At 34.7% G+C, this 61,087-nt stretch overlaps 1 protein-coding gene across 1 annotated transcript; it reads right to left on the minus strand.

Moving 5' to 3' along the window:
* Positions 1 to 4,888: 4,888 nt before the first annotated feature.
* LOC138337931 (uncharacterized) lies at positions 4,889 to 6,755 on the minus strand. Its single transcript, XM_069288375.1, has 4 exons — positions 6,549 to 6,755; positions 5,504 to 5,746; positions 5,324 to 5,422; positions 4,889 to 5,215 (listed from the first exon to the last, which is right to left on the minus strand). The coding sequence occupies exons 1-4, from the start codon at positions 6,753 to 6,755 to the stop codon at positions 4,889 to 4,891; spliced, it is 876 nt and encodes a 291-aa protein (XP_069144476.1).
* Positions 6,756 to 61,087: the final 54,332 nt, after the last annotated feature.

Below are 61,087 nucleotides of genomic sequence, written 5' to 3' on the forward strand. Positions count from 1 at the left end.
ATGTTAACTCACATGATCTAGGTTCACTTTGATCGGTGAACCACCCCTTTTCGGTGTGGGGTAGACACTAGATTTCATGTTAGCTCACATGATATTAATGCTATAGATTTATTTAAGAAAGTAAGAAAGAAATAAGAAGAAATATAAGTTCAAAGTGAACTAAGAAAGAAAGAGCTTAAGAATATCAATCATCAGTGTTTGATAAGAATGAAGCTTTTAACAAGTAATGGGCATAGCCAATAATCTTTATATTATGCAAATGATCAAATAATTGGCATAATTAATCAATATATGCAAATAAAGAGAGCAAAACATAATGACTCAATCATTTGGAGTGTGAATATACGCCCCAACATATTTATATTATGCAAATGAACAAATAATGGGATTAGCCAATAATGATTGGCTTACAAATTGATGCCCAATTTAACAAAAATGGGAAGAATAACATGTGGTAAGGTTAATCAAATCATTTCCTTAGTCTTTTGGATTACTTACTTAATTCATTGTAGGTATGGGACTACAATGAATCATTGCACTTGTAAGTAAAACATAGGATCAAAGTAGATCATTGAACTACATAACAAGAAGAAGAAAAAGACTGAAAATAAATTAAGAATGGAGAGGGGAGCTCTCAGCCTAAGGGAGCAAATATATTAACTTTTGCTCGAGTTGTTCTGAATTCTGTTTATGATTCCAAGGTCTTATGGTCATATTGAAAACGAGTTGTGTTATTTAAATGCATGAAAACATGTCATAGTCATAGCATGAATCACAAATAATGATTTAGTAAATTATAGTGACTTCACTTTCCAGAAACGACATGTTGCTATAGGAAGATCTTTTCTTGATAATGCATAGTCCTTATGTGTTTATATGAATACACCCATACTTAGTACAAGTGTGTACTAACCCATATACTATTAGTATTTTTATAGGCATTGGTCCGAGAGAATATTGAAGATTCGTTGAAGTGGTTTGGATTTGCGATCTCCAGACTTTGGTAGGTCCTCTTGAGTTCGAGGATGACTAAGTTTATTATTAGAGCTTTAGTACATTAGACATAGATAGTGGAAGTTGTACCTAGCGTTTCATTTCAAATATTTGTTCAAGCGTTTGTAATAAGGCCGTTTGGCAAACTATTATTATATTATGATTCTTTCATTTCAGTTGTTTAATCTAATATAGATGGTTGTTTAGTTTGAGCCGTAGCATATCACTCTTATGCAGTAATTATATGAAGTCTAAGTATACTTCATTAAGTTTTAAAAAGTTTTAAATTTCCGCAAATTTAACTGTATGATTGTGATGAAAGCTAAGAAGAGTCTTGTCTGCGACCTTTGAGAGGATAACGATGCCGGTCTCATCTGGGGTCTAGATTTTGGGTGTGACAATAGTCACCCCCTATATTACCCGAAATACCCCTCACTTAATTGGGTCTTCTTGTGAAGTCAAATTGACATAAAAAAGATGTGAATAAATTTGGGAAGTGACTGCCTGTTGTGGGGGTAGTTCTGGTTCTTTTTCTGAAATTCGATTTGAGACAGTGAGCCTCGTGACGTCCCCACATCGTGAGGCACTTTTTTCCTGCCAAGTATAGGCTTCGCAAAGCGTGGAGACCCTCATATATTTGTTGTTCGGAGCCTGCTTGCCAATGTTCGAGTCCTCCTCAAGGACACTTCGGGTGATCTTGGAGAGTCGTGACTGGACGTTTTGACCCTATAAACATTATTTTACCTATTTAATGTATTCTTTTACAATTTTTAGAATTCATATGACACTCCCAAACCTTCTCCAAACATGAGGATGTCTACTAGTTCAATTTCACTAGTTTCCGTACAATAAAAATCTTTTGTAGGAAGAGGATGACTCAAGACTAGAAGCCCAACCAACAACAACATAAACAACATAGAATCATCATGAGTCACAACTCATAGGTGTGATTCACAACTCCATTTCAACACATTACCATGACATTACACATAGCAACTGAAAACACAATTTACCACATATAAGAGCTAAACTTCAAAACAAGAGGAACTACCTTTTTAACATCAACATGAGTTCATTAACATGATCAATACCATTTCATAAAAGCAACTACACAAAAAATCATAAATAGTTTCAAGTTAAGTAAAAGAGCATATTTACAAGAAAACTTATTTTAGCATGAACCTCTACTACAATTTTGCACATTTTAGCAATTAAGCCAAATTCAACATTATTAATTAGTTCATTTTATAAAGAGGATTCCTATCCTCAACTTTGGCTAGAAATTTGAGGAAAGAGGTAAGGATAACAAGACTTCATGTCGGCCTCGGCCAACCATGATGATCCTCAATTAGGTGATTTCTCCATAGGACTTTTACGGTGACCACCTCCTTGTTTCGCAACTTCTTGACTTGGCTATCTAGGATTTCCATCTGAAGCCCTTTATCAAAAACTTTCTCATCTACACATAACCTTTCAATAGGGAGAATGGATACGGTATCACCAATAAACTTCTTTAACATGGAGACGTGGAATACCGGATGAACTGAAGCTAGTTCACTAGGTAGTCTTAACTCATATGCAACTTTTCCAACCCGTTGCGATATTTCTAGGGACCCACATACCGGGGACTTAACTTCCCTTTCTTACCAAATCTCATCACCCCTTTCATGGGTAAAATTTTCAAGTGCGCCTTATCTCCTTCTTCAAACTCAAGATCTTTTCTTCAATTGTCGGCATATGACTTTTGCCGACTATAGGTTGTTTTCAACATATCTCTTATCACCCAAACCTTCTCTAAGGCGTCATAGATTATCCCGGGACCAAGAAGGGAAGACTTAACAAACTCAAACCACCCAACTGTAGAACTATATCTTCTACCATAGGGTGCTTCAAATGGATCCATTGAAATACTCGAATGGTAACCATTATTATATGAGAACTCAATCAACGGTAGGTGATTGTCCCAATTTCCTTTGAAATCTATCACAAATGCCCTTAACATATCCTCTAGGTTTGAATGGTACGCTCCACTGACTATTTATTAAAGAATGAAAAGCGATGCTAAGCTTGAGTTGAGTACTCAACCCTTTTTGGAAAGACCTCCAAAAATGATATGTGAATTGAGCACCTCTATCCGATATGATGGACAAAGGTATCCCATGAAGGATCACAATCTCATCAATGTATATGCTTGCATAATCCTCCGCTGAATAAGTAGACATGAGGGGATAAAGTGCGCGAATTTTGTCAATCTATCCACAATAACCCAAATTGAGTCATTTTTCCTCCGGGTTCAAGGCAAACCAACAACAAAGTCCATATTAATTTCTTTCCACTTCTAAGTAGGAACTCCCATTTCTTTGATTAGACCACTAGGCTTTAGATGCTCGACTTTAACTTGTTGGTAATTTGGACACTTGGATACGAACTCCGCTATGTCCCTTTTCAAATTATCCCACCAATATACCTCTCTAAAATCACAATACATTTTTGTGGCACCTGGGTGAATAAAATGTTGGGAACTATGAGCCTCTTCCAAAATTTGTTCCCTCAAATTGTCAACATTTGGTACACATAATCCACATTGGTCTCTTACCACACCATCCCCTACTTAGGAGAATGACTCATTAGATTTCTTCAACTCCATCAATAGCGGATCAAGATGTTACTTAGACTTCACCTCAACCACGAAGGATGACTTGAGTTTTTATAAACCATAAAACCACTATTTGGAGAATCTTCCAACCGAACACCCAAGTGGGCCAATCTATAGACATCCTTCAGTAGGTCTTTCTTACCTTCTTCCACATGAGACACACTACCCATGGTCATATAACTTAGAGCATTCGCAACCACATTGGATTTATTGGGGTGGTGGAGAACACTTATGGCCTAGTCTTTCAATAATTCCAACTATCTTCTTTGTCGGAGTTAACTCCTTTTGAGTGAACACATATTGAAGACTCTTATGGTCGGTATACACATCCACATGAACACCATACAAGTAATGCCTCCATATTTTCAAAGCAAATACTATGACCGCTAATTCAAGATCATGAGTTGGGTAATTCTTCTTATGCACTTTACGTTGTCTAGAGGCATAGGCTACTACCTTCCCATGTTGCATAAGGACACAACCTAATTCCAATCGGGAAGCGTCAAAATATCACAAAGCCTTTCGTAGCCTCTGGTAAAGTCAACATCGAAGCGTAGGTAAGCCTATCTTTCAAAATTTAGAAGCTTCTTTTGCATGTCTCCGAATACTCAAATTTAAAATTCTTTTGGGCCAAGGTAGTCAAAGAAGAAGCAATAGATGCAAACCCATCGACAAACCTCCTATAATACCTGGCTAAACCCAAGAAACTTCTAATTTCAGTTGGAATAAATAGTCTAGGCCAATTCTTAACCGCCTCAGTTCTCTTTGGATCGACCTCTATACTATCACTTGAGGTAATATGACTAAGAAAACGATCTCAACAAAAAATCACAGTTACTATACTTGGCAAATAGTTTGTGTTCCTTAAGGAATTGCTATACCACTCTCAAATGGTCCAAGTGCTTATCCTCACTCTTCGAATATACCAATATATCATCAATAAAGACAATTGCAAATGCATCAAGGTAATTACATAACATTCTTTTCATAAGGTCCATAAAAGCCGTCAGGGCATTAGTGAGTCTATAAGACATCATTAGGAACTCATAATGACCATACCTAGTTCGGAATGTCATTTTAGGTATATCTTCCCCTCTCACTCTAAGTTGGTGATACCCCGACCTCAAATCAATCTTATAAGAGTATATTTTCCCTTTGGAGTTGATCAAACAAGTCGTCAATACGAGGGAGAGGATGCTTGTTCTTAATGGTGACCTTATTGAGTTGACGATAATCAATTCACATCCTAAGGAACCCATCCTTATTCTTAAAAAACAACACCGCAACTCCCCATGACAAAATACTAGGTTGAATAAAATCCTTGTCTAATAAGTCTTTGAGTTCAAGCTTTATCTCTTTCAACTCCGCCGGAGCCATCCGGTAAGGAAGGATAGAAATGGAATTTGTATCCTGTATCAAGGCAATACCAAAATCTATTTCCCGCTCAGGAGGAATTCTGGGCAAGTCATCGCGAATGACTTCCAAAAAATCCTTCATTACGGGGACCACCTCTATAGGAGTCGCCAGACTCAAGATCTTTAATCTTACAATATTGTAAAGATAACCCTCAGAGATCATTTTACAAGCTTTTAAACAAGAAATAATACGACCTCTAGGAATTGAGTTACCCCTCTTCTACTCTATGACGGGTTCATTAGGAAAATTAAACTTAACCACTCTTATACTACAATCAATGGAAGCAAAACAAGCATGCAACCAATCCATTCCCAAAATGACATCAAAATCAACCATATCAAGTTCCACCGAATCCACCTGAGTAAATATATTACGAAAAGATATAGGACAACTCCTAAAGACTCTTCTAGCCACAAATTCACCCACTGGGGTGGTAACCGAAAATGGTTCAATCAAAACACCGGGTAGAACATCAAGATTTTTAGCTATTAGAGGAGTTAAAAATGATAAAGCAGCACTAGGGTCAAGTAAAGCATAAACATCAATCGAGAAGACTTGTACCTTACCGATAACCACATCAGGAGATTCCTCTTGCACGCCCCTAGATAGGATAACATAGAAGTGGTTCCTCTTTGGAGCATCAGAACCAGGACTTCTTGCTTGAGCTTGACCACTCCCTTTCTCTTAAATCCTCACATTTGGACAATCTGTAGCCTTATGTCTCTTTTTTCTACAACCAAAGAAATTTCTCATCCCCACCATGCATTTACCTCTATTCTTCATACCACACTTGGCACAAGTAGGTTTCTCACTAGGTGAATTTCAACTTCTTCCCTTTTGGGACTTAGGGTTAGACACCCTATCCTTGTTAGATTTAGGGAAATTGGAAAAAACTTGGTTGTAGACCCTCTTCTTGAACCTAGGCTTGTCTTGAATCTCAAGCCTAACCTTGGAAGTACCTCCTTCATAAGACTTGACCCTCTTAAACTCCTTATTCTTCCTCTACAGTCTAGTCTCTTCAACTTGTTGAGAATGCACCATCAAATGAGATATATCTATATTGTCATGTAGCATCGCCGAGTGACACTCATAAACTAGATTATTGGACACACCTATCACAAAATGACTCATTTTATCCCTATGATTGGATACCAAGGAAGGAGCATATTTGGAAAATTTAATAAACTTCAAGTAGTACTTTCACACTTATACCTCCTTGACGAGGGTTAATGAGAACTCTACCACTTTCGACTCTCTTTTTTCTCCCTGGGAAAGAATCCATCAATGAAAGCCCTTTTAAACACCTCCTAAGTGATAGGAGCCTCTCTCAAGGCCCTATTATATCTCCATTGGGTATACCATGTTTGAGCAATGTGCTTGAGTTTGTAGGAATCTAACTCGTTCTTCTCATTAGCAGTCACTCCCATAGCATATATTATCTTATAGACTTCATCTAGAAAGTCTTGGGGGTATTTTTTTTTACCTTTGACCCATAAAACATCAGAGGTTTCATCCTCGTAAAGTCCCTCAAGCAGGAAGCCGTGGTACTAGCATTTGGTTGAACACAAGGTCCAACCTCCTTATTTGCTTGAGACATCATGGCTTGAGATTGAGTGACTACTGCTTGAGCTTGGGTAGTCATAGCTTGATCCAAATTCGCAAATATAGATCTTATATCTCCATCTGTCATAGGTGGAGGAATTACCGGAGCTTGGTTTTGTGGAGGCACTTGATTGCCTTATGGAAGGGCTTGGTTCTCTTAGGGAGAAAGTTCTACATTATCCAAATCGTCCTCCACTCTCCTTGTGGTTGCCTTTCGCGTAGTCATCTCCTATATCCAAAAGAAAATAACTAGAAGAATAAGGGACACATAGAGTTACCACTGAAAGGCACGACTTAAGAGATAACTAATAATTGAGAATTCCTAAGCATCACATAGCCTCTCACTCATAAGTGTGGTGCACTTCACACCAATGAAGAAGAATCTACTTAGACATGGATTAGTGAGACATCAATCCTAATGTTACTTTAACCTCATGCTCTGATACAAAGTTTTTCCTGACTGGGGAGCACCCCCAAGATGTAATTTGCGGCGGCGTCCTCGGAGAGGACTTAGACAAACCCTTAGCATTTGTCATAATATTTCATAGGTTGAAAATGCAAGAAAATTAAAACTTATACATATTGATGTATACTTAGACCTCTCACTTAATTTATACGGAGTTTACTTAGACTCCTTGCATATGAAGCGTACATAGGCTTATCGTTTAGACAACATAACCAACATATAAGAATTTATTCTAATTATACTGTCTCATATTAAACAATCTAAGACAAAGTAGAATATTCGGGCATAGCTCTTATACAAATTCATAATTGCCACATAGGGCTTACAATAATATCTTCAACAATAAGAGAAAAATGAATGTCTTTTGACTATAGCAATACTACTAAGGTGGAGTATGTGGAATCATCCTCAAACTAGAGGACCTACCAAAACTTGGGGAAAGTCCAAGTCTTCTTGAAAAGCAACCTTAAAATCTCAACACACCGAACCTACATATTTATAGAAACATAAAGAATATGGGTTAGTACAACCACTTGTCCTAAGTATGGATATATGCACATAAACCATTTGAAATCATATTTAAAAGGACATTTAGTTCAAAACCATGCTAAGTCATTTTCAAAAACCTTTATGCACAATTAAGAACATATACACGCCAATAATCACATATTTATTAAGACAAGTCCATATTCAACACAAGACCAACGTCATCAATAAAGTTAAGTCAACATGGTTTATTATCAACATAAGGTCATGCTAACATGACTAGTAGCATATTAAGATCGCATAACCAAAGCCAATCCAATATAATGTCATAGCAACAAAGCATGTACAAGAGTTCATACAATCATAACTTATAAGACCCTTACAAACAATCCCATTTCAAGCATACAAGTGCAATGCTCATGTGAAGTCCCATAACTCCACATAATCAAGTAAACAAGGAAAGAGATCATAAGTAATGCCTTACTTCATATAACGTGGTCTCACGAGTACTGATCATCATATATAGCAATATAGACCAATAACATGTTCATAAGTGAAATTAACATCATATGGGATTATCAACATATAAAGTCAACATATACATATCATTTACTTTATAAGATAATATGAACAACCTCCTAGGTCTTCCCTCAAGGACAACTAGTGTAACGCATAGGTAGAGTCTCATATCCCTATCTACACTAAGAAGAACCCCTTAAGTCACCCTAGTTATAGTTCACTTTAATACTTTCATTTGACTTTCAGGAACAATCTCTTTAACCGACAATAGACAATGTGATATAAACATGAAATTCGGTGTCATGAAACCCTACATCAAAAGAAGGTGGTCAACTTGCCAAGGTAGGTTCAAAACATGAACATAACATTCTAGGTGGATCCACTACCTAGTATTTCTATGGGGGTAACATAGTTCTAGAACTAGGCGACATATGTAGGACTCTCTTTATGCACAATTGCATTATAGTCACCATCTCATGAGAACCCTTGGTGAATCTCCCATCTATGGGAAGTCAACATCTCTCGTTGTTAAGTTAACACAGTGCTAAGCTGAAGTACCTTTTTGACATGCCATTAAGTCATTATTTAATAATCATAGATTAATTCAGGTCATAGGAAACTACCCCTTATATAACATGTCATTTAGCTCACGACGGATAGGATGAGAACTTCCTTTCACCAAACAACCATCATTAAGTGAGATTATATATCATAGTCATTATCACATAAGGAACACAAGAGGATCATCATTAACCTTTCACCCTCACAACCTTACCATGATCTCAAATTCAATACATTCATACCATGCCATCATATTCATCGCATTATATCTTCCTAAATCTAATCACGTGTAATACTTACATTGCACATCCCCGTCATCAATTATAATTCATCATTATTGAAGTAAAGAGTTCAAGATCACAATGTCTTACCAATTAGCCTCCATGGCCTTCATCAAGAATCACACCCTCAATTCATCACAATTATCCAATAAGCCACTTATCATCATCATAATATAGTGAATTAAACAATAACATGATCAATTCAAACAACCTTCATAATCTACAAGTCCAATTCATAGCTAGGCAGTTCATGAATGATGTAGAACAATTAACACAAATCTAACAATCAATATATTCATCAATTCCCATCAATTAATAAGCAAGATCCAAGATTTGGGGAATCGTGGAAAGGTCTTGGATAAAAAAAATACCCATTAATCAACATCAATTAGCCAACAATGTAGACTTAATTATCCATAAGTAATCTCAATTCGTCATACTTAATCATCAATTTCAAGTTTAGAAGAAAACCCATTTGTAGAGAAAAAATCCTTTGAATTAGGTGATTTAGAAATCAACTTTGAATGGACCTATTGGGGATTAGAGAAATTACCCCTCACTTAATTGGGTCTTTTTGTGAAGTAAAATTGACTTAAAAACAACGTAAACGAATGTGGAAAGTGGTTGCGCGTCGCGGGGCAGTTACAATTCTTTTTTCTGTAATTCGGTTTGAGGCAGTGAGCCTCGTGAAGGCCCGCAGCGCGAGGCCCTTTTTTTCTACAAAGTGTAGGTTGCGCGACGCGTAGTGACCTTCAAATATTGGCTGGTTGCAGGCTACTTTTGGCAGCCTACATGCCAATGTTCGAGTCCTCCTCAAGGATCCTTGGGATGGTCCTTGGAGAGTCGTGACTGGATGTTTTGATCCTATAAATATTATTTTACCTATTTAAAGTCTTTTTACAAGATTTAAACTTCATATGACACTACCAAACCTTCCCCAAACATAAGGATGTTTACAAATTCAATTTCACTAGTTTACGGACGTCAAGGTCTTTCTTCGACATTAAGACTCTAATAATTCTAAATCAACTTTATTATGTTAGTCTAGGTCTAGAACATCATTTTAATAATCATTAGATAAGTGAGGCTCTAGTCTAGGTTAAGGATTTTCGGAGTGTTACACATATAAAAGGTTAATCATAACATGACATTAACATGAATATAATGGAGGAGGTTACGGAAGTAAAAGGTTACAGGAGTAATGGTTATAAAGTTGGAGGTAATATTTATTTTCATAATGAAGGAGGCTATGTAGTAACTTCTTGGTGTAGTGGTCATCCCCATTATATTATTTTATAACAAAGACCACAAAGTTACATACTAATAGTCAATCTTTATATGAATTACACTGTATTTTGAAATTAATTATCTTAAAAATTGTCATGTTCTATTATTATAATTAATAAAATGTTGATCCACATAACTATTAAATTACATCTATATGTTTTCTTGAGTAGCATATATGTATATGTTAACTCCCTTTCTACTTTTATTATTCAAAATACCCATACAGGAAACACACTAAGGTTTACTTGATTAGTTAATATGATTTTTGGTCATTGAATAGTGTCACATCATATATATATATATATATATATATATATATATATATATATATATAAGAATTAAATAATTAAGGATTAAATAGTATGAAGTATCTAGTGGAGAGATTAACACCATCTTTGGGCAAACTGTCTACTTTATGGGCCTATTTGAAAAGTGACCCTGATAATTAGATTTGGTATAATTGGTTGTAATTACATTGTATTTTGTTGATCATGTAATTACATGATCAGCAAGTAATTAGGTGTAATTGGGAGGGGGTAATTACATTTTTCAGTTCTCAAGGAGGGACTGTGAATTACAAGCTGATTAATCTTAAAGTTCTATTTATTTAATTAATATCTATTTTTATTATTCTAAAAGTTTATTTTTTATATTCCAGTCCCTTCTCATTCTCAGTCTTTACTTCATGTGATTCCATGCATTTTTTTGTAATAGCTATCTTTTTTTCATTAGCATTATTTTGTTAGTATTCTAACTTTTAAATTAAAGTAGAATTTATTATTGAGCAAGGTTATGAACTTACATTTTCCTTTTCTTATTGAAACATATTTATGTATGTTATGTTGAAATTACACATACGAGTATTAAATTAATTTTTTTGTTTATAATTTAGAATTTATATTAAATTTTCAGTTTCATTTGTTTTAGTAGTATTGACATGAGCTTGAAATTACAAATCATTTAATTTTTAGTTAGACTTGATATATTATATTTTTGTCAAATATTTTAATAATTTATGATATTTTATTTATAGTATTGATCTTTTTATCAAACATTGTTAATTTTTAAAGGGAAAATAGACAAATATATCAAGAAAAATGTAAATGGTATGCAGATACCCTCTGTCATACCTTTGGAGTGCCTCCACAATTCCATGAAATAGTACAAGAAGGTTGGAATGTGAACATAGAGGGTTGTATGATTTACAAGGTTGTAAGAAGATTGAATTTTCTCAAGAAGAACCTGAGAGTATTACACTTACAAGCTTTCAAGAATATGGAGACTGAGGCAAATGATGATAGGGTCAAATAGGTACAACAACAAATAAATCCAAGCAATAAAGAATATCAAAAAATTGAGAGCCAACTATATCAGAAATTCAGAATAACTTCATATATTGCTGAAATATTCTTACAACAAAGAAGTTAGGCTACATGGATAAGACTGGGAGATGATAATACTAGGTACTTCTATTCTGTCATTAAACATAGGAAGTTGAAGCTTGCCACAACACAATTGAACACAACTGAAAGACAGAGTAGGAAACTAGCAAGTTAATCTTACTGTCATTGCAACACTATTTGTGGAGTACTACGAGGAAATTATAGGCAATGAGACGGTGAATAAAAGTCCAACGGTTGGTGAACTAATAATGTCACGACCCAAATCCGGGCTGCGACTGGCACCCACACTTACCCTCCTATGTGAGCGAACCAACCAATCTAAATCTTAACATTTCAAGGTAATATCAACATAAAGTAATGCGGAAGACTTAAACTCATTAATAAAATCAATAACTATTATTATTCCCAAAATCTGGAAGTCATCATCACAAGAACATCTATAATCAAATTACTAAACTAAGAGTATTCTAAGAAGCTACAAATACATAAGAAGCTAGTCCATGCCGGATGTTCAAGGCATCAAGACTTGAAGAAGAAGATCCAGTCCAAGCTAGAAGCATTAGCTCACCCTGAATTTCCGATGTAGTAAGACTGGCTTGAGTTACTGTTGAGTCGAAGATGACGGCACGTTTGCTGCACTCCACAAATAAACAAGAAGACAACAATAAAAGTAGGGGTCGGTACAAAACACGGATACTGAGTAGATATCATCGGCCAACTCAAAATAGAAAACAGTATGTATTAAGCAATATCATAAAATCAACTAATATCCTTAGCATGCAGCATTTACAGTTACCATAACCCTTGGTTACAACACCAAGCACATCAATGAGGACTCACACCTCCTCATCATACTCATTTGGGAATTTAGTTCATTAGATTGGATATATTAACATATTTCAAGATTCATTATCTTTATTCCCCTCGTGTCGGTACGTGACACTCCGCTCCTCAATATACTATCCTAGTGTCGGAACGTGACACTCCGATCCTCGTTCTATCCTGGTACCGGAACGTGGCACCCGATCCATATTCTATCCTGGTGTCGGAACGTGACACTCCGATCCTCATATACTATCCTGGTACCGGAACGTGGCACCCGATCCCCTAATCTCACCACTTTCGTTCATCAAGCCTTCTTTTATACCAAGGAATAATCATTAACAAAGTAGATTAGGGTTTCTTTTCAAGATTTGGGATTCAATAGCTTCATCATGCTTATTTATTCACAATTACATAATCACAGCATTCATGCAAGCATACAATTAAGCATATAGAAGGTTTACAATACTACTAACACATATCATTCGCTATTAAGAGTTTACTACGAATAGCATGAAAACCATAACCTACCTCCACCGAAGAATTGAAATCAAGCAAGTTAATCCTCAAAGCTTGGTGCTTTTCTCTTCTCTCGATCGTTTCTCTCTCTCCCTTCTTGTTCTTTCTGTTTTCTTATTCAAACCCTCTTTCTTTTACCCAAATTAGTATATAATTAAGAATAAAAGATGGCAATAATACCCCACTAATTAACTTAAGGTTACCTCTTTTAACCCCCAAGAATTTGAGTTATTAATATAAACCCACGAAATATATAATTATAGCAGGAATAATCCAAAATGCCCCTTTAAAACTTAACCAGAAATCTGACTCCAACTGGGATTACGCAAGCTGTGACGGGCCGTCGCTCCTGCGATGGTCCGTCCTGCTGTCCGTCGCATAGTTCAGAAAATTGATTTTGGGTGAAGGGCCTGTGACGGTCCGTCACACCTGTGACGGTCCGTCCTGCCACTCCGTTACGAAGTTCAGAGAGTCGATTTTCAGTACCCAATTTCAGATTTTCTAAGTGTTTTGAAACGAGACCCTGCGACGGACCGTCGTGCCCCTGACGGTCCATCGTTGGGTCCATCGCCTCAGCCTGTTTTTCCAGAATAAAATCTGCTGCTCAAAACGACTAAACAGGTCATTACAATAGATACCAATTTACCCATCGTTCGTCCCCGAACGATCAAAAGAAGGAAAACAAGGGCGAAAAGGAGTACCTGAATCTGTAAACAGATGTGGGTATTTTTCTCGCATATCCGCCTCCTTCTCCCAAGTGGCTTCTTCAACGGGTCGATTCTTCCATTGCACCTTGATGGATGCAATCTCTCTTGACCTCAACTTGTGAACTTCTCTATCTAAAATAGCAGCAGGCTCCTCCTCATAAGACAAGTTCTCATCAAGCAAAACTGAATCCCAACGGATAATGTAGTTTCCATCCCTATGGTATCTTTTCAACATCGACACATGGAATACCGGATGTACTCCGGACAGCCCTGGAGGCAAGGCTAACTCATATCACACATACACGAAGCATATCTTCCAACACTTGAATCGTTCTCTCAGACTGACCATCGGTCTGAGGATGGAACACATACTAAGGTCCAACCTAGTACCCAATTCCGCATGCAATGTTTTCCAAAACTTAGAAGTAAACTGCATACCTCTATCTGATATGATGGATAGTGGAACCCCATGCAATCGCACCACTTCCGAGATGTAAAGTTTGGCTAACTTCTCTGCATTGTAAGTCACCTTAACCGGAATAAAATGAGCAGACTTAGTTAACCTATCAACAATCACCCAAATGGAGTCATACTTACCCATCGTTTTTGGAAGACCAACCACGAAGTCCATTGCGATCCTCTCCCATTTCCATTCCGGAATGGGCATTCTCTGAAGTGTTCCTCCGGGCCTTTGGTGTTCATACTTTACTTGTTGACAGTTTGGACACTTGGCAATAAAGTCAACAACATCACGCTTCATTCTACTCCACCAAAAGTGTTGCTTTAGGTCACGATACATCTTGGTTGCACCCGGATGTATAGAATACCTTGAACTATGAGCCTCTGTCAGAATAGTGTTGATCAAATCATCGACGCGGGGTACACATACCCTTCCCTTGATCCTCAAAACACCTTCCTCATCAATTTGTGCTTCCTTAGCCTCTCCTCGCAATACCTTATCTTGAATTCTGCGCAGTTTCTCATCATCAGACTGTCTTCTCTTAATCTTTTCAAGAAAGGAAGATCTTGCCTCCACAGAAGCCAACAACCCTCCCTTCTCATTTACTTCTAATCTCATCAAGTCATTAGCTAGAGTTTCAACCTCTCTAGCCAGTGGGCGTCTAGAAGCTTGCAAGTGAGCTAGACTTCCCATGCTTCCCGCCTTTCTACTTAAAGCATCTGCTACAACATTCACCTTCCCCGGATGATACAAAATAGTGATGTCGTAGTCTTTCAGTAGTTCCATCCATCTCCTCTGTCTCAATTTCAAATCCTTCTGAGTAAAGACATACTGAAGGCTACGATGATCCGTGTAGACCTCACACTTAACCCCATATAAATAGTGTCTCCATTGTTTTAATGCAAACACTACCGCAGCCAATTCCAAATCATGAGTTGGATAGTTACGTTCATGCACCTTTAATTGCCTTGAAGAATAAGCAATCACACTCTTCTCTTGCATTAGTACTGCGCCCAAACCAGAATAGGATGCATCACAATAAACAATGAAGTTCTTACCCTCTACTGGCAAGGTAAGGATAGGTGCGGTAGTCAACAAAGTCTTGAGCTTCTGAAAGCTTTCCTCACATTCGTTCGACCATACAAATGGAACATTCTGCTTAGTCAAGTACGTCAATTGGGAAGCAATAGAAGAGAATCCCTTGACAAATCGACGGTAGTAGCTAGCTAACCCAACAAAGCTCCTTATTTCTGACACATTAGTAGGTCTTACCCAATTCTTCACTGTCTCAATATTAGAAGGATCCACCATCACTCCATCCTTAGAAACCACGTGCCCCAAGAAGGACACTGCATCTAGCCAAAACTCACACTTAGAGAACTTCGCATAAAGCTTTTTCTCCCTCAACATTTCCAATACCATTCTCAAATGCTCTTCATGTTCCTTCTTGCTCTTTGAGTATACCAATATATCATCAATAAATATGATCACGAAGAGGTCCAAATATGGCTTAAAAATCCCGTTCATCAAGATCATGAACGCAGCAGGGGCATTCGTAAGACCAAAAGACATCACTACAAATTTGTAATGCACATACCTCGTTCGAAAAGCAGTCTTCGGCACATCCGTTGCCCGTATTTTCAATTGATGATAACCAGATCTCAAGTCAATCTTAGAGAAGACACAAGCACCTTGTAAATGATCGAACAAGTCATCAATGCGGGGAAGAGGATACTTGTTCTTTATGGTTACCTTGTTTAGTTGTCTGTGGTCTATACACATTCGAAAACTCCAATCCTTCTTCTTTACAAACAAAACCGGAGCACCCCAAGGAGATGCACTTGGTCTAATAAAGCCTTTGATCAATAACTCTTGAAGTTGTGCCTTTAAGTCTCTTAACTCTGCGGGAGCCATTCTATAAGGGGGTATAGAAATGGGGCGTGTGCCCAGTTCGAGATCGATACAGAAGTCAATATCCCTATCTGGTGGCATACCAGGAAGATCTGCAGGGAACACATCCAGAAACTCACGGACTACTGAAACCGACTCAATCGAAGGCACTTGGGTAGTGTAATCCTTGAGATGTGCCAAGAAAGTTAAACACCCTTTACTAACCATTTTCTTAGCACGAAGAAAGGAGATGATACGCACCGGATTGGAAGTGTAGTCACCCTCCCACACTAACGGATCTGTCCTAGGCTTGGCTAACGTCACCGTTTTAGCATTACAATCCAAGATCGCAAATTGCGGAGAAAGCCAAGTCATACCCAGAATTACATCAAAATCATCCATTTCTAAGATAACCAAATCTACATAAGTGTTGCTCCCCACAAAGTTCACCAAACAAGACCTATACACCTTTTCAACTACCACAGACTCACCCACCGGAGTAGAAACACGAATAGGCATATCAAGTAATTCACAATGTAAAGTTAGACCATTAGCAAATGAGGAAGATACATAAGAAAATGTGGATCCAGGATCAAACAATACAGAACCCATGCAATCACAAACCAAAAGATTACATGTGATGACAGCATCAGATGCCTTTGCTTCAGACCGCCCAGGGAAAGCGTAACAATGGGCCCTATCGTTCGTCTGTCCGTTGCCCCTACCTTGTTGTGATGTAGTGGCTCCAGTTTGCCCATCACCTCAGCCGTTTTGGTGACCACCATTTCCTCGACCACCACGTCCTCCAGAATAACGGCCTCTGCCATGACCACCTCTACCTCTAACATTTGGAGGTCTGTAACTCTATTTTGGACAATATCTCTTAATATGTCCAATCTCCCCACATCCATAGCACTCTCTGGGTTCATGCATAGGTCTCTCAGAGAAGTGTTGACCGGTCGGAGGTGGACCCCCAACTACAGTCTGTAGTGAAGACTGAATTGGTCGGACTGAGTAACTTCCGGAACCTTGTCCTCTAGAGTAAGAACCATTAAACTCACCTCCCTTTTGAAACCTTTTTGATGTCGATGTCGGGGTGAAGTCATCGGGCTTCACTCCTTCCACCTCTATCACGAAGTCTACCACTTCTTGGAAGGATTTTGCTGTAGCCGCTACCTGTAAGGCCGAAATCCACAACTCTGATCTCAACCGCTTCACAAACCGGCGAATCCTCTCTTGTGGACTGAAACAAAGTTGCGTGGCATATCTGGATAGTGCACGAAACTTAGCCTCATATCCATTGACCGACATCCTGCCTTGATCAAGGCTCAAGAACTCATCCCTTTTCCTATCCCTCAAAGTTCGGGGGATATACTTCTCCATAAACAAGCTAGAGAATGAGGCCCAAGTCATAGGTGGTGCCTCTGTTGGTTGACACTCAATATGTGACCGCCACCACATTTTGGCGTTCCCTTGAAACTGATAACTCACGAACTCAACACCAAACCGTTCTACTATACCCATCTTGTGTAGTAGCTCATGACAGTCAACCAGAAAATCGTAAGCATCCTCAGATTCCGCACCCTTGAAGACTGGAGGTTTCAATTTCAAGAACTTACTGAAAAGTTCGTGCTGATCATTTGTCATTATAGGCCCAGTAGTCATACGTGGAAACGTGCCTATTTCCAATGGAACATCCATGCGGGGAGCCATAGTAGCCGCATGTTGTACCTCCGGAGCCTGGGGTGCTGGTGCAGAAAACACTGGGGGTGTCTGGCCCTTATCAGATAACCCGCTAAGATAAGCCAGAACCTGATTGATCATCTCTGGGGTAGGTTGGGGTGGCAATCCCTCATTCTGCACTTGTTCAATTTCCCCATCCTCCCCTTCTCTTATTACTTCCCCAGTCGGTGGAGGAGTCACTGTCCTAGTATCAGATGGGCTAGGTGCTCGTCCTCTTCCCCTAGAGGACGTCCTCCCACGACCTCTACCACGGCCCCTTGCCGCTGTTCTTCCTTGAGCCACAGCCCTAGTGGCTGGCTCAGTTGTTTCTTGTCTGGCCGGTGTTGGTGTTGGCGTAGTCGTTGCTCTAGTTCTAACCATCTACGAAAGAGAGTGAAGATGGTCAGATACCAATTCGTATCGCCTAGATACCAATTGGACTCAAGTAGTAGCACGAAAGAAAGAATGAAAGAGTGAAATTTTCCTAAAGTCTTATAGCCTCTCAAGGAAAAGTAAAGGCGTCCCCCTACCGTTCCTTAAGACTCTACTAGACTTGTTCTTGTGTGATGAGACCAACGAACCTAATGCTCTGATACCAAGTTTGTCACGACCCAAATCCGGGCCGCGACTGGCACCCACACTTACCCTCCTATGTGAGCGAACCAACCAGTCTAAACCTTAACATTTCAAGGTAATATCAACATAAAGTAATGCGGAAGAATTAAACTCATTAATAAAATCAATAACTATTATTATTCCCAAAATCTGGAAGTCATCATCACAAGAACATCTATAATCAAATTACTAAACTAAGAGTATTCTAAGAAGCTACAAATACATAAGAAGCTAGTCCATGCCGGAAGTTCAAGGCATCGAGACTTGAAGAAGAAGATCCAGTCCAAGCTAGAAGCATTAGCTCACCCTGAATTTCCGATGTAGTAAGACTGGCTTGAGTTACTGTTGAGTCGAAGATGACGGCACGTTTTCTGCACTCCACAAATAAATAAGAAGACAACAATAAAAGTAGGAGTCAGTACAAAACACGGGTACTGAGTAGATATCATCGACCAACTCAAAATAGAAAACAGTATGTATTAAGCAATATCATAAAATCAACTAATATCCTTAGCATGCAGCATTTACAGTTATCATAACCCTTGGTTACAACACCAAGCACATCAATGAGGACTCACACCTCCTCATCATACTCATTGGGAATTTAGTTCATTAGATTGGATATATTAACATATTTCAAGATTCATTATCTTTATTCCCCTCGTGTCGGTACGTGACACTCCGCTCCTCAATATACTATCCTGGTGTCGGAACGTGACACTCCGATCCTCATTCTATCTTGGTACCGGAACGTGGCACCCGATCCATAATCTATCCTAGTGTCGGAACGTGACACTCCGATCCTCATATACTATCCTGGTACCGGAACGTGGCACCCGATCCCCTAATCTCACCACTTTTGTTCATCAAGCCTTCTTTTATACCAAGGCATCATCATTAACAAAGTAGATTAGGGTTTCTTTTCAAGATTTGGGATTCAATAGCTTCATCATGCTTATTTATTCACAATTACATAATCACAGCATTCATGCAAGCATACAATTAAGCATATAGAAGGTTTACAATACTACTACACATATCATTCGCTATTAAGAGTTTACTACGAATAGCATGAAAACCATAACCTACCTCCACCGAAGAATTGAAATCAAGCAAGTTAATCCTCAAAGCTTGGTGCTTTTCTCTTCTCTCGATCGTTTCTCTCTCTCCCTTCTTGTTCTTTCTGTTTTCTTATTCAAACCCTCTTTCTTTTACCCAAATTAGTATATAATTAAGAATAAAAGATGGCAATAATACCCCACTAATTAACTTAAGGTTACCTTTTTTAACCCCCAAGAATTTGAGTTATTAATATAAACCCACGAAATATATAATTATAGCAGGAATAGTCCAAAACGCCCCTTTAAAACATAACCAGAAATCCGACTCCAACTGGGATTACGCAAGCTGTGACGGGCCGTCGCGCCTGCGACGGTCCGTCCTGCTGTCCGTCGCATAGTTCAGAAACTTGATTTTGGGTGAAGGGCCTGTGACGACCGTCACACCTGTGACGGTCCGTCCTGCCACTCCGTTACGAAGTTCATAGAGTCGATTTTCAGTACCCAATTTCAAATTTTCTAAGTGTTTTGAAACGAGACCCTGCGACGGTCCGTCGTGCCCCTGACGGTCCGTCGCCTTAGCCTGTTTTTCCAGAATAAAATCAGCTGCTCAAAACGACTAAACAGGTCGTTACAAATAAGGAACGAAATGGTGCTTACAAATAAATAACAATGTGAATTAGTTAAAAGGTTTCAGCTAGCAGCCGTGAAGAAGGCAATATTTCAGATGAATAGCTATGAATTCCCTAGAATAGATGGATTTAAAAGTCGATTTTATAAATATGCTTGGCCCATTATAAGAGAAGATGTTACCAATGCAGTGCTAGAATTTTTCAAGAACAGTAAGATTCTGAGGAAGATTAACTCAACTAGTGCTGCACTTATTCCCAAGATTGATAGGCCTAAATTTGCTAGTCAATTCAGACCTATATCTTGTTGTAATGTCATTTACAAGTGTATATATAAGTTAGTTTTAGCAGGCTGAAATAAGTTATTAGTCTTATAGTTGCGAAGAACTAGTCAACTTTTGTCCTAGGAAGATCGATGATGCATAATGTACTCATATGCCATGATAACTTCAGACATTACAATCGAAAGAATGCATCTCCTAGATGTCTTATGAAGATAGACTTGAAGAAATCATATGATACGGTCAGCTGGGAATTCCTAGAGGAAGTACTAATTCATTTTGAATTTCCTGGAATGTTTGTGAAGTGGATTATGTTGGGAGTAACAACCACCATGTTCTCAGTCAAAGTGAATGGGAGAGGTCATGGTTTTTTTTGCAGGTAGACGAGGGTTGAGGCAATGTGATCCAATATCTTCTTTGTTGTTTGTACTTGTGATGGAGTACTTGTCTAGAGCACTACAGATAATGAGTCAATTTCCATACTTTAAATACCATCCAATGTGCAAGAAATTAAAACTTAGACACCTTATATTTGCTAACGATCTGATGATTTTTCAAAGGAAATGTGGAGTCAGTGAATCGAGTGATAGGAAACATTATTTCACTTCAGTAATGCTACTGGATTGGAGGCTAACTTGGATAAATCCAATGTCTACCTAGCTGGGGTTGATGTGAGTGTAAGAATCCAAATCCTCGCCAAAAATGGATATTCAGAATGTGTGTTTCTAATTAAATACCTAGGGCTCCCCTTCTCACCTAAGTAATGGAAAAAGATTGAATGTTGGTCCCTAATAGACAAAATTATCACAAAATAAAAGTAACATACTCTAAACAACTTTCATATGCAGGAAGATTGCAAGTGATTAATGCAGTACTTTTCTCAATTCATAATTTTTAGGGAGAAATTTTCATCCTTCCTCAGAGTATTCTCAGAGAAAGTGGAGAAGATATGCAGAGATTTCCTATGGGGAAGCAGTGCTAAATATAACAAGGTATCTTTGGTTGCATGGGATAAAATGTGTTTTCCAAATAGACAAGGTGGTTTGAATATTAAAGGTTGTAGAAAGTAGAACAAGGCATATGTAGGTCAATTATTGCAGTAGATTATAGTTAACAAAGATTCATTGTGGGTTAACTAGGTTCACGACATATGTATGAAGAATGACACTTCAATATGGACTCATAAAACTCCTATCGACTGTAGCTAGTATTGGGGGAAAATTAATGCTCTCAAAGAGTATATGCTGGGCTGGTACAATCAACAAAGATATATGCTGACTCAAACTAGTAAGTACTCTACTACCAAAAGCTATCAAGCACCCATGGGTCCCAAGCCTATATGGAATATTGCTGAACTAATCTAGACGTCAATGGCTATACCAAAGCATAGCTTAATGACATGGCTAGTAGTCCAAGGGAGATCACTCACACAAGAAAGAAAGTTGAAACTGCAAATTCAAGTGGAGGATACTGCATATTATTTATGTGAGGAAAAAGTAATGGAGACTAATAATCATCTTTTTGAAGATTTCAACTGGACATCAGCTGAAATGAAAGCTATACACCGGTGGATAAGCGTTCCAGTGCAGAATATTGGTATTGTACAGGTCCTGCAAAGTATATAAAGGAATTGTTGCAAGCGATTCAAAAAAGAGATCATGGCAGCTATCTGCAAAGCAATTATACACCACACTGGGTGTGCTAGGAATTGGAGGAGGTTTAAAGACATAAGTGTACATATGGATGAGGAACTAACTCAGATAAAGAAGGAAATCAGTGAAAGATTAGACTGACTTAGTAGTTCAGAGAAAGCAAATAACTTTAGCCACTTTATTGAGCATTTTCCATGTCACTAGTTGGTTTCGTTTTTAGTTTCCAATTATTTGTTTCAGGAATAGGTGCTCTTTTATTTGTATTTTTTTCTTTGGAGGTTATGGTAACTTTTTATAGTTGTTACCAAAAAAAGATATTAAATATGCTGATATGCTGATATATATATGCATGTGATTATAATGTTGTTTGATTTATTTATGTTGTACTAGTGGGATAGTCGTCTGATTCTACCACTACAATGTGGTTGTGTACTGATTCTGCACTTGCTCTTATTTTTTTAATTTCAGGGCATCGTTAAGTGGCTATTGACAGACCTCTCTTAGGAGACTAGAAATTATCTCATCGACTTCAAGGATGATCCGCATTTTCCGCGCTACCATGGAGTTCTTTTTCTTCTAAGTCCACCATTTTAAGACTTAGACATCCATTTTAGTTAGATGATTAGTCTATTAGTAAATCTTGTTTGGACTTGGATCAATCTTTAGATGTTTTGGTACATTGACTTTCAGATTCTGGGTTTTCTTTTTACAATATTAGTTGTTATATCATTGTTTGGATGTGTAAAAACTTAGTACTTAGTCATTTAACTTGCTTCTGTAACTTAAATATCTAAGTTTAGATTATTGCTTTAGTTTGGATGGTAGTAGTGGTTCTACCGTTGGATTGTGAGTCTGCGTGTCAATCACATCGAATTTGGTCGTGACAACATCCTATAGATTTTTTAATCTTGAAGATAATATATAACAGGCTCAGATCATGTTATTTTTTATGAGAATAAATTTCCTTTTGATTCTAATAATAGTAGGGGTCAAAGGATTTAAAAAAGTATTTCTCACTACCTAGTCCTTTAAAGAAATATATGTTTTTGAGTAAAGAAAAATTAAAAGAGTTAAGAGTGTAAAAAGGTTTTTGTCCTTATTTTTATATGTTTAATGTTGAAGATGACCCTCTCACCTTGAAGGAAGTTTTATTTCACATGACTCTATTTTTTGGAAAGAGGTTTTAAATGATGAAATGGAATAACTGATTTCTAATAAAACTTGAAAGTTAGTTAATTTACCATCGAGTTGTAAATTAATTGGTTGTAAATGGGTCTTCTGACAAAAGTTGAAACCGAATGGATCTATTGATCAATATAAGGTTACGCTAGTTGCGAAAGGATTTAAACAACTAAAAGGTCTAGAATTTCTTAATATTTTTTATCTGGTAACAAGAATCGCATTCATATGACTTTTAATTATTATGACTGCAATTTTTTATTTGAAAATTCATATGGATGCAAAAAGTATTTTTTTAAAATGGAGACCTAGATGAGGAAATTTATATGGATCAATCCGGGTATTTGTTGAAGCATGCCAAGAAAGAAAAGTATGTAAACTTACTAAATCCCTATATCGATTGAAAAAGTCACCAAAATAATGGCGTGAAAAGTTTGATTCCTTCATGATTGAAACTGGTTTTAGAACAAATGAATGTGACAAGTGCATATATCGTAAGTCTTGGAATAATTCACATGTGATTATTTGCCTATATGTTGATGATTCATTGATTTTTGGCTCTAACTTGAATTTTATTGATGAAACCAAAAATATTCTTCGAAATCATTTTTATATGAAAGATCTTTGTGAGAAAATTTTATTATTGGAATAAAAATTACAAGGGAATGTGCTGGAACTTTCCTTGACTAGTCACAGTTTGTTGAGAAAAATTTGAAAAATTATAACTTTCATGATTGCAAGAATGTTGTAACTTTTTTTAGTCAAGTGTTCACTTAGTTCCTGTTGAAATTAAAATGATGTAATAAAAGGAATATGCTAGCGAAATTAGAAGATTGACATATATGACTGATTGCAATAGGTATGATATTGCATATGCAGTAGAATTGCTTGGCAGGTGTACAAGTTGGACATTGACATACTATATCAAGAGTTATGGATATTTAATTTTAAAAAAATTATGGTTTTTTGTTTAAAAATATTTTACTGTACTTGAAGGTTTTTCTGATGCAGATTGGAATACTTTATCAGGTGATTCAAGTTCTACCACAGATTATGCCTTTACTTTAGGTGGTGGTTCTACTTGTTGGAGATAATAAAAAAAACTATAATTACTAATTATACATATAGGTTGATCTAATTGTTTTAGCTTCAACTAGTGAGCAAATGATTTGGTTAAGAGATTTATTATTTCAGTACCTTATTTTGAAAAATCAATTCCTCTTATTTTAATTCATTGTGAAAACAATGTTGCGATTGGTAGAGTTCAAAATTGTTATTACAATGGTAAATCCAGACCTATAAGAAGGAAATACAGTAATGTAAGATGTCATTTGACAAATGGTACCATTAATGTTGATTAGATCAAATATTATGATAAATATGCAGATCCTCTTACTAAGGACTTAACAAGAGAAAGGTCTGGGGCATATCGATGGGATGGGATTGAAGCCTATAAATCCTTGAGTCATATATGAGGATACCCAACTTGGGGGAAAGAGATCCTATAACCATGTTCAAAGGGAAAACTAATCATATATTATTTATTGTGAAAAATGCACCATTTTACCTATGATGTGAGTGCATTATTTCATGTAGTAATTTGTGAAGTTTGAGTTTACAAAACTCTTGATGAAAATTTGTAGCTCCTACGGTCGCAGTTGTTAAACTTATACTAGCATTCTCGACAGATATCACTTATGTGAGTGTGGAAGTAGGTCACTTCCTTTGAGAATTGGGCTTATTCTCAAAAGCATTCATAAAATCGAGATAGCACAAGGTCGTAACGTGCTGGATTCTAAAGCTCATGTCAACACCATAATTATTGTGTATGAGCAGTCATAGTTCAAGTCTGAGACCACGAGGACTCTAGAATAAAGTTTTTGTTTTACTTAGTAGAAATTCAATGTAGAACACACCTTCATTATGCATAATAGTCTTCATTCAGCTGATAGACTCTCTTTGTTAATATTAAAATGAGTAGGGGATTGTTGGTTATTGATCATTTTAATATATTAAAGTAGCTCATTTTTATTTTTGTCTTAGTAATGCCTAAAATGTGATGCAATGATCATTTAATCAATATTATAGTAATGCCAATTACTTTGGCGTTATTAGCTGATTTCATAGGTGATAAATGTGACAGGAAAATGTTGTAATGAAGGGTCTTGAGTAGTTTCATTTGTCTGTTGAATTACATTTGCACGTTGGTGTATTTGTTGTTCTCACCATTATTTCACTCTTTATTCCTCCATTATACCTTGTAACCTATGTAACTCCTAAGCCATTTATATGTTCTTATTTACTATCTTATTATCTTCCAATCATTGCTAGGAAGACTTCCTCAACTATAAAGAGTGGTAGTTTTCATTTGGTTTGAAATTAAAAAAATATAGTGTGGAAAAGTTAGTCAAAAAGAGAGTTCTTATTATTTAAAGGGAGATGTTCTTTTTGTGGAGCTTTAGACTCAAATCTTGTCCATAGTTTTTGAGTTATATTTTGTGATTAGGTTTTGTATCCTGGAGCGGAAAGGTCAAGAAGGACACGGTGGTGTCATGCCCCGAGTCTACACCCTGGGCGAGGCCGGAATTTGAAGACCATTCCTAGCCCCGAGCAGACCCATTGCTTGACTTACTTAACTCATCGTAAGATAATAATCAATAAACATAACTGGAAGAATGTTATAACTGATAATATTTTTCAAACTGATACATTCAAACTTGGCCAAACTGGAAACGCAAGTCTTAACAATAAGAGATAATGTTGAAAAGACTCAAAGAAATAACATCTCATTGTCTATCTATGAAACCTCTAAAACTGATATGGATATTGGGACAAACCACATAACATCCTAATGACTAAAATAGAAAGTAAGTAAAAGATTCCTCCTAAATGCAAGGAGGTTAACCTCTAACCCTAGAATGCTCAACTGGATTAACGGTGAGCTAGATGACGATCCTCGTTACCTGCATCTTCATCATGATACGAAGCAGGCCAATCGACATCATTACACTGAATGTACAAGTATGCAAGTTGGACTGTTAAACAACATAGAATTTAAAGAGATTCTGAAAGAAACACTTACCTTGGCTCTTCTCAACTCATGAATATTTAATTAAATTCATTTTAATATAAAGAAGTATAAAGAAGTGCAATATAAATAAAGTTGTTTAAAACATGATGAAAACTCTATATGTACGCAAAGACACAATATAACTCTGAGATGTATGTAAAAATGCAAATAACTATGTATATAAATTACATTTAACTGTTGTGAGAGATTCTCTAACCGACAACCATCACTTAAGAGTTATAGTGATAATACAGTTTTGCCTCATGCTGCCATGATTGTCCTATACCTTGCCATTGGTATAGAACCTGAACTACTATGTGGATCCACTAGTCTATTCTAAAAGCGTTAAAGGAATCATCTAAAAAGTATGACCTTTTCCTACCCATGGTGGCTACATGATTTATGGGGGGGAAAGGAGTTATTTGAACTCTCCCTTATATTTGTTCTCAATAATACTCCAAAAAATATCATCATATTAGATATTATTTTTAAAAAAACATATTGATATACCGTGGTGTCACGGTATTATTAATACTTTGTCCTTAAGTTTAGTGTGTCCAAAAGTCTTTTTGTGCTAATTTTTATATAAGTTTCTCCTTATTTGTAGGAAATCTGTTCAAAGATGAATGTGGAGGTCTTTGAGTAAAGAAATGCAGAAGAGACCACCTACAGAGTTTGTGACGGTTCGTCATGCTCGTGACGGTTCGTAGGTGGCAGCGTAGTGCAGTTGCTGAAGGAAGATGTGGAAGTCTGACCAAGTGTGGGTTTACGGAAAGTGTGATGGACCGTCGTGTCCATGACGGTCCGTCCTGCAGGTTCGTCATGAAGTTCAGAGAAGTAGTTCCAGTACCCATATTCCAAGAGTTCAAGTGTTTTGGAACGGATACCCTCGACGGACCGTTGTGCCTATGAAGATCCATCATACCTGCCGTCGAGGGTAATGAAGAGAGAAGCAGAAGAAACTGCATCAAGTATGGGACGACGGAGTCCATGATGGTCCGTCATGACCACGATGATCCGTTGAGATGTCCGTCGATCTAGCCGCGTTTTGATAGATTTCTAGCAAATAGAGTCCTCGTTTAATTAGGTTTTTATTTTCTATAAATAGTTCGAAAACCTTATTTTTGAGGTTAGACTCTGCATTATTTTGTTAGGCCCTTGATTATTGTTAGATTCTTGATTATTTTGAGATTCTTTGAATTGATTGTTTGTGATTTTTGTTGATTCATCAAGCGAACTTTCAAATTTTACTCTTTCTCACTGAAGTAAGTACATGAATTCTTATACCATATATTTGAATATTGTGATTGTGACTATGGGTAACTAAACTCCATAACTAGGGTTGTGGTAACCATAGGCAAATAATGAGGTAAAACCTAACTAAAATAAAAATTCTAGAATAGTGTCTTGCATGTATTGATATTGCTTTCACATAGAAGTCTTTTTAATGGATGGCCAACGTTAGAACTCGCCTTAATGCTACTTGCTGGACCAAGGAGGTAGATAATAGGAAAAGAATTATCAACATAGATTTAGTGTATACTATCTAATAGGCTAGTATTAATTGGTACGAGGTAGTAACTTAGTCAAATATCGAATACAATGCTTAATATGAGGTAGAGATAAGGGTTAGGATAGCAACACACTTTGCCAGACCAAGGTGCGGAATGAAACTTTCTAGATGCCGGACCAAGGATTTAGGAATACATAACTTATCACTTTGCATGCAAGATACTAGGAAAGAATTGTTATAGTTAGACTTATCAATTTATGAACCTATAGGGAACACGTAAACCCTAGTTACTTTAATTAATTGATTAAACTCCAACATTCGAAGCTGTTAGTTGTCTCCTTTTATTTTGCTAGTTATTTTCATTTATTTAGGAATCGAAACCCCCCTTTTTATCATTTTTGATTTCCAAGGAAGTAATTGACTGAACAATAGTAATAATAGATTAAAGTTAAGTCTAAACTATTTTCCTCGTGGGAACGATCCCAACCTCACTAGTTGGGTTATTTACTTAACACGACCGCTTTACTTATTATTTGAGAAGTAAGTTTGAGTGTATCACATACTTACTTCTGTGGTTTGAGATTAGTGCTCAAAACTTAGACCAAAGGCTATTTTTGAAATCTCAGTTTCCTTGTTTGCTTCATTTAGAAAGCTATTACCTTTTTTATGAAACTTAGCTTGATGGTTCTTTAGAAATCTAAGTTTTCATCCCTACTTAAATGTGAAATCACTTATACTTCTTTGGAAATACTTAGTCCCCATATGCTTCTTTGAAGAAAAGACTTCACTTTACTTTATACTGAACCCAAATATAAGTCTTGAAACGAAGTTAAGCTATTTGTAAAAGACTTATGAAACTTGAAATGAACTTCTTATAATTAACTTTAATCTTTACTCAACTTGATCTTTAAGTCTTAAAACATAGTTAAAGCATTTTTAAAACACTTCTTGAAAAGACTTAAAGAACTTTCTAGACTGGGCTCCTAACTTTTCTTGAATATGATGCTATGGATTCAAGGTTGAAATTCAATGTTTTAGGATGATTTATATATGTTTAGAAGTCATTTCGAGTAGTTAGAATCATTAGGAAGTGATAAAAAAAACTTTAAGAAGGATTAATGATTGATGTAAAAACAAATTGGGTGAAAACGCTAATTTGGGCGCGTCTAGAGCGCGCCACATCATCCTTATTTGATTGAGACTGCTTCTGGCACACTGCTGGCGTGCTGCCTCAGTCTGCCTAGCACGATGGGGGTGCGCCACGCCATCCTTTTACCAAGTCAATTTTGATGAACTTGTCCTCTTGTTTTCTGACCTTAAATTATTTTATTCGATTCCTCTTCTCAAATGCACTCTAGAATTATGTACCCAAGTCATATACACAAGGATAAAACCCAATGAACTCAAGTAACAACACTTTATACCTCAAAAAATTCGTAAACTTCAAGTCATGTTCTAGAAAGAAAGCAATTCAAGAACAACATTCAAGAACATTCAAAATCCAATCTATTTAGAATGAAATTGATATTTAAGAGGGGCAGGGTGAATTAAATAAAAACTCTTAGTCAACTACCTATTAATGTTAGTTGACTATCCTACAAATTAGTATATAAGAAGATAATAAAGATAAATTCCAGTAAGTAACGAACACCAGAAATTTTATACTGCTTTGGATCACCAAAGTGGTGCCTAGTCCAATCCCCTTGGGTTTCAAGGGCTTTCCTTAATAGCTTTTCGGAGTATTGAGTTACAGAAATTCAGAGCTTGATCTGTTTGATATGCAAATCAGATTTCTATATGACACTGCCTCATCTTGTAAACCTACACTCGGATTTTTTTCTTTTTCTTTTATTTTCATTTGTATCACTCACGTGTTTACAAAGCTTTCTTAAAAATAAAAGAAGGTTGTATGCAAATCTCAATTGAAGTTGCGTAATTGTCTCTGTCTTCAAAGTTCTTCATTTATAGGCTGAGAGTTTAGGCGTATTTTCGCTCTTTTTGGAAAACTCGAAGGGAATCTCCTTCAATCAAGGTTTTGTAATGATACCTTAATTGAGCAAGATTTTGTCTCTAATTTTATTTGTCATGCAAAGTTAATTTCTTCCTTGAACCAGAGGTTGGCTAGTTGTCATATGCTGATCTTCTTTTGATCATGTAATGATCTCTTTCCTTTGTTGATGCGATATTCCTTTTGGTGCTAAGGTTGAATTTTCTTGATTGATTTTGTCAATCATTGTTGATATCCCTTTCTATTGATACTCTGCTTTTTCCTTTTCAGTTTTTGGAGACCGAATTTGTGATTGATTCAGCATCTAGATTGATTGCATAATCCTGGATATATTGCGATGTAATTTGTCCTTAATTTACTTGATTTGTTTGCCTTTGAGATATTACTTCGTGTTCCTATCATTATTCAAAATATGGAAAGTTAATAGAAATCACGCTGAATCAAACATGCTTGGCACATGGGTGAACCTACCCAACATTGATATTGACTCACATACCTTTTTAGGGATCACACCTGATGACATCCACAAGTTGTTTCGACGATCTTGGCGAATATTGAACGACCTTATCCTTTCTCATCTTTTCTCCTCTTCTCTAAAAACCCTGACTTTTTTGGTAAAAGTGTAAATTGATCTAGTTCAACTTAGAACCCTAACTTAATAACAAAAAAAGAAATACATTAATAAGGTAAGGAAAAGAGAAAACTACCCTTTATGAATCTGGATTCGGACATTTCCTTAACTCCAACATCCCAACTTCCAAAGAGCGTAACTCACTCAACCAAACTCAGAATTGCGCAAACTCGGCAGCATTGGAAAGATATTTCAAGTAAAAAGCTGGGTGAAAATGTTGATTTGGGCTTACATGAAGGTGTAATATGAAGATGATTATGTAAAATAATGTAATCATGTATAAGGTGTTATGACTTGTATGAATATGTGAGGTAATTTTATGATATGATATATGTGTAATCTTGTATAATGTGAGCTATGAAGTGAAGTACTTATGTGATGACTATATGATCTTATATGAGTTTAAATGATTGTGATTTTTCTTTAAGTGATGGTATGTGGTAATAAAGGACTAAGATCCTTATATGACAATGTGGTATCTTGTGTTATAGACTTAGTGTCCCTACTTCGTACTAAAATGATATTGAATATGTAATATGGTGAATGTCGTGTCTTGATTTGGAAAACCTAAGTCCCTCTTCTTGATGCATGAAAGATATGTGAATATGTGATTCCTTGAGTTGGTAGGCTTATACACCTTGTCAACGTGAACTAATGATGAATGAAAGTCTAGGATCGGTAGACCTAAGATGGTGCCCTTCTAAGTATGACTAATACTTGGAACCTTCAAGAAGAAAGAAGCTTATGATATCTTTGAAGTTGAAATTCGTAATGGTGTCCATCGTGTGTGAATGGTGGACTTAAGGATAGATTGGCTAGAACAGCATGAAACTATTCTAAGAAAGTCATTGAGCTATCTTTCTATAGAGCTTGAGTGGAAACCCTAGTGGACCCATTCTTAATAGGGGTATAACAGGTTGGTAGGACTAAGAAATTGTAACCTCTCATGCAGTGTTTTAAAAAATGCAATCGGGGCGAGTCCTAGGGCGAAATACAACTAAAATGCACAGGGGCGCAATGTTGAGGCGTAGTTCTCAGGGGCGTACGTTTTTTTCGATAAGGCGTACGCTTAGGCGTAATACGCATGTTTTTGGAAAAACCTATGTTAATGGATCCTATTAAAATTAGTTATATTTTAGAGTATACCTATTGTATTTTACTTCCTTTATATACTTAATTGTTTACTTATATTCTACAAAGTACATATATTTTGCTTTTCATTGACTGTTCATATTTTCATGGAGAAATTTAAATTAAAAAACCCTAACACCACTCTTACTCTTAGCCTTATACTATTCAATTCTCGACGACGAATTTATTTGATAGTTCAGATATTGTTATTCATGATATTGATCTGATTCAAGATCATCGAGAGGTAATATTCATTCATTGAATTTACAGGCCAAAGATTTATCATCTCTATGGGATTAAATCCCGAGTTATTGCGAAGTAAAAAACCGATGAGATTATGGAAGTAAATATTCTTGCATTTATTGCTACTGCACTATTTATTCTAGTTCCTACCGCTTTTCTACTTATCATTTATGTAAAAACAGTCAGTCAAAACGGCACCCAGAGACGAGGAAGGGCGTAGTAATCGACGAAATGCTTCGGGGAGTTGAAAATAAGCATAGATCCGGAGATTCCCGAATAGGGCAACCTTTCGAACTGCTGCTGAATCCATGGGCAGGCAAGAGACAACCTGGCGCTTAGCAGAAGATCCTACTCTCTTCTTCCACCATCAAGGTATGACTTCTTCTTTTGCTTTAACTTCTGCAGTTGTATTACTTATTATGTAGTGATAAGTTAATTTGCAATTTGTGAAGTGTAAATCAAGAATGTTGTAACTTTTAAGTTATAAAACAACCCAACAGTGTTATGAAATTTGGAGTTCAAGAGGAAACATAATGAAATGTTATCAAGTTTAAAGTTCAAGAATGTCCACCTTTTTTTTGTAGATTTTGATTTTTTTCGCTCTTATGGTTTATACTTTGTACTGTACTATAAAAGTCTTTGTCTCACTTCGATCGTAGGTATCCAAAATACTAAACTCTAAAGAATCACAATGGATGAAGACGTCTCTAGTAATGCGAGCAAAAAAGATTTTGCATGGAAATATACAATATTGACTCTTGATGAGAAGTACTTTAAATGTAGATTTTGTGAACATACTTGTAGCGGCACGATTAATAGGCTTAAGCATCATTTAGAAGGCACTCATAAAGGAATAAATCCTTGTCTTAAGGTTTCAAATGATATAGCAGAAGAATGCAAGAAAGCATTATTGAAGGTTCAAAATGTGAAAACTATGCAAAGTGCTACTTTAGAAGAAATGAGAAGTGTTGAAATTGGAAGTGGTAACATAGGCAGCAAAGCAGGTTCCTGTCAAATTAGTGAAAATCTACTTCCAAAGGCTAGAGGTCCGATAGATAATTTTGTGAATACTCAAACAAGACAAGTTACTTTGAACTCAAAAATGGAAAAAAGAAGAAACAAAAGAAGGTTTGTCAGCGAATTGGTAGGTTTTTCTTCTCAAGTAGTATTCCATTTAATATTGCAAATGATCCATATTATTTTCCTATGTTTGAAGGAGTTGTTAATTATCCCTTGTTTTGTGTCTCCTTCAATGCATGAGTTGAGAACTTGGATACTACAAGATGAGGTTACAAATATTAACAAGATGTTAGATGAACATAAGATATCTTGGAAGCAATATGGTTGTTCTATTATGTCTGAGAGATGGACAGATGGTAAAAGTAGATGTTTTATAAACTTTCTGATAAAAAGTATGGAGGTACTTTCTTTTTAAGATCGGTTGATACTTCTGATTTTATAAAAAAAATTGTGAATTGCTTTCATTGCATTTGAATAAAGTCATAGATGAATTGGGAGAAGAGAATGTCATGCAGATAATAAGCTTGGTCCTAATTTTGTGTATTCTGGAAAAAGAATAATGGAAACTAGATCGCATGTTTACTAGACACCATGTGCTTTACATTGTATTGATCTCTTGTTAGAAGACATTGGAAAGTTGAAAATTCATCAAGACACACTTACGAAAGCAAAAGCAGTAGTGAGATTTATTTATGGACATATTTGTGTGTTGGATTTAATGAGATCATTTACAAATAATCATGAACTTCTTCGTCCTGCTGTTACTCGCTTTGCTACGGCTTATCTCACACTTCAAAGCATCCAAAATCAAAAGCAAGGTCTTAGATCTATGTTTTCTTCCGAAGCATGGAATAAATCCGCTTAGGCTAAGAAACATGAAGGGTTAAAACAAGAGCTACAGTTTTGTTATGATCAAAATTTTTGTCCTTATATTGCTTATTGAATGAAATGTGTTGCTCCTTTAGTTAGTGTTTTGAGGGAAGTAGATTCAGAGGAGAAACCATGCATAAGGCATTTGTATGATTTGATTAATAAGGCTAAGGAGAAGATATCTATGAATTGTAGATATAATGAAAAAAAGTATGGTCCCATTTGGAAAAGAATTGATGAAAAACGGACTCGCCAACTCAATCGCCCACTTCATGTTGCTGGATATTATTTGAATCCCCAATTATGATTTGAGGAAAGATTTCTATTGATTTCGAAGTGAAAAGAAATTTGTACATGTGCATGGAAAGAATGTTGGATTATGAAGAAAGATTCAAAGTGGATACACAATTAGATTCACATGACCAGTTGAAAGGAGAATTTGGATTTCAAATAGCTACGGGTTCTAGAAAATTGAGATCTCCGACAGATTAGTGGATGCGCTTTGGAGGCCAGACTCCGGAGTTAACTAAATTTTCGATTAGTATATTGAGTCTCACGTGAAGCTCCTCGGATTGTGAAAGGAATTGGAGTACCTTTGGGTTGGTAAGAGTTAATTTTTTTAATTAAACTTTTATTATTATTGTTTTTCTTGTGATAACTTATTCTATTTATTTTCAAAATATGCTAGATCCATACCAAAAAGGAAATATACTTGATCATCATAGGATAAATGCTCTTGTTTATGTAAGATACAACACTAGACTAAGAGAAAGGACATCAAAAAAAAATTGCAAAAAATTGATCCAGCTCTTGTTGATGAAGTTGATTCTGATGATGAATGGATTACTGAGAAAGAAGATCATCTGCTTCCTGAAGACCCTTTTTGTCTTGACGAAGAGAATTATTTGATGTTGATGTTGTTAGTACTGTGCCGCTTACACCATATGAGAATGATCTTTCACATGAACCGAACATTGGCAATTTAAGAGATACAAGTGAAGTAGGTCCCTCTGCAAAAAAAAAACAAAACACATCAGGTAAGTTACAATGTTCAATTGTTTTATTAATGTTTTTGTATGTTATTATTTGTTATGTCAACTAGTGAAATAATCTTTACTTGTTCTTCTCTGTTGATCTACAACAAGAAACATCAATGCAATTTGAGGCTGATGACACTAATGAAGGATTAGTAGATGTGGAGATTGATGAAGACGACCTCATGTTTGATAATGATGGATAGATGTGGTACTTTTGAGGCTTTTTGGAAAACTTCCCCAATCAGATGTAATTAGGATTTTAATTACTGCAAAGTTAATATGTGAATAATAACTTTTTTGAAACAAAAGTACATTATTTAAGATATTTGGCGTTTGAGTTGTATTTTTTGTTCATGTGCTAAATTTTTATTTTTTATCTTGTTTATTAACATGAATATATTGTTGCAGGCAAGGGACATCAAGAAAAGCAAGTTATATGGCTTCAAAGAGAAACTGGCAATGCAGTCCAACTAGGCCTTATGGAGGCTCTTGACATTGTAAATAAAATTAATTTTTTTTGAGTTAAACTGTTGATAAAACTATTGTGTTTTTCTGCAAGATGAGTGTCAGTTAGCTTTTAATGATGTAGTTGTGAGTTCATGACTATATATTTTTTTGCACAAAATTATCTTATGTTGTTTAATAGCAAATGGAGTTTTTAACCTCTCATTTTTTGAAGTATTTCAAAGGCATTGTTTAAATGGTTTAAAGTTTTCTTTCAAATGATGTTGCTACTCAATTAGACATAATTTCATATTTACATCATTGTTATTATGGTGCATCTCACGTATTATGTCATATTTTGTGCTATTAGTTAACTTATGTAATAATTATAATAATTTTTTCATATTTTTATTTTTGTGATTTTTCTACTTTTAACCTTATTTTATTAATAATTAAAATAGAGATTCGTAGGATTTACTCCCCGTGAGATCTGTGGGACTTAGTCCCACGTGTCGAGACTTACGCCTTACCCCGTAACAAATAAAGCAACTCGCCCAACGCCTTCGCCTTTCAAAACAATGCTCTCATGTACCTTAATGTGATCGAACTTACTCTATGAGAAACAAGTCTAAGAACCGAGTGAATACTTCTATAGGTAGTAGCTCTACTTGAGAAGGAGTCTAGAGTACAAAGAAGCCCTTGATATTCATTAACCATGTGCCTACATGGGATGTGTCATAATTCTACCCTTAGCAAGTAGAACACCCTCCATCTTTACAGGGTTGACTCCGGATTCCATGCCTATCTTGTATGGTCTATGTCGGTTAAAGCATATTCTCATCATGTGGGATACATTCTAGTATTTGAGAAGATCTACAAAGTGTAAGTAGTAGAATTAGACACTTTCTATACACTACACGAGTAGGCTTAGAAGGTGCTAGTATGTGGTTTCCCTAGGTCTTCTAAGACCATTATATGAAGTCCTCTAAATGTATGGTTTTATCTCAAAATGGTTTTAATGAAAATATGGTTTCTTGATGAAGTATGTTTTTTTATGAAAAGGTTACTTATCCACGGTAGCTTTAAGGATTGCTTAGGCATGATGAAGAGGGTGTATGGGTGGTCTCTTCATTTTTTACTTAGGTAAGTCTTAGAGTAGCCTTAGGTAGAGATTCTAAATGATGTGAAGTTTTATCTTATTGAATATGGACTTATGTGATATGTGATGTATTGGAATAACTTACTTTGGGTAGTCTTGAATATCATTTAGGTGTGTCTGAAGGGGTTGTATGGGCTGCCGCTTCATATCTTACTTAGGTGGATCTTAGGATAACCTTTAGTAGGGGGTCTACATGAATATTCTTATGTGGTTGATGTTACTTGAAAGTGTTCTATATGTGATTATTGACTTGGATATGTCTTTTGAACTCTTTTATGAAGGTTTTATCAAAAATGTCATGAAAGCATGTTTCTATACTAAATGTCTCTTTTTCATAGTTTTTGCATGGCTTCAATACTTAGTACATTCAATGTGCTAGCCCCTTCTTTTCCCTCTTTGACTAAAGTATAGGGAATAAGAAGTCTTGATATGCCATAGAGGATGGGTAGGTTTCTAAGGGTTGAAAAAGAAGTATTGGTGAGTCCTCATTGATTTGAGGAAAAGACCCACATGTTTGTTTTCTGTATTAGTCTTTATTTTAAGTCGTGTATGGGCTTAGTCCCAATGTTGTACATTCAAAGTATTAGATGTTTTAAAGACATGTTGTAAAGACAAATGTTTTTAAAGTAAGTCTTCCATTTGTGTATTAATGAAAGTATTTCTTCATGCGTGAAGAAAGTTTTAAATTCTTACTCATTTTCGAGAGTATATTATGCAATAATTGATGCAAGAGGATTGTGTGAGACTTCCTGAAGTTTCATACGTCGGTTACATCTAGGTGGTGCTCCCCCGTCGTGACACAAGACCAGATCACCCCAAGATGACACACTTGGTCGAATAAAGTCTTTCTTGAAAAGGTCTTTCAACTGCTCTTTTAAGTATTTCAAGTCTGCTGGTGCCATTATATATGGCGAAATAGAGATCAGACGAGTATTTAGGATAAGATCTATACCGAAATCTATCTTATCTCTCAAAAGGGACTCAGGGAAGATCATCTAGAAAGACTTGTAAAAACTCTTTTACTACTGGAACTTACTGAATAGAAGGTACCTATACACTTGAGTCATTAAATTTGACTAAGTAATAGACACACCCATTGGAAACTAACTCCCTTGCCTTAAGCTATGAAATGGAACGATCCATTAGCACTGTTAAATTGCTTTTCCACTCAATAACTAGTTCACTGGAAAATTGGAACTTGGCTACTCAAGTGCTAAAATCTGTTGATGCATATAGGCATGAACCACTTCATACCAAGAATGACATCAAACTCTACCATGTCTAACTAAACTAAGTGATCTATAGTAATCTTCTGATTGACGATAAATAGTACAATGATGAAATACGCTATCTGCTAGAACAAAATTCTCAATATGTGTAAAAACACTAAAAGCAAGTAATTGAGATGGATGTTGGGATAAAACCTACAACATCATAATTACTAAACCGGAAAGAAAGTTAAACAGTCCTCTGGAATGCGATGAGGCTCATCATTGACTTTGGAGTGCTCAACTGGATCAACGGCGTGCTGGAAGCGGATCCTTGTTACTTGTGTCTGCATCATAATACGATGCAGGCCAAGTGGCATCAGTACATTGAATGTACAAGTATGCAATTTGAAATACCAAACTACATCGGCATGAAAGAGATTCTGAAAGAAACACTTACATTGTCTCTTCTCATACTTAATTGAACTCATTTCAATATAAAGCAGTACAAAAACAAGTGCAATATAAAGAAACTTTGTTTAAAACATGATGACAACTCTGTATGTATGCAAATATACAATAAAACTCTGAGATATATGTAAAAATACAAATAATTGCTTATATAAAATACATTTAACTGTTGTGGAAGTTTCTTTAACCGACAACCATCACTTTAGAGCTATAGTGATGATACAATGTTTTGTTTCATGCTGTCAGGGTTGTCATATACCTTGTTATTGGTATAGAACTTGAACTACTAAGTGGATCCACTAGTCTATGCTAAAATCAATAAAGGAATCATCTAAAATGTATGACCCTTTTCTACCAATGGTGGCTACATAATTTATGGAGGCTGGAGTTATCTGAACTCCCCATATATATGCTCAATGCTACTCCCAAAAATATTATTATATTAGCTCTTATGTTTTTAAAACATACTTTTCTTGTTTGAGATTAGTGCTCAACACTTAGCTCAGAGGCTATCTTAGAAATCTCGCTTCGCTGTTTGCTTTATTTATAAATCTATTACTTTTTTTTCTATAACCTACCCCGAAGGATCTTTGGAAATCTTTGTTTATATATTTACTTAAATGTGACAACATTTATACTTCTTTGGGAATACTTAGTCCTCATATGCATATTTGAAGACAAGACTTCACTTCACTATAGATTTAACTATAACTTAAGTCTTGAAAACAAACTTAAAACGTTTGTAAAAGATTTATGAAACTTGAAAGTAACTTTGTTATACCCTGAGCTACCCCCGAGACGCGGACATCGAACCTAGGACCATAAGTGATCCCAAGCTAACCCAGCTGGCATGATCATAAGCATACTAAAGATAATAAACTGATACAGAAGCTAAATCATAATTTATAATGAAAAGATGGGGAATAACCATACGATAAAACTGATATAATATGAAGACGGATGAGTTTAATACAATGAAGTTACCAACTCAACACTAAGCTGATGCTAACTGTGTCTGAAATAAGCCTCTAAACTGGACTAGAAATATAAGGACAAGCCCCAGCTAAATCTAGCAAAATCTAAAAACTATATGACTAAAGACTGAAATGAAAATCATGACTGTTGTCCTCGGAGAATGAGGACTCACCACTGAATTTGCTGAACTGGAGATTGGAAAATTGATCTATGCGTGATCTGGATGCTGAGAACCTGAACCTATATCATGAGAAGATGTAGTGCACGTACGCGTCAGCACTTGAAGGTATTGAGCATGTAAGATAGACTAAAGATGAAACAAAACATAATTGAACAAGCACCAAAGCAAGTATAATAATCTGAACATGATATACTGAATTTCTGAGCTAATTGAATGCATTAACCAATTTATACCATGCTGAAAATGAATACTGAATATACTGATAAATGGTCAATGCAAGAGAGTCTGATTGAAATGTAGGAGCTACTAATAAGCGATAATAAAACCACATGAGCTAAATGTGGAGTCCGATTTATATTCACTATCGAGAGGACCCAATATACCCTGCCAAAGGTATAAAGGCATGCTTGCGTGATCACTAAACTGATTGCCCACAGAGGGGACTTACAACCTACTTGGCTAGTAGTTTTGGGACTAATTGGGTACGCTGAACCCTAGTTCAGCTCGGTATTATGCTACTCCCATGAATTATGTAATTAACTGATTATGACTGAGTTTTTGTAAATACTGGATAGCTCAAAACTGAACATCCAAACTGGGAATGAAACATTTAATTTGATAAAGATGAATTAAAAACTGAAGCATGTATAACTGCATAACTGAAATATCTGACTTAGCATGTGTAATTCAAGAACTAAAGAATACAAAGCTAGGGTTCTGAAATTCATGTGATAATCTGAGTAATAACATGATAATCTGATTTGGAATATATATTTTATCTAAATCATGATGTTCTGCTAAAATTCTAGGAACCCTAGGTTTAATCATGATAAGAAAATCATGAAATGACTAAAACTAGGCACCCAATGGATGAAAGAAACTCACTAGAAAAATTCCACATACCTGGTGATGAATCTCACGGAAAAATATTCAGATTTTGAGACTAGAACGAAGGGATTCTTGTTGTATTCTTGAATTAGGGTTCTTGATTTTTTTTCTCCTTTCTTGCTTCTATTTTTCTAACTTTTGATTATGATTTTGACTTAGGTAAGTTCTTGTTATGTTTCTAGTCTAAAAGTGGCTAAAATCTGATTATTTAGGGTCAAAATGACGTATCATAAGATTTAAATGAAGTGGAAAAAGACCAAAAGACCCCTGTGTAAGTTGCTGTCGGACCAAACAACGAACAGGACTAACGGTCCGTCATTCCAACGACGGTCCATCATTTGGTCCGTAGGTTGGACCTGTTCAACAAGCCTTTACTAAAACGGGCATAAATTTTTAATCGGAGGTCAGATTTTTGCAAGGTTGATGACTATTGTAAGCTAATTGAATTATCTATTTGTGGGTAGGTCATGGGATACCTAATTCATTTTGTACTAAGAGTTATGACCATTTGAAGTTGACCCAATTGCACTCCCCTCTTAACTGTCTGCTAAATCCAACCTACGGAAAGACCTACGGATCGTGGGTCCACCTACGGACCGTGTTGATCATTTGTGGCTCTTGTTAGAGAGTGTGTGAAGGGGTTCTCGATTGACGGTTACAGACTACGGACCGTCGTCTGACCTACGGATCGTAGGTCTGTCCATCGATCAAGACTTAGCCAATTTTCCCCGACTGAATTTTTGGGAGTCTCTGATCCAATCGACGACTGTGCAGGAAAGACCGTGGGTCAGGCTAAGGTCCGTCGATGGTAACGTCGGTTGCACCTGTAAATTTTCTATAAAGTTGGTTTTTGGTCTGTTTCGGATAGGGGGTGTTACAAACTTCTTCTTATTATATTTACTATTTACTAAACTTGATCTAAGTCTTAAAACAAAGTTAAAGCATTTGTAAAAGACTTCTTGAAAAGACTCTAAGAACTTTCTAGACATGGCTCATAACTTTCCTTAAATTTGATGTTATGGATTCAAGGTTGAAAGTCATGTTTCAGGAAAAAATCTATATGTTTAGAAGTCATCTAGAGTAGTTACAATCATTAGGAAGTGTTAAAATGCTTTGGTAAGGCTTAATTAGATTGAAGTACGAAAACTGGTTGAAAAACACCGATTTGAGTGCATCCGGGGTGCTCCCCGCTAGCCTAATTGGAATGAGGCTTCTTTATGGCGTGCTGCCTCATCCTGCCTAGCACTATGGGGGTGCATCACCCCATCCTTTCCCAAGGTCAATTTTGATGAACTTTTCCTCTCGTTTTCTAACTTAAATCGTTTTTATTTGATTCTTCTTCTCAAATTCACCCTAGAATTATGTACCCACATCATATACACATCCAACCAAATGAACTCAAGAAACAACACTTTATACCTCAAAAAAATCATAAACTTCAACTCATGTTCAAGAAAGAAAGCAATTCAAGAACATTAAAAATCCAATCTTTTTAGGATGAAATCACAATGAATCAAACATTCTTGGAACTTGGGTGAATGAACCAAACGTTGAGAGTAGACTCACATACCTTTTTAGGGATCACCCCCCAATTAAATCCACAAGTTACTTTGACGATCTTGGTGAATCTTGAACACCCTTCTCTTTTCTCCTCTTTTCTCCTCTTCTCTCAAAACCCTAACTCTTTTAGCAAAAGTGTAAATTGATCTAATTCAACTTAGACCCCTACCTTAATAACCAAAAAATAAATACATTAATAGTGTAAGAAAATACCAAGCTACCCCTTAAAAATCCAGATTTGGACATTTCCTTAACTCTTAAAGCCTAACTTTCAAAAGGCAACTCACTCATCCAAACTCGGAATCGAGCAAACTTGGCGGACTTGAAATGATCATTCCAAGGGGTATCCAACCATATCTTTAACTACACCTAATTCCTCCAGATTTAGGATTTATCGTCGTTTCAAGTTGACCTAAAATTCACTTTTAAGCTACTTAGAATTTTCCAGATTTCTTTATATTTTTCTAGTTCTTTCTAATTGTGAGATATTACATGTTGGATTGGTAAAAAGTATTTGTTGCAGTGTGCTTGAATCTATTTAAAGAGAGTGAGATATCCGCGCCTCAACCTGAAGAGATTTTTTTCCATTTTATTTTCAATTGTAATCTTGAATTTTTGTTATTTTATAATTTTTCACTAAGATATAACAATCAATGTTCAACCCCACCTAATACATCCAAGATTATATGTAAAGAATTAAGAGATTGAAAATATATGTGCATGCATATTTTATCTATTTGGCGAGACTGTTAAGAAAGGAAAAAAGATGATGAATGGAACTGACAAAGAAATAAATGGGTGTGTTATTTGATAGTACTTTCTCCTGCATCCACTTTTATTTGTTAGGTATATCAAAAAATAATATCCAAAATTAATTATCAATTTAAATAATTAAGAAATAAATAGTAACCTAAATGCTTATGCTACGAAGTGAATGTATTTCCTTCTCCCCTGTTTTTTATTCTTAGTCTGTGTGCGTGTCTATAAAGAGATTATTCTTTTCCTTATTCTTTTCTTTCTTGTTCATACAAACCTATTCCTTATAGATCTGTCTATTTCCCGTCTTTTCTATGTTGATGTCCTCACTACTATCTTCATCGGTTTTACCCTAGAAGTTTTATATTCCTCTTGATTCTAATTTGTGTATGGAATTAGAAATTTTTGAAAATCAACTCTTTATCGGTATTAATGGAGTTGGTAATCATCCTTATACATGGTTAATGAACAAGGTTAATTTTGTTGTAAATTCTTATTTTGGTTCATTGAAGATCCATTGTAATTTTAATCTAAACCAACAAAGAATTTTGAATTTCAGATGAAACCTAGATTTGATTTTGAGAATAAAAATGTTCTTGGCTATGACAATTGAAAACAACAATGGAATGCTTATTTGTACAATCAAGCGGCCTAAGATCTTCATCTTGATATATTCACATGGTCAAGAAGCTTTTACGAGCCGGATTGCTAGATTAAACTTTTCTCCATTCTTATGTATGTAACTTAAATTTGAGAAATTTGAGATATGCATTCACGTAAATGATCTTAATACCAAGGAAATTATGGAGGAAATGAAAAATGGGTATCAAAATCCTTGTTGACTTTCTCCTTTTCAAAATTGTAGTTATTGCCACCAATGATGAAGATTATGTGGAACACATCATCGGCTTCTCTTATTCCTTAGGATTTTTGTTGTAGCAAGGCAACATTTATGACATACACTAAATTGATTAATAGATGAGAGATAGAAGTGATTGGCTAACCTTTAATGTTTATAGTAAGGTGAAAATGGTGAAAATATTGTTGGGTCTGCAGAGATGGTAAAAAATTAGAAGAAGAGTAAAGAATAATGAAAAAATTGAAGAAAACATCTTAACAAAATTTTCACGTGTCAAACGCGTGAGTTTTACCCATCAACATAAATGTGGAAGTGACTTTTTAGGGGTACAATAATTTTAATTTTAAATAGTTCGGGAGAGGTGATAGGACTTTCATAAAGTTTAAGTGTGTAGACGGAATCTGGTAATAAATTGGAGAGGGGGGAGGCATTTGACCATTTTCTCACTCTGCTAGATTAAGTAAGTATCCTATAGATTAGCTTTACAAGAATCATTAGATTATATTTTTATAAACATGGACACCAAAACTGAAGTTGAAATAATGAAATTTGATAACTTTGTCTGATATTCATATTTTTTCATATACAATGCATTCTTTTATAATGTTAATTTAGATGAGAAATTTTAAATTTTCATATCCTAAATTTGAAATCACAAAATCTGAAAGAAATATTATTTTTTAAAATTAAATTTGAAAGTCCAAAAAATTCTTTCACCAAGAAAGAATATTTTTATTTCATTCAGCTATGTAGAAAGTTTTACTTTAGTTGAAAAGCTATCTTGTTAAAGTTTTCTTATTCTTTGAACACAAGAATTACTTATACTTAATGTATACATTTAATAGTCCATCAATGAAGACCAATTTCATAATGATTGATATTGAGGTTATATTTATCATATTGCAGTACTTGTAAAAATTTTCTTAAGGGTTGAGTATGACTTTATCCTGACAAATAAAACTGGAAAGATGTATAAATAAATTGAGGCGGTTTACTTTGTTTGAGAAAAAGAGGTGTCATTTGTTAATTTTCTATGAAATAGACTTTTTCTTTTATTTTTTATAAAATTGAAAAAGACAAAAATTTTAGAGAGCGTCAAATCATCGGGTTGAGGGTTCATTTTTATTGCCCCTTTTACGGAAATGACAGTTTGATTGTACCAACACAACATTAAACAATTGTATCAAAGGTTGTTCAAATTTAAATGAACACAACATCACATTACATTAAACTTTAAGAATATCATAGTGTAACGAATAAATTATATCATTTCCCTACTTTTTTGTCATTACAATATTCTCTTAAACTTTGTACCTTCCGGATACATTAGTTCTGATACATAAGTAATTATGCTAAAAAGTGAAATAAAAACTTAAAATCTAATTAAAATTCCTTAACTGACGCTTACGTTTCTTCTTAGTTTCAGTTAGACGGAGTCAAATCTTTACAGAACAAAGAAATTCAAATTTCAAATTTCTCCTCCCTAATCATCGAATAAACCTTTCAAATTTGACTCCAACACACTTTTATTGAAATTTTGTGAAGAAACATGAGGTTGGATTTGGTATATATCTACTCTGCATTAATTCATCAGATAAAAGTGATTAAGATATACAAATATGTGATGCATCAACTGGTACAATAGCATGTGTTAAAGGTAGAAAAGGGACACACATGCTCTTAATATGGTTGAATCAAAAATTGGTGCTTTCTACTAATTGGAGATAAAAAATTGTCTAGCTAATATAGACAGTTCAGATGTGATTGCGAAGCAAATGTACAAGGATAAATCAACTCTAGTGATTTTAATGGCAAGATACAAAATAGAGCATAACTTCAATTTTCGAGTTAAAAGATCTGATAACAGAAAGTATGTGACTAGTTATTCTGACGTAACAAACTTATTCTGATTTTTGAGTTTTTTATTGACATATTAGCATGATACATTTCTAGGTAGAACTTGATACATTACTAATTTATCGCATGTGGTTACTATAGAATATCAGTTATATGTGAAAACATTCTTTTTATTTATTTTTTTTGTAATATATCATTTTAAGGGCATGGCAATTATGACACGTTGGTATGAAATATAATAGGTAGTTGATGTGTATCTGAACATGTAATATGTTGTAGACAAGCATAAGCATCATAAAGTAGGTATATTTATGGTCCATTAAGATTAGAGATAATAATGTATCTTGAACTTTTTTTCTTATACATGAAAAATTAGCTTCTATTTAATGTATCTGACAAGGGGTAAACCTGTCGATGGATATAAACAGATATCAAGATACATATATATCTTGAAAATCCTAGGATCGTATTGTATCAAAGGGTTCTTAATTAGATGTTTAATTTATTTTTATAATGGATCTGCTTCTTTTCGTAGTGACTGTGAAATGTTTATAGCTTCTTTTGCTGAATTTATAATCGATGAAATCAACATCCCATCTGATTGTTTTTGAGTTAACTATCTTCACACAATGTATGCAACATTGTCATGGAAGTATGGTAGTGACAAGGTCAATGCAGGATATATTAGCAATAAAGATGGCCTAGGAGGCACTTAACTCCATCACCCCAAGATAATTTGGTTCATGTAGAATAGTGATTATGTATTAATGCATAGACAACTTTTGATGTTCATTATTTTTAAGATACATTAATTGATGCTTCATAGTGTTTATTATTATTTTAAGATACTTCTATTCTAAGCCTTAAAGTTTTTCTCTAAATACGTGTATTTTGATTTGATTTTCAATATATTTAGGTGTTAATTTCAGTATGTATTATTCTATACGTTTATCTCTTATAGCAATAATTTTTGTGATATACTACACAATACTTGATACTATATACTTTATCTGATACAAAAATCTAATAAAAATGGCATCAGATTCTTTTGTACATACTTGCACAATTTTTTTTTATTAACTATAAGTAGTTTCTGATATATTTTCATTAATTGTAACCAATGTAATCTATATAATAAGCATGTATCAATTTTTTTTAACTTGGCTCTTTTTTTGTTGTGATACATTAATAGATACATTTTGTTGTACTTTTCTAATAACATTTCAAAATCACTTTGTATCAGATTCATTATTAATAAACACAAAATCATACATTACATAATTAATAGTGTATCTAAAACATAATAGCTTGTACTAGATTCTCAAACTTTTATATAATTTTACTATGTCAACAAATTATTACAAATTAAAAATATAGACAAAATTGAAAATTGTAACATTTCAATTTATTGTATCAGAAATTAATAAGCTAATGGTACTTTGTAGTGTATATATTTGTCACGGTGAAAATCAATAATTTGAAATGTTACAATGTGAAAATTATTAATTTGAAACAGCGTAGTATTATTTTACATAAATTCTTCATCAACCATCTTTCGGAAAGAAAGTACAAGTTCTTAGATTTTGACCACATTATCCACAACTAGTTGAGGCTGGAAAGTCTTGGAAGGCATCTTATTTCATGGAACAGAAGTTTTTGTATCATGATAAAGTACAATCTCTTTGATTGAAAGCTTGGTTGGTAGCTGACTAGTAGATAAAAAATCAACATGATACATGCTAAGCTGGTTAGAATACGATTGCAGTGAGTTCATTGGAATCTGTTTAATGACATATTTCATAGACTATAATTTCAAATTAATGTTCATCAACTTAAAAGATCTATATCATACATGATGAATTTGTTGAAATCAGATTGAAAATAAATGTAAGCACAAAAATTTAAGTTTATGATACAAATTTGCAACTACATAGTATCTTGGTGTTTAATCAATACATCAATGTATACATTGTCTAATATTCATTACAACTTGATAGACTAAAAAATATGTCGATCATTTATATTTGATACTAAATATAACATCATATACACATTATGTGATATTTATGTAGCAAATATAAATCATGTAAGAATATGATACAAAATCTGCATATTACATCCCATCATTCAATTTGAACTTTATAATTTGATACATTCATAACAACAAACTAGAAAGAGAAAAAAGTTAAAGTCTTATCTACCAATATAGTTCATTTAAATCAAAATACATAGCAATATGAGAATATCACTTTAACAACAATGTATCAAAGTTTGTAACAACTAACAAATATGAATATCAAATAAATATAAAAAAAAATATCAGTTATAAAATAGATATCATGGTAATGTTGATACACTGCACCTGCAATTTTTCTATCTCTTTTATTGGGTGTTTTTTTTACATTCACTTTGAAAAATGAGGGTACATCATTCGTCGACGTTATCTTCTCAAAACTTTGATTTGTCATCTTCATGCAAGATTTTAGACAACCAATTTAGGACATTAAATTATAAATTCAATCAGTTTTATATGTATCTAATTGGGTAATCTCAATACTAAAATATGATTTACTAGAAAATTTACAAAAAAAAAAATTAAAGAACAACAAATCAGAGAAGACGGTAACTACTTATTAACATATTTGAAATTGATTGACTGAAAAGAGAAACTTTTTAAAATTTAAATTGGGATGAATGAAATAACTTATTAGATTATGAAAGTGAAAATATGGAGATATTGAAAGAGTGAAATAGGAATGGGGAGTGTAAGTTTGGATGGGGATTAATGTATCCAAACGCTAGGTCTTTTGTAGGAAAAAGAGGAATTTTTGAAATAATAAGTAATAATAGAAAATATGATAAATAATGGTTGTACATAAGTAATTTCTTAAAACAATTGTACCAAAGGCTTCAAAATCTAATAGTTTTTTTTATTTTATGGAACATTTCATTGGCTATCAAAACACGATCACATTTTAGGAAGACATCTGTACTTTTATATAAACCTATTACAGTTCTTTGTTTATATTATATTGTACACTGATAGAGCACAAATTCGTTTTACTAATATTCTCTTTTCTTCTAAGGTTTTTTCCCCTGTTTTTCTTCTTCACATTTATCAACTTCTCCAGCTGATTTTGCTTGCGATCAAAGGATAAAATCAAAATGGGAGTTCTTATTTCGGACTCTACCTTCAGTATTCGTACTAGGTAGGAGGAAATCATATTTATTGTTCTTACTTTATCTTCTGATTTTCTCAGTGAGCAAGCATAATTGGGGTTTTCAGTATGTTAAAGAGTGATTATGTTCTTGAATATTCCTAATTAAGTTTGAAATAACCATATTGTATTTTTTTCTATCTACTGAATTGCCATTTTTCATGCAACCACAAAAAAGAGAGAACGTTGACTCGATATTGATTCTATACTGATGATTTGTAACACTTATCTAGCAGATATTATTGCTAGGTTAGATATTTGGTGGAAACGTGGTACTAAATTTGAACATCGATTGAATAGCAATAGACACACCAAATTAGATTTGCAAAGTTCAAATTATGGACATGGATCGCCTCTGAGAAAGTCCTGAGAAGAAATATAGAATCTAAGATGAAGAGGTAAGTTCCAAAATATTCACTACTATGTGTTTGACTTATCAATTGTAGATCATTAGTTGATGAATATTGTTCTTTTTACCCGTGCTAATAGACTAATAATATGTTGGTTTGTTATTTCAGTGCATTTTCCTCAAATTTCCTCCTAATATTAGTGCAACACAGGTTTATGTCTTTCAGACAAAGAATCGATAAGTGGTTAGGTATTTATTTGTGAACACATATGATGTACACAAATTGCTTGAAGAAGTGATTCTTTAGAAAGCTAAAATTTATTTTCATTGTTGAGTAGTATAATCTTAAATTTCTATAACTTTGATGGAGCGCCACATTAGGGAGGTTATGTATGCTAATGACATTGAACAATATTTTCATAATTTAACCCTACACCACGGACATGTCTGACACTCAAGAATTATTATTAGTCCTCAAGCGAATCCTCATCTTTGCTGATAACAAGCGTAAAACTAACTCAAACATGCATAAGTATCTAATTTAAAGAAACGTTTAAAAATAGTTTATTGAATCTCAAAACTTCGTAGAATACATTAAGTATGAAACATACGTTTTAAATAAAATTCTCAAATACAAAGACTCTCAAAAATTATCTATCTATGAAACCTCTACTGTGTACGAGGACAAGTATTGGTACAAGACATGCGACTCCATCAATAGTACTACTAGTAAGAACTCATGAAAATTAAAGTCCTCAAGAAGTAAGGAGGTCTTACTCAAATATTGACAAATGATCTCAACGGACTTTGTTGAGGATCAACATGTATCTACATCATTAAAAGATGTAGGTCGCATAACATCATTACATTGAATGTACGAGTATGTAATATAACTGAGTAACAAATAATTGAAAGAATGGACTACAATAGATGATAATGCATTCAAGCTGAATGTGAAAAAATAAAGGAGTTAAATCATTTAAAACTTTACAAAATACTCTCTCATGTCTAAACTCAACATAATAAGTGATATATAATAATACACTTTAACTCTATTGGGAGATTCTCTAACCGACAAACATCACTATAAGCTACATAATGATACAACATCTCGCCCACGTTACATAATTGTCCTATACCTTGTCAGTGTATAGGACACCTCAACTAAGTAGATCTACTACGCTATGCTTAAAATCAATAAGGAGTCATCTAATAAGTATGATCTTTTATCCATGTTGTTATCTATGGTTTTTGAGAATTTTGAGTTGTATGAACTCAACCCTATATCGGTGCTCAATACTACTCCCAATAGTATACTCATGCTCATATGTTTAAGAACATAACTCTTCCTCTAGTTTGAGATAACTGCTCAAACTATCCTCTTAAAGAAGGTAATTGCTTTTGAAATAACTTTTGAACTCATAACTCATTTAAAAATTAAATTTTCTCTTTTTAATGTAAAAACTTATACCCTTGAGGGATACTTAATTTCCATGTACTCTCACTCAATTCATACTTGAAAACTCTTTCTCAAAAACATATGAAAATCATATTGTAATATGATCATTGATGACTTGGGAAGTCATACTGCATAAACATTAATGGTAAATCTAGATACTATACTGCTTAAACATTGATGACATACTTCATTTCATTCTAAACATTTTTTAGAAACTCTTTCTCAAAACTCATCTTTATTTTCTAAAAAAAACTCACTTGAAAAATGTGTCGACTTTAAAAAGCTTCTCAAAATTTATAACTCAATTCATAGGGTTCATGCAGAATTATGGACATGGACGAGTCAACTCAGGGATCTTAATATCAATATGAAAACTCAGTACTCATAACTAAATGATACTACTAATCTCAAAAACACTCAATTCATAGGGTTAATTCTGAAATATAGACATGAACGAATCAACTCAAGAATATTAATGAATAACATATAACAATTCAATTATTAGGAATAGAATTTCAAAAAAAATCTGGAACTCAAGAACTCCAAATCAATTCATCTCTAGAATACTCAATTCTAGTGATAGAATCCTTGATTTCTATTTTATTGAGTTGAAAGTAGATGTAGTGCGTAAGGACGAACTAGTTCAATACTATAATAGTCTTACATACCTAAAAGAACTAGTTTCTTGAAGAATCTTGAAGAATCTTGAAGAAGAACTTTATTAGAAGCCTTGAAACTCTAGCTTGAAGTTAAACAATCAAGAAAACGTTTCTTGAGATTCTTGAATTAGTTTCTTGAAATCTCTATGGTAAACATTATGATTTTCATTAGTGATTCATATTTTTATGGAAGAATTTGAGTTGAAAGAATAGATTTTTAGGAGAAAGACTTACCTTGAAGAAGACTCACAAAAAATATCTTTTTTAAGAATCTTGAATGGAGTCTTCTACTTTCATTAGTGTCTCATTGGAGTTGCCTTGTAATAATTTTAATATTGCATACAAAATGTGTATTATTAGATATGTGTACTCTTTTTTCATCACTAAATTTTTTTCCACTGGATTTTACCTAGTAAAGTTTTAACGAAGCATATAATCTATCAAATAGACATTCAAAGGAGAGTGTAATAAATATATCCGTATTCTGATGAGTATCTAATTATAGTGATTTATTTGAGTAAAATTTAGGAATTCTAGTTGGGAACTAAGTATGTTTCCCTATGAATAAAGGTTCTTTTGCATTGTAATTATCCATGAATATACCTCAATCCATCAATATCATTCCAGAGATATAAGAAGTCTTCTCTTTAGTTTTTCTGTTTCAAATAGTTTCATAACAATATTACTATGCATTAAGCGAGAATGTTGAAGAGCTTAGGGTCGGTCGGTTAATTGGTTGGGTTTCCCTTCTCCTTCAACTTCCTCTATTTACATTTAAAATATTATCCGTTTAAATTTTTTTATTTTTTTTACATGTTATGTTTTTACAAAAATAATATCAAATATCAAATTAAAATATTAAAATATAGTTAATTTAACTATATTAGAAGTAAAAATGTTCATGAGCTTAGGGTCAGCCTGTCAATATCCGTTTTCCCTTCTCCTTCAACTTCCTCTATTTACATTTAATAAAATAATCTTAAAAATCAACTCAAAATATTAAAATTACCATATGCATTGCATAATTAAGATTGAAGAAGTAGCATGTATCATTTGGAAATTACATTAGGAGTACAATAACTCACAATAAATAACAACTTAAATATTTGAAAAAACATATTAGAATGTTATTAACTCTAAATATTCACATGTGTCATATTTTAATGAATCGATCTGATATTTTCATGAAGCTTTTTAAATTTACCATTTTGACCTCCCTTTATCGACTCAGAGTCTTTCATGATCGACTTTTGAAAAGTTGATTTTGAATTATGAGTTAAAACTGAGAATTTGGTAAATTTGAGTTTAAAAGGCTAAGATATTAAGAAAGTGATTTTTGAGGATTTTCGAAGTTTTGAATGTGAGAATGAAATTTCCTTAGATTACACTAGTCCGGAATGTGAAACCGAACTGGGAAGTTTTCGATTTTACATTATGAGTCTTTTTAAGGACTTGAGCTCCTAAGCTGTGAAATTATGAAAATTTAGCATTTGCTTTGACATTGGTCAACATTATGGGTTTGGATACTCGGATCAAGATTCGTAGAGTTCCATTAAATTTGAGGGATTATTTTGGCCTAAATGAGGTCTTTGATGATTTTTGAGAAGCTCTCAGCTTGTTTTAGCCTTTTTAGGAGTAAGTCGGCTTCTTATTGTTTTCCCGCATGCCAAGTCTAGAAGACATGAGATTCTTGTTTTAACAGTTTTACTAAGTCACGAACATCAAGTACAATTGCTTTGAATATATGGTTTGTGTGTACGAGAGTCCTTTCTATGTTTTGAAAATTAGCCAAGCCTCGCTTTTGCTAAGGACTTACCTACACTTTTCCAAAGAAGGCTTCACTTAAGCGATGTCCGAGTTTGTCTAAGCAAACTCTTGATCGCTTGGGCGACATCAGAGATGTTTTTTGTTGCTCATTTTGGAGTTTAAGCCCCATTTCATCATTTTTAAACTTGAGAAACCCTTGGTGGAGAATAATGAAAGGATTTTCAAGTATTATTATTGAAATTCAAATCTTAATTTAGAATTGGGTATTTTGTTGATTGACCTACCTTCCAAAGAAGAGTTGGTGAGTATTATTATTTTCAGAAATTTATTGTGAATACTTGCTTGCGCATAAATTGTGTGGCTTTAAAAGTGAATTTGAAGGTGAAGACTCAACTATTGGAGTGATTGTTGATTGATTTAAGGCAAGTGGTTCCTAAACCTTGTATTCTAGTTGAATTCGCATACTTCCTTCGTTGCTTGTGTGTTGGGAGTAATTAGGATGAAGTGAATGGTTAAATCATCCACTTGTTACATCTAAATAAATAAAAACGGGTTGAAATGAAAAAAAATGTGTTGAAATTCTTGAAAGCATGAACATGGACTTGAATTGTGCAAATTAATATATCGCACATGTGGTGTGATATTGTTAGTATTCTTTGATTATTGATCATCGGATGGACATGTGATGATTGTAATATTGAGGAGCCGACAAGTATTATTATGCCAAGGTTTTTACCGGTGAGTGTTATTAGGCCAAAGTCATTTTCAGTGAGTGTTATAAGGCAGAGGTCATTTTCGGCGAGTGTTGTGAAGTTGAAGTCATTTCTGGCAAATGCTTATAAAGTCGATAGGATGTGGTTCTGGCTAGTGATATTGTGACAATGGGCTTCCTGTAAAAGATTGATTAGGGTGACTTGATGTATTTGATGCTTATGAGTAACTTGTATGATGCATATGCGTAACTTGTATGATACATAAGACTGATGTACTTGTGTGTGACTGAACTATTTGACATTGAGATTGACTTAGTTGGCTTTTTTATGGTTGAATTATCGCTATTAGATTGTGATTATTTGGTCTTTAAGTCCTGTATTGTAGAATTGTTAGGTTGATATGATAATTGTTTAGGTTGTAGTTTGAGTAGGTTATGTTGGAGTGTAAGGGGTATTCATTGTCTAGCTAGTTACTTTGTTTAGTGGGTTGCTCGTTGGTACTGTTTTGTTGGTACTTATCCCTTGCTTCTACACATGTATAGGTTTAGAGCCCGGACCCGTGTGATCTCTTTCTGTCCATTCAATCTCAAGGCTTGTCATGTTTTTGAGAGGTGGTTGCTTGTCATCGGGTGGACCCTCTTTTTTCTTTTCTTACACTTTGTTCCATATGAAAAACAAAGATTAGGACTTGTATTTATTTCTTAATTTTGCGATTATGTATTTAGTGGATTATACAGGTGACGGACATGTTTTTGGGTATTGTTAAGAATGAATATGTTCTCTGCCCTTGTGTTCTTCTATTTTGTTGTATTTCCTCTTCTTCTTTTTTTCGTTAGGTTGAGGTTGACTTTTCTTAGTTGGTATAGACAAGTGACATCACGACCACTTTGACACACATAATTAGGACAATATGAGTACCATGTATTATAAAAAATCATATTAAGAGTACTATAAATCAAAACTTAAGTATTTAATAACATATTAAAAATTGATTAACTCTCGTAATTTCACATATGCCACAAAAAATTGGAACAAGGGAAATAACATATAATATTTAAATATGATATTAACTAAGAGTATTATAAATCACAACAGATAATAATTTAAAATTGTTTTTTAAAACCACAAGGACCCGTTTTATAACGTCTCGAGCCTACACCCTAGAAGAATCGACACTCGAGAACTATTGTTGGCCCCAAATGAACCCTTGGTCTGGCTTACTTACTCAGCGGAAGACTCAATCATGATAAATACATTGAAAAAATAAATTGAACTACTCAAAATATACTTCAAATGTTTCAAAGATCAACATTCAACTGGCCGAAGTGGCAACTCAAGTCTGAACTTAACTGAAAAAGAAAAGTAAAGACTCATGAACTAACATAACCTAACTTTGTCTATAAATCCTCTAAACTGTAACGGATATGAGGAGAAGACCCCCGATCATCCTTATAACTTAAATAAGCAAGCAATAAAACAAAACATTAAAAAAAACATAACATACGGGATTCTGCGGAAAGAAAAAAGGCTCACCAACTAACTCTTAGTGCTCAATTGGATCAACGAAACACTGGATGCTGACCCTGGTTACCTGTGTCTGCATCATAATAAAATGCAGGTCAAACTAAAATTATACATAAGCTTGAAAGGTTATGAAGAACTTACCTGGCTCAACTCAACTCAACATAATTAAACTGATTTCAATATAAAGCAATGTAAATAAATACAATATAAAGAAAAACTTTAAAAAACATGGTTCTCAACTCTGTTTGTAGTCAAACATACATATACTCTAAAATGTATATAAAAACATTAAATAAACTATGCATCTAAAAATATAATCACTTCCGTGGGAGTTTCTCTAACTGAAAATCATCAAGTAAGAGCAATTGTGATGATACAACGCTTTGCCTCACGCTGTCAAGGCCGTCCTATATCTTGTCGAGGGTATAGTTATTGAACTACTAAGTGGATCCACTAGCCTATGCTAAATAGAACTAAAGGAATCATTTAAAAGGTATGATCCTTTTCTACCGATGGTGGCTACATGATTTATGGGGATTGTGACTTGTCTGAACTTCCTCCCTTATCGTTGCTCAATACTACTACCAAAATATGATACTAGCTCTTCTGTTAAAAAACATACTTTCTACGATTTGAGATAATTTCTCAAAAATATAGCTCAAAGACTACCATGGAAATCTCATATTCCTCTCTTGCTTAGTTGTGAAATCACTTACTCTTTTTGAAAACTAGCTCAAAGGCTCTTTTGGAAAGCTCAGTTTCCTTTCTCATTTTAAATGTGAAGACATTTACTCTTTACTAAAAAACTAGCTCAAAGGCTCTTTTGGAAATCTAGTTTCCTTTCTTGTTTAAATGTGAATTACATTTACTCTTCGTAAGTACATAGAGCCAATATACTCATTTGAATAAATGACTTCAATCTTTACCCTTTACTCAACACAAAACTCAAGTATTAAAACAAGGTTAAAACCTTTGCATAAGACTTTTGGAATACTCCGTGCACTTCTTTTGACTTGGCTCTTAACTTCTCGTGAATTGACTCTTAACTAATCCTTGAATTGAATTATGGATTCCATGACTATGGTTTGTGATAGAAAAGAACTCATGATGTTTAGAAGTGTTCTTAGATATTAAAATAATGAAAAATGATTAAGAAATAATTGTTTGGAACCTACTCCGCAATGCGGAGATGTATTTAAATATTTGGCCGCAAAATAAATTTTTAGGCAGAATTATTATATGTGACCGCTCTGCTCCGCGAAGACAATTTTGTCAAATATGAGGAATAGGTCTATGATGTGTTCTTTAGATTCAGGTACCCACAACTATTTTTCTCCAATTTTCCAAAACTCAACTATTTTTCTCGAATTCTCTTTAGATTCAGGTACCCACAACAAATACAGAAGAATCGAACTGAACAAACTCCAATAATCGACTCTATAATCTCAAATAACTCCTCTATCTCATCCCAATTCAAGAAAGAAAGTAAATTGAAGAACACACATCAAGAACATTCAAAGTTTCAACATTTTTAGGATGAATTCATGTTGAATAAACCATGTTTGACACGTGGGTGAACGAATCCAATGTTGTATAACTCACATATCTAGTAATAGGGATCACCCCTTGACGAAATCCACAAGTGATTCCTTATGAAGACGTGATCTTGAACTTTTGTCTCCTTTCTCTTTTCTCCAAGCCTCGATGTGAACTTCAAATTTTCTAAAACTGACTAAAATCTAATTTAAGCCTAATTAATTACCTAAAATGAAATAAAATAAATGGGTAATAAAAGACCATAATTCCTATCAAAAATCCGAATTGGACATTTCTTTATTTGACCAGCCCCACTTCTAATAGTCATATCTCACTCATACAAACTCGGAATTGCAAACGCAGAGGCGTTCCAAGATCTTTACCACATTATCGGTAAATACATATAAATCATCATGTACTAGAAGTTATATCGTTTGAAGTTGACTAAAACTTAACTTTGACACACTTAACAAATTTCCAGATTTTTATATTCTTTCCAAAAATGACAATTTCCAATGTCTAACTTATTTCTAGTTCTTTCTAGTTATGAGGTGTTATAATATATCCCCGTTGGGAAAATTCATCCTCAAATGAGCTTACTCTTTGTAAGCTAACGGTGTAACATCTAACATTCAGCCCAAACACCCAACAAGCAATGCCAATAAAACATGCAATCTCATAAGTTAAAAAAGTTAAAGAGTACTACGAAGAGAAGTAGTACCTTGGTATGGAATTTATCCGGACTCGAAGAGATGTAGATATATATTCTTCAGATTCTCATCCATTTCTCGATTAGTTTCTTCAAAGGATTGAATCCTCCAAAAGACTTTGATTGATGCTTCTTCCTTTGTCATCAACTTGCAAACTTGGTGATCTACAATCTGAACCGGAATCTCTTCATTAGATAAGCTATCCTTGATCCCAATATCTTCCGTTAGTATGATCAATAAAGGATTGACCATGCATTTCTTCAACATGGATACGTTAAATACCGAATGAAGAGCGAGTAACTCTTGTGGTAGCTCTAACTCATAAGCTACACTACCTACCCTCTTTGATATTCTATAATGGCCTGTATACCGAGGACTAAGTTTCCCCTTCTTACCAACTCTCATAACATTTTTCATGGGTAAAAATTTCAAATACACCTTATAATTTAATTTAAACTTCAACTTCCTTCTCCTAACATCAGTGTGGGAATTTTGGCTACTCTACACCGTTTTTTATCTCTCTTGAATCACTTTAACCTTCTCCATAGCTTGATGAACTAAATCTGGTCCTATAAATCCTACTTCACCAACTTCAAACCATCCAATGGTAGATCTACATCTCCTACCATACTTCATAAGGAGCCATTTGGATGCTAGAGGACTATTGGTGTAAACAAACTCAATAGAGGTAGGTGATCATCCCAATTACATTTGAAATCAATAACACAAGCCCTCAACATATACTTTAAGGTCTGAATAGTGCGCACTACTTGGCCATCCATCTTCGGATGAAAATCAGTACTCAAGTTCAACTTTGAACTCAAGCCTTTCTGTAATGACTTCTTAACCATGCACTAAATCACGCACCTTTATCTTATAGAATTTGTTGGAATTGTTCACACGACAAACCTGTTTAGAGATAGATTTTATTTTGTTCTTTTAAAAAATATTTTAAAATATTGTTCACATATGCTTTTGAATGAAAAAGAAATTGTTTTTTTGTTTTTTTTGGAAAGTAAAAACATAGACTCCATGAAGTATTAATACCTCTTGAATATATAACCTGGAATAATTTTTTTTGAGTGGGTAGTCTTTACCAGAAAAACGTGGGCAGTTTTAGTGATTCGATCTACAATCACCCAAATAGAATCGTGTTGTCTGCAAGACGTTGGCGAACCTGTGATGAAATCCATATTAAACATCTTCCACTTTCATTCCGTAAGTTCTATATTCTGAGCCATACCACATGGACTTTGGTGTTCTACTTTATCTTTTTGGCAATTCAAACACTTAGCAACAAATTTTTCTGATGCCCATCTTCATACTACTCCACCAATAAACCTCTCTAAAATCTCGATACATCTTTGTGGAACCCGAATGAATGGAATATCTTGAGATATGAGCTTCCTCCATGATCATCTCTTGGAGTCCATCCATCCTTGGTAAACACAATATACCTTGGTACATCAATACACCATCTTCCTCTTGTTCGAAAGCCATTATTTTTGTTTATGAGCATTGCCTTCAATTCGAGCAAGATGGGATCTTGTTCTTACTTCTATTTTACTTCTGACACTAATGATGCTTAAGATTCATTCATCACCACACTTCTCCTTCTGTGGAATCCATTAGTCGTACTTCTAAGCATGCAAGTCTATGCACATCATTCGCTGACTCTCTTTTTTCTTCCTCAAAATGGGTGGTACTACCCATACACAACATGATTAAGGCATTAGCAACATCGTTAGCCTTACCTAGATGGTAAATAATATTTATGTCATAATCTTTGAGTAATTCTAGACACCTCTTTTTTTTGAGATTAAGCTCTTTCTGAGTAAACACATATGGAAGACTCTTGGGATCAGTGAATACACAAACATGAATACCATCCACATAATGACACCATATTTTCAAAGCAAACACTATAGTAGCCAACTCTAAGTCATGGGTTGGGTAATTCTTCACGTGAACTTTAAAATGTCTGGAGGCATCAAGGCTAACTTTTCCATTTTGCATTAACACGCAACCCAAACCAATTATGGACGCATCACAATAAACAAAAAAGTCTTGCGTACCTTTTGGTTGTCAAAACTCAGGGAGTATTCAACCTTTTTTAATTTATGAAAGCTTTTCTCACAAACTTCTGACCATTGAAACTTCATTTTCTTCTGAGTTAACTTGGTCAAAAGGGGATGAAATAGATGAGAACCCCTCTGCGAACCATATATAATAACCATCCGAACCCAAGAAACTCCTGATATCAGTTGGAGAGGTGGGTCTAGGCAAATTCTATACTGTCTCAATTTTCTAAGTATCAACTTTTAATTCTCTCTCCAAACAGAATGTATCTATCCCTTAAAGTTTGGAGAACTATTCTGAAAATACTGACATGAACTTCTTCATTCCTTGAATTAAATAAGTAAGTCATTAATGAAGACTATAACAAACATATCTAAATAAGGTTGGAATACTCTATTCATAAGGTCCATGAATGTTGTAGGTGCATTAGTTAAATCGAACGACATGACTAAAAACTCATAATGACAATAAAAGATCCTAAATGTTGTTTTTGGAATATCAAATTCCCTCACTCTTAAATGATGGCAGCCTAATCTGAGGTCTATCTTAGAGAAACAAGTAGCATCCTGAAGCTGATTAAAAAGAACATCAATCCTTGGGAGAGGATATTTGTTCTTGATGGTAACCTTGTTCAACATCCTAAGGGAACCATTCATTCTTCCTCACAAATAAGGCTGGAGCGCCCCAGGGTGAGACACTTAGTCAAATTAAGCCTTTATCAATGATTTCTGTTAAACGCTCCTTCAACTCTTTTAACTCTGTTGGTGTCATTCTTTATGGCGGAACAGATATAGAGTGAGTATCTAGGAGAACATCTATATCGAAGTCTATCTCGAGAGAGAGAGACTCGGGTAGATCATATGGAAAGACTTTTGGAAACTCTTTTACTACTGAAAATGACTGAATATGAGGTATCTCAACACTAGAGTCATTAACTCGGACCAAGTGATAGACACAACCCTTAAAAACTAAGTTCCTTGCCTTAATCTACGAAAAAAATGACCCTCGAGAACTGCTGAATTGCTTTTCCACTCTAAGAATGGCTTATTTGGAAATTGAAACTTGACAACTCGAGTTTTACAATCAACTATAACAAGCATGAAGTCAGTCCATACCAATAATGACATTAAATTCTACCACTGTCTAACTCAGTTAAATCATTCTTGGTACTCTTGTGATTGACGGAAATAGGATAATCATGATAGACTCTCTCTTCTAGAATATATTAACCAATATGTGTAGAGAGACTAAAGGTTTCACTAAGTTGCCCAGGAATAACATCAAAATTCATCGTAGCATAAGTAGTTACAAAGGATAAACTCGATCCTGGCCTAGAAAAGCATAAACTTTAGAGTTAAAGACTTGGATCATACCAATGACAACATCCGTTGAATCCTCTTGCTCTTGGCTACTTATGATAGAATATAGGCGGTTTGATCTTCCGCCACTACCTGCAGTAGCTCCTCTAGGTGCAGCTTTGTCTGGTAGAGCAACTGAAGAAGACTGGACTCAATTGCCCCCACTAACATTACCTTGCTTGTTCTTTGGACATTCTTGCATGAAATGACCGTTATAGACACACTTGAAGCAACCACTGTACCCATCATGCACATCCCTAAGTGGTTCGTACCACACTTAGCACATGCAGAAGGATTACTGCCCCTTGTGCATACTACCCTTAGAATGAGTGGTTTGGCTCTGAATTTATGAATACTATACTCACTTTTGTTTTTAGGTGCAGGTGCACTAGCAGATGATAGAGCATGTCCCTTTTTATTTTGTTGGAAAGAAGACCAATTCACATTATTTTCTATTGTCCAGACTCATTTCCTCATGTGTTAAATCTATTTTTCTTAAACTCTTCCCTATCCCTTATATTGTCCTCTTCAACTTGTTACAAATGGATTATTAGCCTTGATATGACCATGTAACCTATTAAAATGGTTTCCTTACTTTCTTTATTTGAAAGACCAGCCAACCCAACAACG

The sequence above is a fragment of the Solanum lycopersicum genome, chromosome 8 (genome assembly GCF_036512215.1).
Source record: "Solanum lycopersicum chromosome 8, SLM_r2.1".
Classification (NCBI taxonomy): Eukaryota; Viridiplantae; Streptophyta; class Magnoliopsida; order Solanales; family Solanaceae; genus Solanum; species Solanum lycopersicum.

Excerpts from the sequence above, each read along its gene's own strand:
- LOC138337931 (XM_069288375.1), bottom strand. The coding sequence starts at position 6,755 with ATGACAGATGGAGATATAAGATCTATATTTGCGAATTTGGATCAAGCT. Across the intron at positions 5,747-6,548 it reads TGATGTTTTATGGGTCAAAG|AAAGGGAGTGGTCAAGCTCA; the intron begins GTAAAAAAAAAT and ends AGGATTTAAGAG. Across the intron at positions 5,423-5,503 it reads TTTTGATTGAACCATTTTCG|GTGGATTCGGTGGAACTTGA; the intron begins GTTACCACCCCA and ends ATATTTACTCAG.